Genomic DNA, 72,089 nt, shown 5'->3' on the forward strand with positions numbered 1-72,089 from the left:
AAGACACAACCCAGACAATCAGCTTTTTGGTTCCCCTGTGTGTAATTTAGTGGGGAAAGTAAAAAACAAATCGGTAGATCTGCGATGAAATGGTTTAAACGCCTGGTGAGTGGCTTTGCAGAGTGGAATGTTTTCCTGCCAGCTTCTTCTCCCTCGGACTCAACAAAACTAATCCCCCCCCAACTTTGAGGGTAATTTCGGCAACATCCAGCGTGACTGCTTTGATGAAACTTAGGCTGAAGTTCCACAGCAGCTTAGGTGCATCCAAGCAAATGATCAGTCAAAGGAGATCATACTCAAGATTTTAAAATCTTCACCTCTGGTCAGTTTTGCTGTACGAGAGTCAAACTGAATTGAACGTCAAACTGCTGATGATACAGCGGACAGGTGTAAATGACAACCATGCATTGTCCTTGGACATTGTGATGCTTGTAATCAAACAACACGCGAGCAGTGTTAAGTATGTTATTTAATAACTATGATTCGCTCAACAACTGGAGGTACAGTTCATAATGAGCTGTCTGCATGTGACAGACAGTTGGCAACAGTACTGCAGTGTAAAGGCACAATGACAGATGTGATGTCACACACAACAAGATGACCTGCATGAGGAACAAATATGTAAAATCAAGAAGTTACATCAGCCATCAGCTAACTGGCTTTGTCCAATACCGTCCCCACTCAGTCACGTACGACTGAATGAATTTGTCTTTACAGCATTTCGTTGGTCAGTCTGAATAAGGCAAAATTATATAAATGAGTAAACACTTATAACAAGTGATAGTGTAAAACAAAAAGGTACACAAATCTTATATATATATTTATATAGCAAAATGTTACTCTCACAGCAAACGCACAAATGTGAAATCTCAACAAAAACCAATGTTCTTCTGATGCATGAAGCTGATTGACCTATCGTAATACAAAAGCACAAAACCAGTTCAGCTTCACTCGAACACATTTACACAGTCCTCCGATGGATCCTCCAGTGTCTTTGAGGGGATTCGAAACAGAACCGTTCCCAAAGACTGCCGAGGTTTTCGCTACATTGCTGACAGCAGTGGCAGATACTGCCAATAAAAGGAGTACAAAAATCAAAAGTTTTAAAAACATACCAGAGGTCGCGTGATAATCCCTCTGAAAAGCAAAAATAGCGAAGTGACTGAACATCATCTACAGGTTCTGCATAAGTGCGTTTGTTGACTTCATGTGTTTGTGGTAATAAGTCGAGGTTTTCCTTGAGTGCTTCGGGACTATGGAACGCCCTCTTGACAATTAGAGGAAAATACAAGTAATCAAATCTTAGGTCAGTGCTAAGGACCACCTTCATCTGATCCCTTCAGCTCATGCCTACTGTTTAATTGTGGAGTGGCCGTCAGTTCGAGTCCTCAGCTCTTGCCGGTACAGCACATCATCGTGGATCCGTGTCAGGGAGTCACTCCCTCCTGGTCCATACTGCAGCCGAGGGCTTCAATGTCATTACTGATGTCGGTGATCATGCGGTCCCATTCGTCGCCCTCGGAGGCATCCTGGCCCTCGTCCGAGGCCACGCTGTCCCCACTTCCTCCCACTGCTCCGTTGCCATTGGTGGTGGAATCGGAGGCGGAGCTTACCGTGCGCCGATAGCGGCCAAAGCTGTCTGTGATGATTCCTCGGCCGTCTTTGACACCAATGGTTTCAAGGAAGTTCTCAAAGTGCTGGCTGTCTTTCTCCGGTATGAAGGGACGCAGGCCTGCAGGGGAGCAAACACAGTACTGTCAATACTAGTTTCTCCCATGTGACAGTGGAATGTGACAATAGCCTTTTTAGCACATGTGTGTGAAGTGGAACCAGCAGCATAGATGTCTCACTTCATGTGTGGAGACATGAAAGTGAATCTGAAACAGTTGTGATCGTGAGAACAGATTCTGATGTGTGGTTCTACTGACATAACCTGTTGACACGCATCATTTCCCACCATCCACTAATAAATATCTGAATACAACTACACATACATGCATTTCAAGGGTTCAGACAGGTTCAGCACAAAGAAAGCAGGGCAAGGGATTACCACACACACAGTTATGTTAAAAGTGGCCGTACCAAGTAGGAGGAACTTTCTGCTGTCCCCGTAGAGTTGTCGAAGGTTTATGCAGAACTCATGGATGGATGCACCATTGCGGTATTCATGCAGCAGTGTGGCAAATTGCTGGATCTCCTGCGATGAGAGTTTTGTCCGCAGCTGTGAGACGGAAAAAAGGAAAAATCAAAATGAGGATCAATAGAGCTTGTTCTCAAAAGAAAGGGACAAAGGAAGAGAAGGTGAATCATCGTACTGTGGTCATGTAGTCCTGCAGCAGCTCTGCAGCAGTGGTGCTGAGCTCTCCTTCACTCGCTGTCTTCGTCTGAGGTGATGCTGGGGTCGACGTTGTGGGAGAGTTTCCTTCTGCCTCCGCCGGGACCTGGAAAGGACTGATAGAAGAGAGCATCCCTTGTAAGTGACGAGCCACAGCAAACCACTCTCAGCCTGTGCATCAAAGTCTTTCTTGACCACAAATTGAAAGCTTGTGTACTTACAATGTGCTGCCTTCTGCTTCAAAGGCCTCTTTAACATCGACTTTACTTGAAGAGTCATCTGCAAAATCAAAAAAAGATGATTACTTACACGTTCACATGTTGAGTTCTGAAGTGTTAAAAGCTGAAAAAGATGGCAAGAAAACAGCATGACGGTTAACTATTGAACAAAATATCATTTAACAAGACAAAAGGTGTCATACTTGCTAATAAATGTTGCCAATGACTGTGAAATGTGTTTGTTTCTGTCTAGAGAGCCGATCTGTTCCTTTTCCTTACCGCTGTACAGAGAGAGGTGTCTCGTCGGGGTGGTTGCTCCATCAAATATGGCTCGGTCCAAGAAGTCGATGGTCGATTCTGTGTAAACGATCTGGAAGACCTGGTTGAGCAAAAGACACAATTCCTCTGCTGCTGCCTAAAAGAGAAGAAGAAAGTCAACCCTGTATACGGCCATTTACTTCTCCAAAACACGCTTGTCGACATAACCTCACATGCAAAACATTACCTTGTTATCAACAGCCAGCACAAGCAGACAGCAAACTTCCACAAGCACGGCTCCACTCTCTGATAAGGAGCTCAGGGTCTGAGACTTGTTGAGATCGGGACACGAGCTGGGACAGGGAGAACCTCCCGACTCCTGGGCTGAAAACAAAATCACAAAATACATACGGTTAAATGTGATAATTCAAACACTGTATTGTAAAGAAAGTAGACATTTACTACTTTGAATATTTCTGAAACATCTGAATTAAAACTCTATTATTAGGGTCACATTAATTCATTCTAATTCACAGTATTGCTTCTTACTCTCCCAGACAGATGGTAATGAAACAGTTGTTTTTTAAATTAATTTCACGTTATTAGATTCCTATGATTCCCTCTAATTAATTAGTCTTTGGGCAATCAAATAAAGACATTACTAAACAAAGAACCAAAGGGATCTGGCAAGATAGACAACTCTTAAAACTGTGTCACAAGAGTGGGTGTAATTGTGTCTAAATCTAGATCTCATCTATAACAAGATCCAAACCAGGTCTTTGTGTATTCCTACATTTCTGTCTTCTTGCACCTTTCGACAGTCTGACAATTTTTAAAGCTTCATTTTAATATGTCACCTATGTGCATTCCTACCTGTTTTGATCACCACAAGGTGCAACGAGTCGTCTCTGATGTATGAGACAGCAGCAATATCATGGATGGGCACCCTCAGGATGATGTCCTCTCCATCGCGCCACACAAGCTTAATGTTGTACGCAGACAAGCTCACCACTGCATCTTGCTCTGATGTCAGCTGGCCCGCCAACTGATGTGACTTCTGAGAATCACACAGACACAGACAGCCTGTGTAAATATCCCTCTTATGATAGAAATTACACAATTTTGAAATTATGATTATCTGGCAACTAAAATATTCCACTTCATTATGAATAAGTATAAGCATTAAAGGTTTTTATCACGGACCAGTAAGGATTGCATGAATTCCAAATGCTATTATTAGTTATCTTAGTAATGTAAAAGTAGAGAGAGAAAGAAAGAGACCAACAAACGGTTGAATCTCCTTGTGCAGATATTCTTACCCTTGCATTATCAATGAGCTGTAGCACTTCTGTGCGACTTGATGGGTTCAAGTATCCTGGAACTGATGTGAGCTGCCCCAGGTACTGGAAAAAACAAAACATACATATGAAAGTGTTTAATAAAGTCAATAAAATAAAAACAAACGATTCCTCCATCTTTTCCTTCTGACTGAATAGCACTGCAGTGTTTTAATAAACAGGCGAGGATTTTGTTTCTCTGCTTATATCTCACTCACTTTGACCTCCTTCTCAATGTAGTCGTTAAGCAGGATGTCAGGGTCGATGCGGTGATCAGGCTGAGAGAGTGGGAAGGTGTGTAGGGCCCTGCGCTCTGTGGCCTTCTCCTGCGCCTTCTTGTCCCTCCCCTTCTCTCCTTTCAGGAAGACTCTCTTGAATGGAGACACGATACCAGGCTAGTGAAGAAAGACAAAGACAGCGAGGAGAAATTAGAAGACTGTTTGTCTGTGTGGTGATGTATCAGCATTTGTGTGCACTTTTGTTGCCAAATTATCTTCCCAATTGCAATATTCAGTTTATGGGGATATACCATAGTAGGCCATGCATTTGAAATTATAAGCCAGTGGCCATCTAACAGTGTATCATTAATAATTACAGGACTTTTTATGTAAAAAATACACACATGGTGCAGTTAGAACAAGCTGGCAACACAGTTAAGCCCTTCTAACGCAGCTACAAGATATATGTCCTAAAGAAACCCAGGAAGAAGCTGTATCAAACTTCTGTTGACTGTGGTACTTGCGTGCCTTGTAATTTCTGCTGAGCCTGCTTCCCTTGACTGTGGTTGATGGACTCTTTGACAAAGCCAGTGTAAAGCTCTTTGCATTTCTCAGTGTGTGTTGCACAAACGTCAACAGCAGTGCGTGCAAACACTCTGTATTTTACAATAATTGAACAACAGAATAAAATCTTGACATTTAAAATCATAAAAATCAACCTAGGACCATCAACAAGCAGATGTGTCACAAGGGAAATAGATAAACCTTATTTTTCAAAAATGTTTCTGCAGAAGCTGTGCTGTTCTTTGACTGCATATGACCGATTGTAAAACATCAAATAATACGACAAGAAAAATTACTCAGTAGAGAACCAAGGCCCAACAAGTCCCCTATTGCACACAATAATCAGTAACAGTCCCCTAAATATTTTAGATTTTTCTCATCAAGATCCATGAATTATTCCGAGGGAAAATGGTGCAAATGTCCAAAAAACGCAATGTTTAAGAGAGTGGAATACAAATTCTGATTTTGCTGCTTTGTGTGAAAATCTGTTCCGTAGTTCTTTGCGTAATCCTGCTGACAAACCAGCCAACCAACAAGTAGTCAGGGGTGAAAACGTAACCTCATTGATAGAGGTAACTATTTAGCTCTAATATCAACTAGCACCATGTGAACACTGTGGATCTATTTAAGGTCTTAGTAACGAGGACTTAAAAAAAAACCTTGACAAACCTTTCATGATGCCAAGCCTGTGCACAAAGCGAATTCAGAGCATGTTTCTAGATTCAAAGAATTTTAGAAAGCCTACCTCGTAATCCATGAACGATTCAAGAGTCGCCTACTCAACGTCAAGCACAAAGCCTGGACACGGATGCTGCAAACCGGACAACGTCTAAAGAGTCATCTGTTGCCTCCACTCACGCAGTCACAGCTGCCAACTGTCACTGAGGATCAAACACTCCCCGAGTGTGTATGAGAGGCGTATTACCCCCCACAAAGGAAGTGAAGTGACTCTCTCTCAATACAAAAGGCACAAGAACAGGAAGGGAACATGCCACAACTTCCTGTGATGACACGCTCCGGTTCGTGTTGAAAGTCGAAAAACGTGCAAATTCACATTACTGCTACACCACGGAAACACACTGTTCTGTACTGACGTATATGATCTACTCTGCTAACCACATACATCTTATTTGCAATGTTGTTTAGACTCCAGACTTAATATGCCGAACATCTTAAACATGAACTCAACTCATACTCTCGTTATTTGACTGCTGCGCTGACACTTGATCACGGACTTCATAGAGCAACACAACCTACAGTGCATTATTTAACAGTATGTAGCTCCTGAAGATAAGTACATTAACATTTTATGGCTTATGCTTGAGAAATGTGAGACAAGAGCTACCACATGTGACCCCAGAGAATGTCCTCAGCACGTGTCATTTATGGGGAAAGTGTGTGTACAAATAAAATATAAGTAAGGATGCTGTATTGCTAATTTGTGCTGTTATGGTCAGGGTCCCAACAGGTGGAGGAGGACTTTTAAACTTCCTCACATAATGAGAACAATACGATAATACATGCTGCTGCTTTTATATTGTTTCAACCATATTCACAGTAAAAAGCATGGTATAAGATTAGCAATCCAATCTGACAATTAATCACTATTCCTTGTTCATGAAGCATGGTATAATACATTTATATTCATATAGAGTATTTGTCCAAGTATACGAACATGTCTTCCTACTCTGAAATGCTATGATCTTTTCCTGCCTTTCCAAAGCTAAGTTGTACCACTTTCAGTGTGTAAAGATGCTCACTCACTCTTAACTTGTTTGCAAGATATTAATACCATAACAAGGGGGCTGAAAACAAGAATATACCATGTATAAGTGAGTGCACATACATTTGCTGTGCTATATAACTGTATTTCAGTAATTCAGCTGCAAAATTCCTTAAATTCTTTATATATCTTTGTCACATACGTTCATATAAACTACAATATAAAGGGGTTTGTACTTTCACATGAAACTGTGTGATGATCACATAATGCTCCATACAGTGAGTATGAAAATACAGCTGGGCCAAAAGCTATTCAATGTCACCACCAAGTGGCACAAACTAGAATTGTACATACAATTGACCATGGTGCCTAAAAGTTAATGTTGCACCAATGTGACATGAACAAGTAAAATATTTAGAGGGAATATACTTGAGGATATTTGACTTTTCAAAAAATTCAAACTCAATAAAAGAGCATCTGCACACTCAAATCTGTGCAAACACCTATTTGGTCACAGACCTTGGAGGCATGAATTGGCAAAAATCGAATGAATAGCTAAACAGAGCATAAATTGCTCGATTTGCCTCAATGCAGAAAACTTGTGTCAACGAGTAAAACCTGCGTGGCTAAACATCAAGGGAACTGCAGAACTGGATATAGTGGACTACAAATTAAAGACTTGTAAACATAGACACCATTTACATCTACTTAACAAAATAAAATACAATAGAGATAATTGCTATGTGAGCATCAGGTTACAGCCTTCAAAAGGACGTATAGTGTATTCAGAGCAGTACACTTGTGTCATTAAGGATCCAAAAAGCGCTCTGTCGGCACAATCTCCTGTCACATCAACACGTTCACATTGCGGTAATTGTTATTGCCGTGTCTCATCAACCTTAACAGCACACTTTGGATTTGTGGACATGCTGGAAACTAACATTTGTGTGCCACTGCAAACCTTCTTGACACTGGGCTATTACTTGATTTAGGAGGAGGGTTAATTTTGTTATAGTAGAAAACTGATGACATGAACAGCACAATCAAACAAATGTGTTAACTTCAGGGTTCAGACACGTCACCTCTCCTTAATATAACGCAGCTTTCTCCTGAGCTAACCAGGAAAACTGAGGGAGTCACCTTTTAACAGCAGGAAGAGAAGATAAAGGCCAAAAGAAATGTCTAAACATGAAGCCGGATCAGCATGTGTATGTGATGTGTATGTGTGGGAGGGGGCTGGATGGTATAACCGAGGAGTGGTGGGTCGTTTCAGCAGGATCTCAGCTCCCAGGTCTCCACTGAACCACACCTGTACAACAACAACACCACCTCCACTAGTAACTAGCAACACAACAATGGTCCATAGTTTCCTCTGCAGCCGATTCGCCCCAAACCAACCACATTTTAACTACGACGTGTTGAAGATGATGTCAATGGTGTTTTAAGCAATATCCTTTAAATAATGTTAGTCGTCCTTAAACTTAACTTGGAAAAACTTCACTCGCTCCATCAAGTTAAATCTGTGACGCTCCACTTGAAGTTAAAGCCCGTCAGTAAGTTACATTGTATTCTCATTTGCTTTAACACCAGTTGAGGGGAAAAGACAGAAAACATGTCGGTGTGTTAAAACGAGTATCTCCACAGGTTGGCTAACACACGCTGCTTTATGTTTGACTCCACTTAGCCGGGCTAACAGCTAAGCTAGCTAGCCCCGGTCTAACTGGCTACTAAGTTAGCATGCTAGCCGGGCAACTTCCACCAAGTAGCGTCACCTCAAACGCCGGGACTTACCTTTTTCACTTTTTTCACATCATCCTCCATCTCTACGTAAAGGTCCTCTTCTTCATATTCATCTCAGCGAGGAGGTCCGGGCGAGACGAGACATAACCACCGAAGCTTTTCACCAACACTCATCTGACAGCAGTCAGGCTTGCTAGCCTAGCCTAGCCTAGCACTGGTAAAGTGATGCCCGAATTTGAGCTGGTTTCGAAACGCCATGCCGCTGTTTGCCTCGCTCGGCAACCCTTCGAAGAAACGCCGACGCGTCACCGAATGTGAAAACTGTGTGTTTCGGTGCAGCTAAAACAGCGGAGGGGAAAATCTGAGGAGGAGACAAACTCGGACAAGACAGGCAAAACTTTTCAATCGTGCCGCCATTTTGGGCGTTGAGCAGCGGTCCAGCATGCTTTGCTCTGCACAAACCAAAACAGCTGCTGGAGCACGACAACACCACCTGAGGAAGAGGGAGCCCAGCCCCAGCTACTGGCACTTCTAGTTCTAAACCATCAAATACACATTATTCTTTTACATTATAACCACAACATACAGACATCAGGTGATTATTAGTTGTTTTATTGCTACTTCTGATGTTTGTTTTGTTGTTGTCTTGCTCCAGGCTCATCTCTGTTTTTCTCTGATAATAAGTGATGGATTGCAGGGACATGTGGTTCTTTCCCAAAGAGAAGTCATCTCTTCTAAAATAATCACTGTGATATATTAAGGTCTCTTTTTTGTTTGTTTAGAGTGTATATTAAGATATCGAATTAATTGACTTTCATGACCAATGCAGCTGTTATTTATGTTAAAACGGTGCTTTCCTGTTAAGATACGTATTCATTTCCTGCGCTGAGTAATATGAAAACGTACAGGATGTTAAAATGCAGGTGTTTTCATGTGTTATTTGAGACTATATAAGACTATATGAGACTAATTTCCAATCCAAACAATATCTCAATGACACACTGTTTAGGATAACTGTTTACTATCCATGTTTTACTAGGACAAGAATACGAACTGACGATCAAGACAATCAACAGAGAGAAAGAAAGGCGGATGCAACAAGTGGAGAAAGACAGAAAGAAAGATGCTCAGATACAGTGCCAGGAAAAGAGACCAGTCACTGTGGATTGTCTGCGCATGAAAGGAAGAGTGAGCTCTGCACACGTACAGTAACAGCAATTACTTTTTAATTGTGTGATAATTTTCTTATTCCTCTACGTTCTTAGTTATTTGCAGCACATGGAGGGTGTTGTCTCTGCAGTATTTGGGTTGGGGGGGTTTGGGTCTTTAGGTCATTTGGGATGGGCTTCGTTACTGTGAGGATTAAATGCTTAACTACTGGTTCTGCAAGTGGACATCAATGCAGAAATTAAATAGAGCAGGCAAGGAGCTGCAAAATTCTTAGATTTGGTATTCTTGGCTGTGGGGCTGTATTTGTTTTTTCTGATATTCACATATCTGATATAACAAGCTGTAACATGTGTTGTACAGCATTGTTTAGGACACATTCAATCAGCCCCCCCCACACACACACACACACCCTTAATGTAAACACTCATCACTTAGCATGTGACATATTTCATCTTTTTTCAACTGTCAGAACGTGAGACGTGCATGTGAATACAGTACTGATATATTGCACTTTCAAATACTATATTTATTTTTCTCTTCTGGGATGAACAGTCTGATATATGAATCTACAGTAAGGCTTAACATTACATTTTCAGCATATAATTTCTCTTTTCTTCTAAAAACCAAAACATACAAAAAGAACTTTAGCACCATATGTTATTAATAATATTCATATTGTTCCCAAAAATAGGGCGTAGGTACAATACTGGACATCAGTTTTGCTTTTTTAAAGTATGGGGATTCCATGGAACAATTTACGTACATTTTTATATTTAACAACAACAAAGAAATCATTCCTTATATGTTCTCAATCACAACATTGGTTGTATGAGTACACTTTCATATAAATGCTACAGCCTGTAGCGAATTTGCTCACTGATATTGTGCCAACTTTTGGAATACCCCGGATAAATCATATAGCCTAGGGAGTATACCGATTGAAATACACCAACAAGCTAACACAATCTAGAAATTGATAGAATATAAACAAAGCAATATTTCCCAACACCTTTTTATAACAATTAAAAAAAATAAATGAGCAGCAATTAATATGACAACCATAGTCGCTTCATTGGAATATCAAATCCATTTTTAAATGAAATATTACAGCCAATTCTACAATAACAACAAAAATAGATACACACAGATTAAGGACATATAGATGACAGGAATTTACAACACAACAATCACGTTCTATATACTTTTTTTACTCAGATTCCAGTAGCAGAAGTACATTTGTGCTCCTGTGCATTTGCCAAAAAATGCATTTTATTATCTGCCAGCTTCATTCTCTCAGAGAAAAAAAAGAAAAAGAAAATCGTTGTGCAGATTGAATCATAGTAAAAAAAAACATACTCTATGTTGAAACCATCATAATAAACACATGAACAGTAGTGTTCCTTTTTTTGTGCAAATTTGGAAATTAAAATGGCACCATTAAGATTTAAGTTCTGCTGTAAACTGTGAGGAGTTGAGGTGCTAGCTCTTGAGCATGTTGTGTTTGCAGGTTTGTGTGGTGCGTGTTCTCTCAGTCAACCAGTGGGCAAAGCTCTTAGAAAGCCATAGAGTGGACTCTGCTGTCCACAGTGGTAGCACCTTTTAAATGTATTTATTCAGCACCAGGTTACAAACAAAATATAAACACAGGATTGAAACTAAGAGAAGAAAATGCACCAATTTATCATCTGCTTCAACTAAACAGATGATCGTGACACAAAGATACAGACTTGGACTAAGTCAAATGTTACAATGGCCCGCTGCTACACATTAATGCAGAAATCAGGGTTCGTTGTACAGTCAAGAGCACTTACATGCTATATGTTGCGGGTCACCTCACAATGAGTTCTAAAGGCATGCTGGGAGGTGGCACGGAAACCAGGAAATGAAGTTATTCAAAAGTGAATCGGTGGTCGGGCTTGCTTCGTCATTCCATTGTATGAAAATGTATCTGATCTTTGCTCGTTGCGTCATCAGCGACTTCTTCCATGTTTTATTCCGACTGCAGGCATTATTGTTTTGGCTAGAGGATGTATTGTTCACACGAGACAAACGACACAGAAAGTTCACGTCTTGGCACTACAAATCATTCATCATTTGCAAGACAGAAGAAGATGTCAAGGCATAGACACAAGTACAAAACAATCATTGACCAAATCGTTGAGTGTAATGGCTGGCACCTGTTTATGACTACCCATCCAGCAGTGTAAAACGAATGCTTTTCAGTTCAGTCCTAACTGCTAGTTGTAGCTTGCTTTATCAGCTGGGCTGTAGCGATTCAGCTTACTCCAACATAATAAAGATGAGGAACCCTACGTTCAAGTAAAGAAGATGTTCAGTATTGCCTTACTATTTCTCCTATGTCTCTGAAAGAACCAGTCGTTGGGTTTTAGACAGTACCCACACGACTTGGTGCAGTCCTGTCGATGACAACGTGGATGAAATTATAAGACTAAATATGAGGTGTGAGTTGACAGGATTGTGAACTTGGCTCGGTTTGTTTTCATGGAGACACACAGGGAATATTGTTTGGTGTCGTCGTCTTGGTGAGCATGCTGGCACATGTAACGAGTAAAGAAAGACATTGGCATTGTTGTTTTGCGTACCTGGCTGCCATGGCTGGATTGAAGCACCCAAAAGTGACAAGGCACAACAAGGACTGAGAAGAACAAGCTTGCTGTTCAAACGCTCTTGCTGTGTGTTGTGGCTGTCGAGGGATGTGGAAGTTGGGCAGGTAACCTGACAGAAACAGATCTCTGTCGGTTAAATCTCCGTGACCTTGTTCATGGTATAAAGCGCGGCTGCCCGAAAACTACACTGAACAGCATAGAAACGGCTTCCACTTGCACTCTTGTTTAGCTTAGCTCTTGAAACCCGTGTATAATTTAAAGAACACAAGAAAAATATATAAAAAGTAAAACCCACTTATTTTCCGGCTTCTACCTAATCCTTTTTACCATAGATACACTGTGGCAAAATGGTGATTTCTCTGTAGAAATATGTAAAATATAGCGTATGTTTCATAAAAATCCAGACTTGTACATATAGACTCTTTGTAGACTTAATTAAATTCATTTCTAATATTCCAATGACACACTTGCGCAAGCATAAATACTCTGCATTTTATACGACATTAAGCACCACTGATGAAATGCAACCTATTGTACATAATCTTGTCTATGACGCTTTGTAACACTGTTGTCCTACACACACAAATAAATCGATGAATCACAGTGTATTTGCACCTGATTTGGACACACGTCCATGTCTGGAAAAAGTTCTGCAGTGTTTTTAATACGGATGCCAGGCAGCCAACTACCACAATAATAAGAATGAGTTAACGGTTCCCAAAAAAACTAAATGTGCAAACCATAATTTAGTCGTACAATCCCAGCCGAGGAGTGGTCCAGGATGCAATAATGTTAAGGAAAAAAATGGAGACCCTTGAGGACATGCCTGGGGATGAGAACTGCATTGAGACACCCCTGAGTCAGCTGGTTCAGTGGTCTTTTTGTTGGTCCTGAGGAACCCCTGTATTTTGCTTAGTTTTTTTTTTGTTTAACAATAATTCATTATTCATTTATTGACTAACTATTAACATGGCTGTTCATTCACTACAACAGAGATGCATTACTCTGGCTACTATGGTAAACAATGAACGAGTTGGTAGTTTGCATACACATGTATTTCTATACATATAGTCTGTTGGATGTTTGCTCCACCCTAGCTGACCCAACAGTTCTCAATTACTCAGGGCTGAACATCGCTTTTTAAGCTGAAGGGTGGCCGACCCTGGATGTTGAAGCTCTTGGTTATGGCAGTGTACCTCATTGCATGTTCTCATGTCAGGATCTCCAGTTGTTCAGCCTCAACCCCGTTGTTCAGTTACCAGAGAGTGTGAGAGTGTTTCACGGGAGCGTGCCAAGGCCCAGCACCATAGAGATGGGGGAGAGGGCGGAGCAGCAACCAAGGATGGAGTCGAACAACCGGCGAGAGAACAGAACCATGGGAAAGGGCTGAGGAGACACACAAACAAGCGTGTGCACACACCCGCCACCATGCAAGCATACTTAGATCCTCTAACAATACAGACTGCGGGTTGTTCAATACACGCAACACACGCATACTTTCTCACATGACCACACAGGGAATCACACACCACACTCCAGTCAGGCCCTTTGCCACGATTTGTCCTTGTGTTCTTTTCCAACCCTGGCAAAAAACCCCTCTCACCTTTATCCTGGACTTACTTGGCGTCTGCTTTTTTACAGTACGATGTTAGCAGGCAAACGCGGCCACAGCAAAGCAGTAAGCCAGTGAGCCAGGAAAAAGGAATCTCTGTGTTGTGAAGGGCTCTTGGGCCTCCGTCGTTGGGTGCATTTGTACTAATGCCACATACTAAAGTCATGCCAAACAGTACAATGTAAAAAACACATAATATATATTCAGATGAACCATTAAGTAAATCGATAACACTAGAGTGTGAAATGCATTCATTTTTCTCCTGAATTGTTCATTTGCCCTCTCTGGAAATGTGAGTCAAGCTCCTTTGACGTGGAAGGCGTTTTAGTATTTTTTTTGTTTTAACTGTGGTCTTCTCGTCGGGTGTCAGAGGGGGAGAGCTCCCGTCGGTTCAGCAGGCAGATGTATATCAGTGTGTAACTGCGGCACAGCAAGCCTATAGATGGCACACATTTTGCAGGGACTCATTCTACTGGTGGAAGGGGGCGGATAAATTGGAAATACAGCTCTGTAAGATGTGATTTGGCTTTGTTTCAACTGCACTTGCAGGTGCCAGAACAGTCGCCCCGTACACCCATGTATACCTATAAGAGCATCACTTCTTTGAGGGCACACTAATGTTGAGGAGTATATACCTTTTAACACTGCAACATGTTCTGTTATGTAAAAAAGTGTGTGCGCTGGCAAAATATAGTTATGTCAATGACTATAAATGTGGACACAAATACGCACTGAAGTATAATAGCATAGAAATATCTTCTCAGATTTGTCATATTTTTTCCTAAGTCTTTTTGCACCCAAAAAGCATATATTAATCAACCTTAAAACAATTGTTGGTAAGACAACAAAATAGGGAGGTCGGAAAAGGGAGAATTTTCTAGGATTCAGAAGGGAATGGTGGAGGATTCCTTGAAGGCTGTCTTTGCACTTAAGAAAAGTGCGTGTCAACATACATTTGTACCCTTCTACCCTTGACTAAACCTACAATCTTTACAAAAGTCTTTGGAATGTTTTGAACTATGATTTTTACACCCACCAATTGACAAAACATTGTGCTCATTTCTCTACATTCCTTTCATTGTGTTCTTTGTCCACTTCAAGTTGATATTTTAATATTTTGTGCTGTCTCAACTGGGCAAAACTGGCCAATTAAGGCTTGCTGTTACAGCCCGCTTCCACTGGAGGGCAGTCTGCACTGTGAAAATTGAAAGTGGGTGGAACTGATTGAAGGTCAGTGTGCTTCTCTTTTCTTCCATACATGATGTGATTACCATTTAGGATTTTGAGCAAAAATAGCACAGCCAGGATAGACTTGAGCCTCGGGGGCTCACAGACTGAAAAGCCATTTTGAATTGCTTCTCTTAGACACATATGTGCTCTTTATGAAATTTACAGTGTCATGATGAAACTGTCAGTGCTTTTTGATTCACGGGCTCCGGACTCGGTAAACATTAACATACATTTCGATGATGTACATAAAGAATGGCAGTAAATGTTAGAATGTGCAAAGACCTGCCTCCTCTGAGATTCTCCTCCATCATTCCCATCAGGCTTTGCGTCAGTCCCATGTCACAGGGACATACAATGTGCCCTTCACAAGTATTCACAGGTAGAATCACCAATACAGTATAATGCATTAAACACATTTCATAATGAAACATTCATATGTTATCTACACACTCATACAGAACGTTCCTGTATGCAGAGGGATTTATATGAGACTTCTGTATATATCACATAAGATACTGTAGGTTCAAAAATTTCTCTCTGTACTGTGTTTTTTCCCAAAAATAAATCATGACCGTGGGTTTTGTCTCGACAGATTTTTGCTTGACAAATCCCACATCTACTGCAGGAAAATTGAAAGATCATAGAGGAGAGACGGAGAGAGCCAAATGTCAAATGGAAAGAGATGGTGTCTGAAGAGGAGGAAGAGCAGAGTGAAAGAATGGAAAACGCATGTGCATCGTTGTGTGTAAGAGGAAGTGACAGAGCTGTGGGAGACGATGCCTTCAGAGAGAAGACTCATACTGCAGGAGTTCATAAAGAAGCGGACCGTCCCTATACCTGATGCCCACTGCATTTGGGCTAATGTACTGCAGCACATTTATGGTCCTGCGCAGGCGCCGATCCACAAAGTGTGCATCCCAGGCTGGGTAGCGCTTTCTGGGCATGTCTATCTTGATGAGAGGACCCTCGGGTTGGATGGGCCTGCCGGCTGCATCCACAGGCTCTGTGGACCTCACCTGGAAAACCGGAAGGCAGGTGTCCGTGGCTGTTTCGTCTGACTCTTCATATTCCCCTGCCAGACCTCGTGTTGGGGTGGCCTGAGAGCCTCGGGGGCCTGGTGTGGGAGCCATGGGCTCAGCCTCGGGGGGTAACGGAAGGCCCCACAGCAGCTCAGCACAGCAGGAGCTGGCCAGCACCCTCAGCCGGGGGCCCATGGGGTGCAGGACCCCGTAATAGAGAACCATGCAGGCCACACCTGAAGCAAAGCACAGGAAGACACCACATAGGGCAAAAGAGGCATAGGCGTCAGTGGTGGCTGGGTCGCGGTACGCATACCAGAGGGAGCTGAGGATGGCGTTCTCCAACAGTACTACTGTGTAATAGGCCACCATTCTGCACCGCGTCCGGCCCTCACGTACATTGAACCAGCAGAAGACATAGACCACTCCCACCACCATGTTGAACAGTACCTCCTCCCACTTGGACATGCAGAAGTCGGTGCCGCCATGGATGACCCAGAAAGCCATGGCACACCAGTGGAGCACCACAAAAATGCCAAAGTAGATGTGGAAAACAGAGGCAAACAGGGCAAGGGAGAGCACCCTTGAGGAGATGGTGAAAAGACGCCAGAAGAGGTGCACCAGGGCACCTCGGTAACTCATACTCTTCTTGTCATCACGTGAATCTCGCAGGAGTTTGTGGTAAGAGGCTAGCACCCAGGCCAGGGACAAGAGGGAGGACATGGCAGAAAAACCTGCGAATATAGACAGAGAGTAAGCGTGAAAAGAAGAGGAAGACTACGAATGAGAGATACAGATATTTGACACTAGATCAGAAATTGTAATACAAATCTAGTTTCATCTTAAGTTTAAAGCATAACCCAAAGAATTGTGGTTTGATCTTGACTAGGCGGCCAAACCACTTCACTGTATAAGAATAATTTCCGCCGAGGCAAATCCATCGCATCTTTCAAAAGCATATTATTACCAAGATCATCCCAGGTCATTCAGTCAACACAGTTTCTATTTAGCACACCAATTCAGTTTCCATAAGACATGTATAATAGAGAAGGCAGATATGTCAGAGCAGTAACCTGCTGCATGAAAAACGATAGAGGATTATCTGCAGAGCAGCAGCATGGTGTCTCAGAAAACGTATTGATGGCATTTCTATAGACACTCCAACAGAGAGGGGTATCCCTTTTTATGATTGAATTGCCATCCTCGGGTATCTACTTCCTGAAGAAACTGGAACGGTGAAATAGGTTTCAATAGAAAGAGTGATAAGTATTGGAAATTGGATACGATGATGGCAAATATTGCACGCTGTGACTAAAGTAATATGTGAACCTCCACAGATTGTCAGGTGTAAAATATGGAATAATGCGATAACCACAGAACAAGTATGACATGTTATTCAAAAAAAGAGGGACATGACACATGTTTTGAACTACACACAAACCAAATCAGACTCGTGTAGAGCCTTAGGAAAGTGCTTACACTGCAGCCACTCAGCGTTGTTGCTCTGGATCATGATGCAGAGCTGCAGCACCAGCTGAGGGGCACTTTCCAAGAAGGTCTCCAGCAGTCGCAGCATGTTGACATCGGCATACTCGTACATCATAGCCCAGTAAAATCGCCTCTGGTTCTCCTTCTGCCGGTGACTTTGTATGCCGAGGTACATGGTGCGTATGTACCTGTGGAGCGAGAACAAGGACGGAGGGTTAGACAATCCCAATATTCTGCTGTTATCTATTAAATACTATAAACCGTGTTAATTGAAAGAAAGAGTGATGTTTTGCTGCCCAAAGACATGCAGTGTCAAGTCACAGTTCACCTGCACATGCTTGACTTTTGACAACACTAGAGGGCATGCTTAGCTACATTTTTAATACGTAGAAAATATATCCATCTTCATTAATAAGAATACAACTCACAAACGAAAGCAGAATAAAGAATAATAAACATATTAACACTGAAACTGACAACTGAAGGCTACCACAGGTTTTCTTTCATGTTTGGAACGGGAGGCTAAGGTGAGGGGTGTTCAGCTGCAACGTGCAACTTCACCACTAGATGTCACTAAATTCTACCCACTGAACCTTTAAGGGATATTAACTCCACAGTAGCACACGGTGCCCTTTGTAGAGCAGTACTGGGAGAAACTGCTCTGGCATTGCCTAATTAAAAACATTTGATAATCGTCCCACTGGCCTCCCAAGGTGTGGTTATTGAACTTGTTATAGAATGCATGTAATAAACAAGGCAATAATCATTCTCTTAAGTGCACAACATGACCCATATTGTCCACTGCAGCAGCAGCAGCAGGTATTTCCATAACTGATGGGGCTCTCATAATGGTGGAGTGAAACCAGGGAGATGGTAATTCAGGCAAAAAGTGGCAGCTAATTGAATCAAGCTCCTGTTGCAATCTCATCTGTAACAGTGCTTCTTTTTTCATTTTTAAAAGGGTCATGACAGAGAGTTATTGAGTACGGCTGAGAAAAAATGTAATATGCTGAGGGCTGTGATATAGCTAATTAAGATTGTTATCTTCTTTTAATATGGATTTGTTTAGAAATGTAAAGCTGTAGTTAAATCCATCCAAGACGAAAGCAAAACAGCAGTCGAGCAGGATTTTAACCTCGTCAAACATGTTAACCCGAGTCTGGCTGCAGAGAAAAAAGAATCACTGTAACCAGTTTTACAATTACAGCGGTTTATAGTTGTCTTAACCGTGACTCCAGTCACTGCATATTGGGTAGTAGCTGCAGGCTCTATCTGCCTGAGCTGGCAGAGTGGCCAAATAAATCCAGCACTTGATGTGAAGTCAGTCAAGCGAGGACAATAGTGTAGCACGGACAGAAATAGACTAGACAGTAGCACTCACCAAAACAAATTGAGAGGCCATGGATCTAAATTCAGTAACTAAAAGTGTGATGCAAATTCACTGCAGCGTGACAAACAAAAGGCAGAAAGTGCTTATGAGTGGTTTTCAACATAATTAGCTTCTGCATTAGCTGTCGGGAAGGAGATTACTGTTTAATTTGAAATGAGGTTGAGAACGTAGCGCTGTAAAGAATGCTTCATTTTGTAGTGTCTGATAGCTTGGTCATTGTTTTTGAATGATCTTTAAGCATGAACTAATTTGTATTGCAGACAAAACTAAAATTCAAGACTTTCAGTTAAATGTTATAAAGCCGGGGGAACATTTGGTAAATGTGGAAGCCCTGAGGGAAAAATGATAATCTCCTTTATTTTTCTGGTATGCCAAAAAATATTTTCTTCCAGCAATTAGAACATGATTTATTTCTTTATTTTGAAACACATGCTCAGACCTTAAAAACTTGGATTTGAGGTTGCTATTTTTGCAGGAAAACAGAATGAATTATTCCTTGGCCAATAATTATTTCTTTTTAATTAATAATTATTGATACAACCAATCTCCTTCCTACAGTTACAGTACGATTATATTTGCTCACAGACATGAAACATGAAAAGAAAACCAAATTTTGAAGTTGTGTCTGGCTGTGGCTGGAATGTTATCAGCAAGATTAAGGTGTCATAAAAAGGAATGAATTTGAAATGAAATAAGAGTAACTATCCATACTGTAACAAATTCCTCCCCATGGAAGATCTATTCTTCATTTAGCACTGTAATAGAATCCTTTCCCCTCTGAGCCAAGTCTGCTAATGCACAGAGTGATCAGAAACAGACAGGTATGACAGTCTTTCTCGGGACAGTGTACAGGGCGAACGAGAGAGGGGGCAAAACGGACACAAAAAAAAATTGGGGGATCAATAGCTCTGGGCTGTAAGAGGCACCATTGTATCCAGAGGTAAAGGCTGGCATTCCGTGACATTTTCAGTCGGACTGGTAAATGTCAGATGGAACAAGTCAACCCTCTCTCCCTCACTAATGACATGCCACAGAGACCTACACAGGCCCTTTGTCTCCATCCCCCCAATTTCCATTAGTCTGTGTTCCACTGATACGTCTGACTGGTCGGTAGTGCCACAGTCAGAGGCACAGGGATCTTCATGGACTCCGTAGATGTCTCACTTTAAAAAAAGAGGACTCCACTGCCATGCTAGGAGCTCTGTGAGGCCTTAAAACCATCAATATGAACCTCGTATTAAATTAAAAATAAAAGTGAGGGGATCATGAAAATCTTTAGGATATATGGTCAAGAACTATGTTTGTAAATTATGAGATATTTCCCAAATTAAGTTAAGACTTTGACCCTTTGGCGCTAGAGGGGGAAGTAGGAGAGCCTCCAAACTCATTAGGAATCATACCCTTGTCATCATGGGTGTCTGGACCAATTGTCATGGCCGTGTAATGTCGATAGAAATTTGACAAAAAGCCCAAAATATCAAACCTTGTGGTGGCGCTAATGTACAAAATTTCATAGCAATATTGAAAACGGTGAACCAACCACCTGACAAACCAACATTGACATTCTTAGAGCCTAAAAAAATGTAATGAACAAGGGCCCTTGTTTATATTTCATCTTTGTTGAGCATCAGCAGTGTCAACACTGTAGCTTAGCATTCATTTTAAAGTAATTAACACTTCAGCTCTTATTTCCAACCTTATAAAGGTAATTGAGAGGTTTCACATTCACATCTGTCGCTTTCCTCACTGATTATAGTTTGTTTGCTCATATTTCCTTGTTTTCAGCAACAACAACAAAAAAAGACATGTACAGTTAAACACTTTGGGTTTCACGGCTGTCAGAAAAATCTGAACTCACTCCATCACATCTCCAACACACACAGCGCACATTCACAAGAGTCTCGCACACATCCCGCGATTGTGATGCACACTGTTAACACTCCCACTGTGCCTTTTCAGATATAGTAACACAAATGGCTCCCTGAAAATAACCACACGCATACGCACACTTTGACACACAAGCGCACACACACTCACACTTGTCAGTGCTGTAGGTAATGGGGGATTTCCTTTCTATTCCAGACACATTTGTCAGGTGGATCTCTCTCTCTCTCTCTCTCTCTCTCTCTCTCTCTCTCTCTCTCTCTCTCTCTTCCTCCCCCTCGCCTCCCGCCTTTCACTCCACTTAGGCTGCGGTCCTCTCCTTGATGCTTCCCTCTCCCCACTTCCCTTTTAGCTCCATAGCTCCTCTACAGGGCTGCTCATGAATTATTTCTAGCGAGATCATAGCGATCGCTCATGGCTCGTTAAGCATCGTACACATGGCCTAACAGCCCGACACCGTGCCGGGGTCGTGTTCCAAGCCCGGCCGTCTGCCATTGCTGTCGAGACATAGGCAACTATTAACCCCCCTCCTACCCAGCCACCCACCCACCCACCTGTACTACCTCATTACACACACATGCACGTACAGAATTCCCAACGCACCATCTTCAGGCGGATTTAACCACATCTCAAATTGACGAACTAAATATGAAGCCCGGATATAGATATGTAATTACAATGTTTGCGTGAGTACACATCTTGAGCATGAGCCATGGTGAGGGGCAGGTGGAATGACACACACACACACACACACACACACACACACACACACACACACACACACACACACACACACCGTTGCACCCACAGATCATGTGGACGACTGGCTGCTTTGCCATTTGTTCCTCCCTCTCCTCCAAAGTCATTGACCGATGAGTCATCCAACCATACTTACACAAATCCCTTGAGTGGGTAGTTAGATGGATCTCTCACACACACACACACACACACACACACACACACACACACACACACACACACACACACACACACACACACACACCTAGCCAAGTTTAACAGCATCTGTTCTCCATGTCATTCTCGTGTAAAGACTCAGGAGCTCAGACTGCATTCATATCTTGTCATAAGCTGATTCATAAGAAGATCACTTGTACTATCACAGTAGCATGAAGCACAGCTTAAGGCATCATCTGTTAACAGGTGGGATCTGGCAGAATATGGGAGGACATGTATCATACACAAGACGTGTGTGTGTGTGTGTGTGTGTGTGTGTGTGTGTGTATGGTGGAGGCAATGCCAGCTGCAGTGAGTCACACCCTGAGTCACTGAGGGGCTGCACATCGACTCTCAATAAGGTTTAAACCTCCCTTATCGAGGAGATTTAAATTTCTCTTCACTTCCCAGTGTCTGTCTTCCACAACTCTCCCGAACGCCCCACCCTGAGTCCAACAGGGAATTCAGTTTCCTATTTTTTTTTTTACTAAACTGATTCATTTTTCTCACACTGATACAGTGGAGGGTGTGTGTGTGTGGCGGAGGGTTGCAGCTACAGCAGATACTGCCTATTTGTGGCCATTCTGTTTCCTCTCTCTCACCATATAGGTTTTCTTATGGAACATTTTGTCTTGTTGAAATGAATCATCAACTAGTGTGACAATCAATTAATGGTGTCAAATTGATATCTTTTATTCCATTAATTCTAACATTGGTTTCAGGATTTATTATTCTATTCTATTTAAGGGCTCAGATATAACCTGTGTGTTGCTGTAATCGGAGTGTGAGTATTTTCTTCTTGTCTGTGTTTGGGTTAGGGTTAGGGCCCGTTGCTATCACTGCTCATGAATGGAGTCTTCAGCTGGGGAGACATACGCCGCTGAAGCAGAGACGATAGATGACAGAAGTTGGCAGGCAAGTCACAGAAGAGTTGTCATGCTGTGTGTTGTCTGGTGTTTTGGGAGGGGCGTAGCTTTGACGAGAGGGCTGTTGGGGGGGGGGACAGTGGGATGTATTGGTTGCATATGTTAGTAAAGCCTGCTCTCCCCTCTCCGTTTGCACAGCCCTCTTCTTGCCCAACTCTGTTAAACAACCTTAATTATTAGACTAACTACGTGAGTGCAGAAGAAATTCCTTTAAGAGTAACAGGGAAATATTTTCCTCACCAAGACGGCAGCAGTCAGAACATACAGGCAGCTTTCTAGGTTTGAATAGCCGACAGCGTTTCAAGTGATCATCTCTTCACTCGACCATAGAGAGGTCAGCAAAAGAAAAAATGGCATCCAGTCAGGGTCTTGCTCAAGGACACTTCAACAGACTGTCTCAGAAATCCTTCCTGCCCTTTACAGTGAATTAAAGTATCATAGCTCTGGCAGCAGCTTAACAGTGATGTCACTGTTGTGTTATTCATCATTTGCCAATGTGTGCAGTGCCAAAGAAAACTGTTCTAGCATATATCTCCTCAGCTTAGCATCCAAGCCTCTATGGAGAAAAATTGTAGGGAAATAAAAGTACAACATGGGTGTTTTCAAAAATATTTTATATATGTCAAGCACTGGTATCTTTGCACTTTCCAGAAACACTTTGTGGCTCAATGAGCTTCACATTTTGACCATGTAACACTGATCCCACATCAGATATGTCTTTATCCTCCTTATGGCGGTGAACAGCCCGGGGAGGAAAGTGTGGCTGAGTCGAGATCTGAGTCCCACAGGCGAATCAGATACCCTCACATATGAACACACAGCAATCTGTGCCCAGTGCTTTTGGGCCAATCCTACACCGATGAGCTGCTGGATTGTTGAATGCAGACTGAATTGACGTAATGCGAGCTGAAAGCGATGGGTAGCGACAGGCGGAGATCAGTGATGCTTTGTCAGCTCCGCTCCACCCTGTCAGTTCTTGGAGCGTGCTCTGGTTAACCACCTCTGATGTCTTGACTAAATATTATCACTGTAATTATAACAAATGTGTACAGCAGTTCATGTGGTTTGTCAGGAGAAGTGATTTATTATGGACATTTCTTTCAAAGGTTACTACACCAGTGAGAATCTCATTGGTTAAAAAAGTGGCTTAGCCTTATGGTAAAGTTAGTAGAATAAAAGATCTGTGTTATTAGTACCTTACCTAACATGACAAGTCGACATGTCTGTTGTGGTAAAGGGTCTAGATAAGTGATTTAAACCTGATTAATTTAAGTTGACATCAGAGTTGGCTTTAATGTTGGAATTAAAGATGTCAAACCATTCAGGTGGTTGGTGGAAAATAACCATCACCCTCCAAGTTGTAATTACAAATCAAATGTATTGAAAGCTTTGATATTTCCTCATTGGTAATAAATTGAGACAAATTAGCTACCAGTTATAACAATAATAAAATCGCCTGAGCTCACTCACTTAACATTGAAAGTATACATTGGTTGCCTGATGTCAATCTGATGTCAATGTTCACAACCAATGAGATTTCAAATGAAGTCCTTTTATACTCTGAAATTCACTGCAAGTGATGAACACACGATGAACGCAAAACGGGGGAAATACCAAAAGATTCAAAACGAAAATGTCAACTTGGAAAGACAACGAGATTCGAGAGCTTTTAATGATGAGGGCAGATGGCAGTGTTGACGCGCTGTAAACAAAAAGCATACCGTGAGCTCCTCAGTGGAATTCATACGTCACGTCCTGCCTCCTGCATTTTCTACCCTCACCTCAATGTTCTGGGTATTTTCTAGTTGTTGTGAATGCGTCTGACGCGGACAATCTCCTGCTGTGTAGTTTGAATGTGAAAGGCAAACCCAATTTTCCGGACATTTTCCATAGTTCGTGTCGGAAAACGGCTTTGGTAATTCCACTGTTAACCCTCCAGCCAGGTCTGCAGGGCTGCTAATCTTTTCATCTTTTTCTGGCAAGAAAGTCAATAAGCGTCTATCTTAGAATGTCAAACTATTCCCTTAACGTCATGATTTAGATGTTGAAGAAATCTGATAACATTTCACATTGCATGTGGCAGTGTCTAGAAGCTTCTCTGTCTGCGCAGATGAAAAACACTGACCCACAGCAGGTCCAGTAGTCCTCCTCTCTGCTGTACTCTCTCTCTCTTTTCCTCTCCGCACAGCCAGTCATTTGTCACCATTAGCAACGGTCCTCAGGTACCCCAACTCATTGCACTGTGATCACGTGACGTTGTGCAACCACTAAGACGAGTGGGTAGAAAAAGGGTATAAGATGGTAGTGAGAGAAAGAAGGAGAGGAAAGGGGAGGAATAGCGAGGATAACAGAAGAAACAGGAGAGGACAATGTCAGAGTAGAGAGGAACAGAACAGAAATCACGTGGCGAAGGCCCCTCAGCGACAGCCAGAGATTCAGGCTGATCTAAGATAATTCGGAGTCATTCTCCAGTAATAGACAACAGCGAGATACAGATAAGGTGCAGATTCCGTATCAGTGCTAAAGAGAGGAGACAGAAGACAGAATCCTATCGATCAGCTCAGCTGGGCCTTACAAGCTATATTCAGGTGGATAATCAAATGAGGGGCAGGATTATTTCAATGAATGATTTACACAAGTCAAAAAATATATATGCATAACATAGGTTAGGTCAGTATCAATTTTTTTTTAAGGACACGATGGGCAGTAGCTTTTTGATTTGTTGTTTGTTTTTCAAAGGTTAAAGTGTCGGCTGCTGTGATATTTCTGAATTACTTTCCCAAAAACATGACACATTGCAGCTGGTTTCACAGTTCTTCATATCAAATGTATCACACACACACATGAAACACACTGCTACGGTGGCATTTCTCCTTCCACTGTGAGAAAATTGTCAGTATGAGACGAAATATTAGGATTGGTGGTTACTGCGGTATTTCACAACCATTTTTTACTCCGTGGCCTTCTGCTACCTTAAAATGCTTTTTAGGAGAAAAATAGTCTGACATTGAGAAATGAAATCCTCCTCTCCCGCCACCTTTCCAGCTGTCTGCCTTTGACTTGCCGTCTCCCCGCCCCTCCTTCACTGTTTTGTGGCTGCTCTTCAACCAGAGGAAAAGCCCGATTATGTGCGGATTAAAAAGAAAAGGCTTGACCCACTTGCTTTTCAAAGAGCACCAAGCCAAAAGGGGCCGAGCGGAGGCTGGCTTCCATTGAGTGTCAGCACTTCTGTTGTACTGCGCGAGACACTTGAAGCTGATGTTTATTGCTCTTAAGACTATAATTAGCAGGGCTGGCTTATGGCGTTGAAATGTTTCCCTGACTTAGCGATTGATTGAAAGTTCCCTGTGTAAATCTCCTGGGCCTGCATTGGACTTTGTTCCCACTACGATCACATAACCAAAAATTCATGATCACCTCCCAGCCACAGTTTTGTTTATTCCAGGTTTGATGGGCCTGCTTGCAGGTTAGGAGGCATTACGCATTTCTCGAGCCTGGAAGATAACTCAACAATGGAGGTGAGAGACAAGTCAGCACACAAGGAGAAAAAGAGGAGCAGGGGGAGACAGAGATAGAGAGTATATAGGCGGTGGAGATAACCGCCAAGAAAGTGGAGGAGAGCAGGCGAGAGGAGGAGAGAATAGAGAGAAGTGACAGTGTGATGTAGTGACAGAGGAAGTGGAAGGTGGCGAGACGCAGCGAAAGTGGCACGACAAAGACGCAGTGAAAATCTACTAGAGGTGGAAAAGAACCTGGGGAGTGAGAGGAGAGTGAGAGGAGGGGAGTGAGAGAGAATGAGACCCAGGAGGTAAACTAATCACTGAGCACGCAATGCAATTTTCTGGCTCTGTGCCTCCACTCCACCATACTCCTCCCTCCTTCACTCTCGCTCCCTCCCTCCCACCATGCAACCCCTCACCGTCTCGGGGGCTCTTTTTGCTATTCCGCTCACACACGCTGTCTCTCGCTCCTCTATCTATCAGGCGGTACCATTCCAACGCACCCCTCTCCTTCTTGGTACTGCCCACTAATCCCTGTTTGCTCCCTAAAATGGATCGAGCCACTCTGGCCATCAGCTTTCAAAAAAAAAAAAAATGCTGTTGATGAAGAAGAAGGGAGTTTCAATGGTGATGCTGTTCATTTTTTAAATCATTATTTTAATATTTAGTGCTGAACCAGGTGTCTTCAGGGGTTTTCGTGTGATCTCGCATGCTGGGGTTTGTGTGTGACAAGGTCAATGATGGGAAAAAGGGAACTGCAGTCAGCAAGAGGAAAGAAAAATTACATAAAACAGCATCTGTCTGTTTGCATCTGTGCGTGTGCACGCGTGTTCGTTTCCCCCGAGGTGGAGGCATTTAGGAAACGTTTGATATCGCTGCGGTAAAGGTTTGAAAGTGTGTTCCGTCTCTCTCCCCAGAGCGGCGGCGGCGGCGCCTGCCTGCCTCACTATTTCGCAGTGCCTTGATGATGATGATGATAGATGTTCACCGCAGACATGCAAATAAAGGAGACGGCTGCCTAGAGCTGTGCTCACGCACTCACTTACCAATGCACGCGCATTCACAAGCACGCACACACACATACCAGCAAATGTGTATGTTTGACTATCATCAAGTCATCCACTGATATTTAAATCTTCCTCTTTAGTGAATATACCCTTGGGAAAATGCAGAGAGCTCCCAAACACAGCAAACGCAACACAGCCCCATTTTCACAGACACGCCAAGTGGAGACGAAGATTAGTCACACAAGACGCTAATTTAAAAGACAGAAGCTTTTCTCTGAGAGAAAGACGTGAATGTATGAGAGGAAAGCGAGCAAGCTCATTATTGACATGCAGTATAAGTCACTTCATCTATCATAAGTGACACCGCTGTCGCTACTGAGGCTTATAGAGTCACACATAACACAAAAATATCACACAAGGATGCACAGAACACAGGATCAGTTTCAACAAGCTCACAGTATTAATATGCACGTTCTCTCCTTCACGTACAATCAGACACACAAACACACATACACATTATATAGAATTACATAGAAAGGTGCACAGATGCAACTAAAGCTTTATTACAGATCGACATGTCAGTTTCCAAAGCACGTCATGAATATGACACATGCATTACAAGTAAAACCCAGACATAACACACACTCGTGTGCACACACACAATTATGTCTTTACACCAGACTTCACACTATCAGACAGTGTCACTATGGGAAAGCCCCAAGCGCCATGCTAACCTGAGGGGATCCAATGACACAAAGCATATGTGTGAGTCCCCAACTGCTGCACACTGACAGGCCCACTGAGCAAAACCTGTTGTGACAGATCAAAATATCAGCCCGGCAGGCGCAGCGAAGGCAGGGAGGAAGACAGAGCGCATATTAAATGGCCACCGTAACGACTAATACAGCTTAAGCTATGCTGGGTCCTTTAAGGTCACAGGCCGGTGCTTGTGCAGCAGGGCTGCAGAGCAGACAGACACACACACCCACACAAACACTCACTCACACACACGCATAGACACAAAGCTGTGGGCAAAAAAAAACATTCCTCCTGCCCATTCCAGCATTTTCAGCCTCCTCCCCTCACCCAAACACTGAACACAATATAATGTAAATCCTCTGAGACAGTACCCGGGATGGTGTCAGCTTTTCCAGCTCTTAAAAAGAGACACACACACACACACACACACACACATATACCAGCAGACATATCACACATTCAGACTAAGCTAGGATGAGAACTCCTGGCTTTGCTCTACCTTTCTATGCTGGGGGATGGTTAGATGGAGGATAGGAAGAAGAAAGAGATGCGGGGGAGGGGGACAGATCGATACAGGTATCCTGGGAGCCCTTCCTTTCTTGCACGAATCTATGCAGGAAAGATCGTATGCTGACAGGGCAAAGCCCCCCCTCCGGACACCGGATCTAGGCCTCTGCCCCCCCCCCCGACGGGACTTCATCAATGCACGCAGTAAATGATCGTATGTTTGAGCAGACACAAACAGCCCCTGTGCAATAATATCTGTCGCATCAGTGGAAGTATGTGTGTGTATGATAGCAGCTACATCTCCTTTTCCTGTGCCTCGGGGCTGAAAGAGAAAGGTCTGTGATGTGTGATAAGATACACTCTGGTGTTGGAAACAGTGAAAATAGTGTACTATGTATGATGTATTGACAATATGACAACATGGATGTGTGTCTTTTATGGAATTTTTGAAAGATAGTGGTTTAATCTTGACGGGATGTCAAAAAATATACTGTCTGACAAATACTGTCCGACAGGCTGTACGTTTGTAGTGTAAAACACGCTGGACTGTGAGCTGGGGCTGAATGTGAAGCTGTGGGATTTGAGGAGAAGCAAAAAATCAGCACAATGTCGGATTGTGTATTTGCACTCGGCGGAGAAAAGTCACGCAGCAGATATTCGGCTGTACATCCATTTTTCTTTTTTTTTTTATATTTGCCATCCTTGGGCTGTTTTCATAAAAAAACCATTATACACGAGGGTGCTGATTGTTGCAATGGACTGTTTAATAAGCACCATATGCCGGGTGGTGTTCAAAGCGTCTACTACTTATTAGGTTGCCACTTTTTAGCGGAAAAGGCTTTAACAAGTCAGATGAGGTAGAATTAAAAGTGACAAAGCCTTCAGTGCAGAATTTCCACCCAGTAGACTCCGGTTCAACTGCTGTCTGAAATCAAAAGTTGATACAGACTTCATTTATGTATTTGTCTTTTGATAGTATTCAGTTCTGATTAGGTAGTTTGGTTTAGCAAAATCACTTAGGTGGGTTTAAGGAAAAGTGGTTTGGGTTGGAATAGACCCAATGTTAGATTTTCTGCCAGAACTTATGACTTATTGAAGTTAAAAGCCTGAAACACACTCACTATCCACTGTACAGCTGAATCACCAGTGACAGTTGAATGCGGTGAACACCATAGCAATAAGGAGCTATGTTATTACTGTCATTGCGTATTTTTCCACTCACTCTGAGCATATGCTTTTTTGATTTTAATTTCATCTTCTATTTCCATGGACATCTGTTCTTGAGAGAAAGAGCCAGACTGAGGTTCAACATCCTAAAATGACTGTAATCCAATGATAACTAAGGATTTCAGGGTGGATTTCAGTGTTTAATCAGTTTTAAAGGATGCGAAAGGCCAACCAGTGTCACCTCCTCCACACCTCTGTATGTGTTATGAGTGAAAAGCATTCAATATTACTGTACACCTTAAATTTCATTGCCAAAACACACACGGGGCATTCTTTGTCAACATATTTTCACTCATTCCAGTCATGCATACGTATCCCTGACAGAACTACTACACGGGTAAACCTGAATGGAGCTATGTTTCTCTCCATTAAGGCTTGTACCACATGTCATGTGACATGGTGAGACACAGGTTGGCCATTACCGCTGGAGAGCACTTTGAGTTCAGTGGGTGGATGGAGAGAGAGAGAGATTGGAAGAAAGAGGAGAGCGTCTGTGGTTGTGTGGATGAGAGTTTAAATGAGGTTGCGTGTCTGTGTGCGTGCGTATGTGAGTGTGTTTGCCTGTAAATGTGGGCTGAGTAAGTGAATGAGAAGAAGCATTAAGTAATGGTGAGTGTGAAATCTGAGAAAACATTTGAGAAGCTTTCATTTTTTTTACATTTATTGCCCCACATACACATAAAGATATATATCGTAAAAAAACTCAATTTCCTAATGCTCTGTTTACCCTAAGGCAGATATTTTGAAAAACCATCTTTTTATTCTGCGTTTCGGCCTCTCGTCCACAAGCAAATGTCCTAAGTCCTAAAACGAACTGTGAATTGCGAACTTGACAGATCATTGATATAGAATTTATCGCCACCTACTGGCCTGGCATGCTTGTTTTATTGTTGTCGTCTCTGTGTCTGAATCTGGACGTCGTCTGGAGGTTGTGTGGACAGAGATTTTTTTTTCTGTTCACAAAATATCCAAAGTAATGTCGACAAAGCTTGAATCTGAAAAACTGCTATAATACTATAATAATTTGTCTATAGCTAAATATAGACGGTAGAATGTGTCTGTATTATAATACATTGTGATTCATTGGGTTATATCTACAAGTATATGACATCCTAAATTACACTAAGCAATAAAATAAATACTGTACGTATACAGAACTATAGTCGCCATAGACGCCAAGAGAGAGAGAGTGAGCGAGAGAGCATCAGAGAGAGCTGAGGACCCCTGAGAGTTGCTAAGTGATGGTAACTGGACTCCAACATGTTGCAGTCTGGGAAGTCTCCTGATGAATAGAAAGGAGAGAGGGCAGCGGAGGAGGGATGGGAAGGAAGACAGGAGAAAACCTAGCTGTGTAATGTGCAAGGCGTCCATTTCATTCACAAAACCCCCGAGCATGTCCAACCTCAGGGTTGAACAACCTGCTCCGACTCAGCCCAGGGGAGAGAGAGGGCAGGAAGCTTCTCTTACTCCTTCTCCCCACTTACTGTTATCATCTTCCTGTTTTCCTGTTATCTTCATTAAGCTCTCCGGCCTTTTTCTCGTCTAAAAATGCAGCATCACTTTGGATTTGTTGACAAGACCAACCAGCCAAAGCCATTATCCTGCGGGAATCCCTGGCTGAGTTTATTAAATGTTTTCCAAGTGAGAAATTAATCATTTGGCGTGAACCGTATTGCACTTTTCTTTTAGCTTCAAATAGAATGAAAGAAAAAGTTAATTGCATGACGACACTGACCATGAGCTTCATGCACTTTTGTCTAGGCTGTGTAACTGCTGTAATGAAGTGAGCCAAAGCACTGGGGTCTGCGTATCAATAGTGCGTCCTACTAAAATTACACTACAGTCTTCAAAATGGGAAAAAAAATCTGGTTTAAAATTTTTTACAAAAAGCTTCTCATCCCACACGCAGCTGCTCAACTCCCCCTGACCCTGGGGTAATTTGAGTCAGAGAAGCTGCATCAGCTTGAAAGGTCATCATTTTTGAGAAAAAACACAGCACACACAAAAAGATGTGCATGTAAAAGATGATCTCATAGTGTCATTTAAATCACTTTGAATGAGTTATTGAAGACTTATCTGTATCTTACAAAGCAATATGGAGCCAGCAAAGGGTCGTGAGAACCTTTTTGAGGATTAATTTTGCATTCCGTCGCAAGATGTATGTTATTATGTACTATCGCAATACTTTTGTACTTTCATTCCTTCCTTCCTTCTGCCATATTTAGCAGACTGTAGCTCGGGCAGCATTTTTCTATCTGAACTCGTCTGAGCCAGAGAGAAAACTACCAGAGCGCGACCGGCAAAGGGACAGGCATTCTGTTTTTTGTATCCAACCCCCGACCCGAGTTTGTGTTACCCTGTCCCTGACACATGGTTATTGCTTGTTTTACCCTATTACAGACATGTGAAATGTAAAAAAATCTGCCCAGCCAACGTGACTGACCCAATCCAGACTCAAATATCAAAATGTTTGTTAAAACCTGACGTGGGCCTGGTGACGGGTCGGGTCAGATCGGGTCAGGTATCCACACTCTAGTACTGTACTGTATGTAGCCCCTTTCCATTCATCCTATCCCACCGCACCCCCACAGTATGGATCAGCTTATGGAATTTTACTTTGAACTGGGCATTAGATAGCTGCCCGGTGATAGTCGCAAATGCCGACCACAAAAAGTACAACACGTGACTGAGCTTGATCTTCAAATTTAACAATACCTACACAGGGTTCTTGTATTTGGTCTGTCTCATAATCAGACTGTGTTGTGTGTAGGTTTTGTGTGTAGGTGTACAGTTTAAAAAAACTAATCTCAACTAAATTTCTCCCCATTGATTTTCCTCATGTGGGCCTGTGCATATATTCGTGCCTGGGTGAATTTATATGCAGTATATGTGGATTTTGTCATCTACAAGTTAGATAAGGATCATGGGATAAGAAGTAATGGGTGGGTGGACAACCAGCAGGAGTGGAAAAAAGAGAGGCATGCAGGGACAACAACTAGGGAACATTTCTTAGCAGCGTGATTTTGATTCTTAAGCTGCAGTTTGGAGCGTGACTTTAGGAGCTGCTGCGGAGCTGGGCAGAGAGGAAAATTAGGAAGAGGAGGAGGAGGCTGGGAGGAGAGGAAGAGAAAGTAGGACAGAGATGTGTGGGCCTGGCTCTGGAAGGACGGTGGCTCTAATCAGGGCTGAGCAGCTGCTATTACTCCAGCGCTCTCTTAGGGACGGAAGACAAAACCCTACTCATGCTTTAACATCAAGGAGGGAAATCTAAAGCACACAGGCTCCTGTTAGAAGCAGCACACAGTAGCTTTTAGTGAAAAAGGAACTGTGTTGGAACCAGTTTTTCTCCTATCTTGCTACATTAAGACACTGCCAGTTGAAAATGATTTGGTAGAATTGATCTGCAGATGGAATTGATGGAATTGATTAAGTTGGAACTAATGAACAATGTACACTGTTGTCACAGTATTTCTTCGACCGTTAAATCCACCTGTCACAGAATGGACGTTTTAGTGTCAAATCAGTATCTGTTTTTTTTTTCTTCCTGAAACAAAACAAATAAGCAAAAGTGTAAGGAATTTATCTTCAGTCTGCCCTGAGGTGATCTGCAATCGTTAGCATGTGGCTAATTAGGTATCCATGCTATCCTATCTTCCCTTTAATGGAAAATCGAACCACATCAATTTGTGGGGTTACAGGTAATGTTAGGGCGGTTGTGGCTCAGGAGGTAGAGAGGGTCATCCACTAACCAGGAGGTTGGTGGTTTGATCCCCGCCTCTTCAAGTCTGCATTCCGTAGTCTCCTTGGGTGAATGTGATTTGTACTGTAAAGCACTTTCAGTGGTTTTTAAGACTGGAGAATACAAAAATACAATTCCATTGTTATAGTGTCTTGATCGCAGCCTGGTAGCTGGCTGCAGCAAATCCGCCTCCTCCATGTTAGTGGATTTGACATGGAGCAAACAAAAAAGTCAAAATTCAAAGACATGGTTTCTGTCATTTTCGGTAATTCTTATCACACTTATGTTTGTCCAAGTGTTGATTCTTCCGGTAAGTTTGGTTATGTGATGCCATAAAAACAGAAGCATTAACAGCTGAGAACACGTATGTCAGTGGGATGATATTTTTGGCTTCATTTCTGAAATGTGGTAGGAAGTTGAGATACGTTGTCGGTCTTTATATACAGTTAATGTGTCAAACCCAGAGTTACTACTTACAGTTCACATTAATAAACACATTTCTTAAAAGATCTTGTGTTCCATTTATCATCAAAAAACTGTCTTTTCATTTTGACTTTTCCCCACATCAGCCTCTAAACAGCACACAAATTGTTTTTCATGCAAGTCACCGAAGCCCCCGACCCTGTAGCAACAACACCCACAAACACTGCGCGCTGAAGTATTAAACAGCAAATGGGAAGCGACAGTCTCGAGAAAACTCAGCACTTTGTGGGGAAAAACAAGCTGTCAATATCAGCGCCCTGCAAGCACATGACACTGGAAAGAGACAGAGGGACACACGCAAACTGTGACAGAGATGAAGAAACGGAAGGAGAAAGAGAGAGCGGAGGGATACATTGACATCTTTGTCTCTCCCTCACTGTGGGCTAAGGTGCTTGTCTCTGACAAGAGAATGTCGATTTATATCTAAAGTGGACAGCTAAGCCAAAGGAGCTACACTGTGTTGAAACCTGTGTTTGCCCAAGAGGCCAAGCAGGGTGAAAATCCTGCAAATCCCTTCCCTCTCTTTGCTCTTCTACTCCACAGAACTTCAAATTTATGTGAAACCTGATCGTGAATGAATATACAATGTTGGGGATTTGCGAAGTAAATCAACATGAACATACTATTCTATCCAGGTATGATTGCACATATGATTGCACATATAATTGCGTGTCATAATTTGCTGTCACAATTCAACCTTTCTCCAGAAGTTGCCTTACGCACATGAGCAACGCAGCAGGTGATTCTCCGGGTCAGAAACGTTCACAGCAACATATAAATCTCTGGAGCGTTCAGACGAGAGGTGGTGCAGCAGGCAGAGGCAGAACGTAACGTATTCATTCCGCTGTGGAGATCACATGTTTTCGCTTACAGCAAATCGACACAGGCGTCAGCTCTTATCACCAAAAATGCTGGCTCTATGGCTCCTCTTTTTAATCCTGAGATATTAGTATTCTTTTTTGGGGGTTTTACATCTTCGCGATTGATGCACGTTTGAAACATCATCCATACACCCACTCGCTCGTGCTGAATCCTGCCAAAGGATCTCCTGCTGTTTTCTCATGTCGGCTCATTCGGACATTCTTCTGAGTTTGGGGGCTGGCCAGAGAAAATCTGGAGAAAATCTGGATGAAATGTGTGTTTTCACATACAGCCCGTTCTCCAGAGTTCAGTGCATGTCTGAAAGCAGCTTATGTGAGGTGCTCTATACACATAAGGTTTGGTTTTGCTAACATGAGTCGTTTATTTTACTGGTGAGAACAGTAAAGGCGTCGGGTTACATCACACCGATCACTGATGTTGCACTTGTGTTATCTGATTTATTCACAATCACTGGCTCATTCATCAGCTGTTTACCTGCCTACTGACAGTTCTCATTATTACCAAAGTCCTTACAGGCACGACTAGCCACCCTGCAGCCATCTTGGCAACACGTACACCCATGTAGCTATTTTGGGATAACAAGACCAGGCCTCTATTTAAACAATTGGGGAGAGCATTAAATGCACTTTTAATGTTCACCTGGATGTAAAAATTGCTTGTATATATAATCATCAGTCAAATCCGACAAAAATGAATGCCTAAGAAGTTTGGTCTTTGCCCCAAAATAAGGTTTAAAACACCTTTTACCCACAAATGTACAGTTTCACAGCACCAACTTCTTTCATGGCCTAAGGATGCTGCATGCAACAGCCCATCCCATCAGAGTACTCGAACAGACTTATGGATACTGTGATCCACATCTACACATAAATGTAAAAACTTTGTCAAAGTGTTACTGCCACTTCCTTTTTCTCTCCGTCAACACCCGCCTCGCTCCACTTGTAAGTTATTCTCAAAGCACACTTCATAAACAAGCTAATTCAGGTGACCTGATATGGTCATTCCCTCAGTGCCGGGGTCGCAGCGCATCTCAAAACGAAACATCTGGGAGTGGATAATTAGCCGGTGCGTGTGTGCGAGACCACTTTTGTGCGCTTGCACCCGGGTCACCTCGCCAGCTCACATCAGACCACATCAAACAGACCCATCTCAAGTCTGTGACACACTTTCATCAAAGACAGCACACAGGAGAGAGAGAGATCTCTTCAGAAAGCCTCAATATGTTACGGTCGAGCTGCGTTCCTAAAGCAGGCCGGGGTTTATACAGTATGCAACACTATAGAGCACACACACGAGGACAGGTACACACACACACACACACACACACACACACACACACACACACACACACACACACACACACACACACACACACACACACACACACACACACACACACACACACTGACGGAAAAGAGACACAAAAGCAGGATTACACAGCGAAATGTATATGCAGCTCAAAATATTTGAGTTTGAGTTTCGCTTGTCTATTTCTTCCTACTCTATTCTGCAGAGTCTGTCTGTGTCAGAGTAGGCTACAAGACGGGTTGACTTCAAACAGTCGTGTCCCATCGTACAGCACATCACAGCACTGCCAGCTCCACCTTTGAAGCTCCCCTGGATGGAGCATGCTCAGTGACACCCAGTCAATAAGTAATTAGTGGAGGCTTCAGTGGCAGTTGTTCACCTTGTGAGGCTGTGCACTGACCCACAGTCAGCCACCCCTTCATCCTACACATCCCAAAAGAACAAACAGGACGGAGGAATGTCTCGGAGGATGAGTTGAAGAATTGTGTTCTGAAATGTTTTCTCTTTCTCTTTTTTTTTTTTTTGGTTGTGGAATACTGAATTAATGCCAAACAGAATTCCTCAACAAGATAGAAATAAACTTAAATATACTGTAAACTAAAAACTAATTGGAAATAATGATTAAAGGATGTGATGAGAAAAAAGAATTACAATAAACCGTGTAACGCTATCTCAACCTGACAAGTAACTCAAGTTAATCTAAAATACACATTGTAATTAAGACCTCATGAACAGATAATTCAATAAAATAAGTTTAAAGAGCAATTTGACATTTTGGGAAAATGCACATATTCCCTTAGTGAGAGTTAGATGAGAAGATCCAGAGTGGGAATGAATGAATGCAGCTAGCAGCTTAGATCAGACACACTGTGCACAGGCAAAAAAACAAAAACCCACACATAACCCATCACAAAAGGGTAAACTGTCATTTTTAAACATCTGTTTTTGTATCAATAAAAATAACAAGAAATTATCAAAGGACACAGTCTACACGGCCCATGAAGTAGGCGGCCATCTTGGGCTGCATGGACTGCGAATTCCGTAGCCAAATGGTCTACATGTATTGTTAGCTACTTTGAGACGCTGCACTTATTTCATCACTGTCACGCAATGAATCCTTTGTATTGGACGGCCTGAGAAGGATCCACCTGTTGGATACTTTGTTGCTCGAGAACGTCAGCAACATATGAAGGAGCCGGCAAAATGGTGCAGCACAGTCGCGCCTGTGACGCAATAGATCTTCACAGCTCATGTAATAATTAATGAGCATTAGAGGTGCGGGTGGGTATATATTGTTAGCTTAACAGTCTGCTTGCTGTAGCTTTATATTTAGCACGCTGAAGTGTCAACAAGGGTCAACCCTCAACGATAGGAGGTCCAGCAGTCGACTAAGCTTTAAAAAAATAATAATGCCAATTGACACATCCTTAAACAGCATGATTATATTATCTGACCTTGAGATTCAACCCAGTTAATTCCTCACTATCTTGCAAGTGCAATTCAAGGCCAGGAATTAAACAAATAAATAAATAAATACCTCGTACTACAACCAAGAAAGGAAGAGATTTAACCGGGTCATGTTATGTCTGTGTAGACATTGTAAAAGATGTGACTGCGAGATTTTGAAGTAAAAACTCACAGCGAGATCAGAAGACAGTCATGAGGCTTGCAGACTGAGATCAAAACCTTTATGCATAGTGCATGTGCCGAGGCTCTTCACAAAGTCTCTTTCATGGCTCCTCTCGTGGTGACCCACTCGGAACCTGTCCATCTTTTTTCATTTTCAATTCCTTGTTTCTGTTCTACTCTCAGTCTTTTTACCCAATTTCCCCTTGTTTTCCTTGTGTGTATTTCCCTTGTCTTCCATATGTCTCATCTTCCCCCTCGCGCTCCTTTAGCAGAATTTTGTCAAGGCTCTTTTTGTGAGCGATACAGCGACAAACTGCCGCTTCGCTCTTCTTTCCTTGATGTTCTCTTAATGTTGGCAAAGTGATGTAACAGCATGCAAGTCATTTTATCTGTCTAAACAAATAAACATCAACAGCATGTTTCATTGTGAAAGATATAAAGAGCAATGTAAGCTCCCAACTGTTACTCGAATATATTGTACGCCTAAAGAAATCCGGACGGACCCTTGACTTGAATGTTTACTCCACATATTCTGTCTGTAAATTCACAGAATGGGAATAGTACAAAATACATTTTCTAGCGTCTGGGAACAATAGAACTTTCTCCCTCTGTTGTGTCTCTATTAATTACCTGTTAAAGCTTTAAAGAATCTTGGTTTCCAGCCAAGAGGCAGATGTGTGATTTATGAATTCTTTCATTTACATCAATCATCTTTTCCCAGAAGTTAAATTCATCGAAAGACCCCACTGCTACAGTATAGTGGTGATGTGACAGCAACATAGCGGCACCTCTTGCTATTATGACCAGTAGCCTACTCATACAATTCTCAAACTCAGATTTCCCCCTGATGTGTCTCAGCATCACTGGTTCAGTAAAAGCATCGTATTCCTTCACATAAAAAGCCTGGAACCAAACAATTATTTCTGCGTGTGTGTTTGATATGTTGTTTGTCGGAGCTACATTTCTACATACCTATTGATTTAATACACGTTAACTTTGTAAGGAATGTTATTTTCATGTGCCCCTGGACTCCAGAGGGAAATTAGCGTTCTTGGCTGCCTCCAATTTTTTTTGCTGATGATCAGTGAGCATATGTTGTCTTTGGTTAGGCCAATAGGAAGTCAGGTTTGCAACAATACCATCTACAAAGCCATGATGCTATTATGGTTTTAAAAAATTTTAATTACTTCCTATATCCGCATCGGTTTTCTTTACATTAAATATTACAACCATAAAGTACTACATCAGCGTAAAAATAGGCAATACAATTTCACAACTACAAACTCAGTAGAGTGCATAGACCTCCACCAAGGCCCAACAGCCCTGTTATGAAACCACATTTAAATTCACTAGATCCAGATCTTTGTTTGGATCTGCACCAGTCAGCAACAGTCACTATCCGACAGAAGAACACAGATGAAAACATCACCTCCTTGACAGAGGTGACAATCTAAACTAATGTCAGCTAGTTTAACTTTTAAATAATCCATATAAATGCAAGAGCCTGTGCCATCATCCCACCAACCCCAGATCCCTCTGCCCCATGTCAATCTCCTCTGTCTCCACCAGGCTGGGTGTGAGCATGTGACTGTGGGAGAAACTGTAATTTCCAGGGAGAAGTGGAGCCCCGGCTCAGCCTCAGGCCCTACACACTCAGAGGAGCTGCCTGTAACCACAATGATACCTGGCAGCTGTAAAAAAAAGAAAAAAGAGCTGCAATGTAATATTGGGTGGGGCTGAAAATATTTGGCTCCACACGACACACACACCCTCCACCACCCCTGAGGTTTGTTTGCAATGGAGCAGAGAAAATAAAAACTAAAATAAGACTGAACTGCTGGGATGTGTTATGTAGGTCATTAATGCGGGCCCGTCATCCTCTGTGCATTGATCCAGAGGAGGCACATCATTAAGAGGCCTTGGTCTCCACTTAAAATGTCAAACATTACTGTACACCAAACCCAGCTTGCACTCTCTAATGAATCTCTCTCTGAATCTTTTCCCCTCCATTTTTTTTTCACACTTTCAAAATTCAGTGGGAGGATTAACTTTAAGTTACAGTGTTTGGTAACTTGAATGCGTCAAAGGCCAAATAGCTTCTCTGTTTGTAGTTCGGTGACAGTTATTGGATCATTTCCCCTAAATACAAACTTAAATGTTATTGTTTTTGGTTTATGGACCTTTAAAAAGAAAGCAGGATGTTTTTTCCAACTTAAATTCTTACTCAGAAAATGTTTTCTTTCATGTTTATCACCTCACCAGAGATGATTTATAGGTGCAAAAGCAATTATTTTTGTAAATTCATCCATCAATCCATTATATATATATATAATGTACACACAACCTGAACAGGTCAACTCAACCCATCCATCCATCCGTCCATACATCAACCCATCATTTATACCACTTATCCTTTCGAGTGTCGTGGGGGGAGCTGTAGCCAGTGCCAGCGTGAGGCAACGTACAGAAAACAAAACCATTCACACCTATGTTCAATTCAGAATCTCCAATCGACCTTCCCTAACTCGCATGTCTTTGGACTGAGGGAGGAAGCTGGAGTGCCTGGAGAAAACCCACATGGACGCAGGAGAACATGCAAACTGGTTGAACCGGGAAACCGGCAAATTTCAGCAATATTCTCTGTCTAATTTGAGTTCACATGATTTAGTATTTAATACAAAACAGTATCACCGTACGTCATGTAGTGTGTCATTCAATAAAAGCTATGATGTTGCTGTCTAGAGCTGTGCCCCCTCAGGCAGAGGACACAGCATCTCTGTGGGAGGCTGTGGCCTCTCATCCCTCTGCAGAACTAGATGACAAAACATCTTGTGCAAAACACAGATCCAAGACCCGCCCACCATGACTCCAATAAATTGAGTGGACCGTGGTGCGTTAGAATGACACCATTTGCAGAGGGCTCGAAACACACCTCCGCATTTGGACCTCAGCAGGGAGGTTTGTGCTTACAAAGGATTGCTATGGTAACGAGATGTGACTCTTCTGTGAGTTTTTGAGTATGCAACGATACCTAAAGATGAAATACAAGAGGGACAGTGTGTGTGTGTGTGAGCGTTTGTGTGTGTGTGTGTGAGGTGCAGGTCTGCAGTCAGCAGATATACAAACAAACACAGCATCACAGTTCAGTTAACTTAGGGATTCCCCTTCGCCCCACTCCCCTGCCTCCCTCTCTTCTTCAGGATTCCATGCACATTCATGAGAGCGACTGCTCATATCGCTGTTTGCTCAATAGTTCGCACTGATTGCGAGCTTTATGCAAAGCTTCGCAAGGAGACGAGTGTCTGAGAGCAGAGAGAGAAACTGGGAGACAGTGACAAGGAGGGTGTGGGGAGGGACGGCGGTACAGGCGACGGCAGACAACAACACTGCAGAGACAGATCACAACGCAGCAACAAACACCATCTGGAAGCCAAAGAGCGTCATCGCCATTGCGCTCTTCCCCTGAACCTGAAATCTACCACAACCTTGTAATCAACACAGTGCCGTCGACATCCAACTGCGAGAGGAAACAATTAGCAAGGGCGCCTAGCACCCAAAACACTGCGGCAGCCAGGGCCACCAGGATCCAACAAGCCCGTGCTGATTGTCGTCTAAAACACTTAATCAGGACCCGCTGCTGAATTGGAATAGAGGGTCAACATCTGGTTGGAGGGGAAAGGGGGGTTTGAACATCTGCACAGGGGTGGGTTTTTGAGGGCGGAGTGGGTTCGTCTTTGGTGCAGACTCGTCCGCGGCGAGGCTCGGTTAGAAAGTCCTCAGTCTCCTTCCTTTTCTTGCAACCTGGCGACTAAAAGCTGAGCAGTGTCGCTCAGCCCATTTGTTGCCATGGCAATTAAATGTCAATCTAGCGACTGCTGGGTTCTCTACATCGCATTTTACACCCACACACACCAGCACTCGCACTCGCACTCGCCTTATTCAAGCTGAAAGGACCATAGCAAATAAACATAAACATGTAGGTGGAGTTCACTGGTTGGGTCGTGAAAATCATTGTACACATTGAGAAGTGAAATATTCACATGCATACACTAGAAAATATGATAATTTTCAAGTGGAAGCATATCATTTTTTTATCGGAATGATATGTATTGTTATAATTATTTTCCCTGAGAAATTTTTCCGGAGTCATTTCATCACTACTCTCTCTTTCTATATAAATGTGCATTCCCGTCTTCCCTCTCTCTGTTTTTCAATATTTTTTCCATTTACCACCCCCCTCATCTTCCTCCCTCTTTGTTTCTGTGGCACAGAAGGTGCTGCTGAGTCTCAGTGGGGCTGAGCGAAAGTGAACTCGCAATTGACTGCTAATACAACTGTCATCGCCTGCTGCCCCGCTAAGGCCCACCAGGGGCAGGTCTGGGGAAGAGAGGAATAGGAAGGCGAGAGCGAGACAGAGGGAGGGACCGATGGCAAAGTGACAGAACTCGTGTCCGAGACGCGGAGGTGGAGCAGAGTGTAGGTGCAGAGGCAGACTGCTCAGACGACCGTGAGTCACAGAGGTCGTCCTGTGACAAGGCTGCACACTGTAGCATCGCAGCCGGCAGGTCAGACAGGTGGACGGCTGTGAGCAGACAATGTTTTCTACCTCACTGGACAGAGGGTACACATGGATGCCTCTGCCCCAGCACACTGCAAAACAATATGTACATATTTACCGAGATATGTGTGTCATTTAATGTAGTTTCACTGACTTACTATTAAGTTTAAGGTTCAGTGGTTGGCACGCTTAATTACCTCCAGAAAGGAGGTTATGTTTTCACCCCCGTTTATTTGTTTGGTGGAAGGATCTGGTATGGGTCAGGAAAGAACCCATTCAATTTTGGTGTGGATCTGTTTGAAGGGGGAGATCCAGGATTGTTGTTTTTTTTCCTTTAACATTACGAGATCATTACGAGGGCGTTTTTCGATATTTTTACCATTTTCCCAGGGAATAATTAATGAATCTTGATGATCCCTGAATTATTCCCTGATTGTTGTTGAATTTAAGGGAACTGTTGGGCCTTGGTGGAGGTATGTTCTTCTTTAATTCAACTTCTTAGTGTTTTTAAAGGGTTCATGTTCTTCCCATGAACCTCAAAGGGATAAGCAGTATAGATAATGGATGGTTCAATAGATGCGTGGATGGATAGTTCTTTTTTATCGATGCAAATTCTTAGTCAGAAAATGCTTGAGTGCAGGATTTTAGTTTTTACCACAATGAACCATCTTTCTGCAAGTATTACTCAAGCAAACACCTCCCCATCACCACCATGACCACCATGACGTTAATGGACATTGTTTCCATCAACTATTTGCAGGCTTTTTCTCCACCAGTGAAGACGCTTCTCGTTGATGGAATCTATTTGCCCATCTTTGTGTTTCACTAACCTCAATATACTGCAACACACCTCCAAGTGATCTTTTCTTGTTGAAGTATATATTGTTGAAAAATATAGGGCAGAGAGAGTAGGGTGGACAGAGTGGTAGAGGGAATGGTGCGCTTTTGGGTCCTCAATTCTCAACGCATGGCTGGAGCCGAGTGTGTTTCACATGAAAGCAAAGCGCTGCCACTGTACTGACTGGTCAGTGCTGGAGTCCACTATAAATCTAGGTCACAGTCTCCAGCAGGGCATTACCTCATTAACAGTTCTCCATGCACACATCTACATGTCCCCTTACTCTCTGACTATGGCCCAGGGACAGAAAAATATGAATGTGAAAAAGTCTAATGGGGCAACTTTAAAAGTCATCAAATCGTGAGCATCAGTCCAAATCCAGGAGGGGAACACACACACATAGATCAGCATGCACACACACACACACACACACACATGGTCAGCTGCAGTGTGAAAATGACTGAGCACCATTATGAGCGTTTGGTTGTAATGTAACAGGTACAGTATGTGCAACTATGCAGATGATGGAGCCATAATGGGTAAAACAATAAAACTGTTCCCGCTGACAAGACTCGTTACGATTGTGGGGATCATTAATACTCATGTAATAATATAAAATGTACTGTGGAATAATTATATTGTTGCAAGGTTTGAATGAAACTCAGTTAAAATTACACACGAGTAAGTGAGCATTTCTAATGTTCCAAAATGCCAATTTTAGCTGCCATTTATTTAATTAGTGTTAGTTAATAAATCGAAAAAAAGATACACATATATGTTCTCTGTAGACACATGACACTTAACAACATGTAGTTTATTGGTGGAAGTGCAGAAATATTTGCCAAGGTCACGACCAATGATTACATCAACTTGTATTCTGAAATTTAAGCCTCCTATCCAAGTTAATTGTGTTTTCTATGGTATATTTGGCCTTGTATAATCATGTTAAACGTGTAGACAATGTGGTTTGAAGGAAATTGTCAAAGTTGATGAACCAAAACCAGAAATAACATAATATAATATATGCTAGCCTATACTCTCCTTACATCCAGACTGAGAATTGTTTTAAAAATATAATTTCATGGAACATTTTCTGTTTGTAAATGATCTAACCAGAAGAGAAGCTTATGGTTAGTAATTTTTCTAAACTAAACAAAAAAAAAAAACTATAGCACAATTAACATTGGGGAAAAATTGGGGTAAAAATCTGAAGGAATATATAAACAAAATGTACACAAAAAGCTGGTTTATGCTGGTTCAGCCAATTTACCTGTCTAGCTCTAATATAAATGTTTTACAGGATTGACGTCCTGATTTACAGTTGTAAAAAAATTAAATAAAGAAGGAAATAATTAAAGAGCAGTGAGGGACACCCAACTATCCCTCTGTCCACCTGTCTCTGTTCCAGTAAAGTGCTAAAAGATCCTGAGGGCGACACTGACTGAACATCTCATTACTGGAGTAAAATATAGTCATGGTGCAAACGTACGAATGAGCAGATGAGCATGAACTAATCACAGTGTAGATTTTATGTCTGCTGTCAGCCTGTGGTGCATGACAGTGCTGCATATTGCTCCGTGTTTTGTAACATTCACTTGTCTTCAAAGAACAGAGATTTGTGCCCAGTGGGGAGGTGAGAGAGAGGAGAGAGCTCCGCCATGCCAACAAAAAAAAAGACAAAGACCAGGCAGGAATCTCTCATGGCAGTGAGGGAAAACTGCCAGAGAGGATGAAAAAACAACAACCTTCCATCTCTTGAAAATAAATGTTTTGGGAAAAGCCTCAAAGTCCTGCACAGAAAACACATATCAAACGAAGTCCCAAAGAAATCAATAGACAGACACTCAATCATTTGACAGTGCTGTTTGATTTTAAATTCCCAAGGACCTTTCTCCTTGGTGCAGATGAAAAAGAAAAATCCTGTGCTATTTTTTTATTGCCTTCCACTTGTGGAAATGTTAAGCTTATTTCAAAAGGCTCCATGATTAAACATCCCGCTAATCTTGTCCCGTTCTAAAACTGCACAGAGCATGAAGCCATTTATTGCAAAAATATGAGGGAAGGCAACACAGAAAGCCTGGTTGCTGTCAATTTTCAGGTTGGCAACTATAAAAAGACGAGAGCTGTGAGGAAATGTGTTTGCCTGTCACTATTCGTGAGGTTACAAATGTGTAAATTAGCCATATGTAATCAAGGATCCTGCATGTGTAGATGAGAGAAAGCAACAGAGTGAGCTAAACATATAACTGAGATGCGTCTCGTTTGTGTTTCCGTGTCCTTGTCCAAGTATGAAGTGTCTAAGAAATACTATAAATATATTTGAGCAAGTAGTCTTTACTTAAAAATGAGCTGTTTGTTTTATTCTAAGTAAACAACACCAACAGCTGTCGCTGACAGAAATATTTATGGAGTAATTTTTCTTGTTTCCTCCAAACCTGTAATCCATATGGAAGCAAGGGAGCTGGAGTAGCAGTTTCTAAACTGTTATGTCCCTTAAAGGAATACTGGACTAATCCACTTAGACACGGTGGCTGAAAATATATCACTGACTCTATTTCATCTTAAAACCACTGCAGAGGAAGAAGAAAGAGGAACAGTGTTCTTGGACCCAAATTGGTGGTTCATACTGTAGAAAAATATGCCTTCCATGCTAAACGCCTACAGTTTGCTGGTACATAATATATATTATCAGGAATTACAGTAAATTGAATGTGTGCATGCCACTTACATGGTTGTGTGTTCACAAATATAATATTTAGGCAATAGTTGTTGTGCATTTAATATAATTTGATTTGACATTGTGATATCAGGGATATCTTGATCCACATACAAGTGGTTTAAATCGTATGAACTGGAAATTCACTTTCTTCATAAATGATCACATTTCATCACCAGCCCCTTGTGGTGTTCCACAAGGCTCAATTCTTGGTCCCTTCCTGTTCTCCTCGCAGACTTTGACATTTGACGATATCTAATTCATTGAAATTAAAAACTAACCTATTTAGTTACAAATCAAATCGAATTGGTCTGCCTTTTCAGGACATTTTGAAAGGTCAAAAGAAGAACTGAAATTGATCATTGGCTTCTTATGGTTTTTACTTATTTTTCTTGTATATTTAATTCATCTTTAATGCATAATTATTGTTTTTGTATATTGTCTTTGATGCCTCTTCCACTACCCGTACAACACGTTGTAACTTATGATTTAAAAGTGCTGCAAACCTAGTTTTTCAAAATGGCTTCTACTTAAGAGGATCTGAATCTTTAATAATCTGATTAACAATATTACACCTCATCTTTCTGCAGAACATCGCGGCAACTCATCAGATGTTTTACACCATACCATATGAAATGAGTCAAGTGCTTCTCGACACTCATTGCAGTATAGGTTGAAAGTTTGACACCTCCTATACATGCACTCACACATGCTCACTCAATTGCACACATTGTACAGTGTGAGTGAGCAGCAGGTGGCTGAAGTTGTAAGTGACATACAAGTGACATCAGCGAGCTCCTGTTGCTTTTGCCTGAACATACAAACATCCCGACCAAAGTTTATTTTAATAATCTGCAGGACCTGAGGTATAAAGGCTGCTGTTACCATGAAATTCCCTCTGTTGGCGTCAGACAGGGAGGTGAGGATGTAGCAGAAACAAAGAAAGAGATGAGATGGTAAGACTGATGATGAGGACGGAGGGAAATAAGCAAAGAGCAAAGAAAACCGGTCTGAGCTTTGAAATCTGAAGTTCACATGGTTTGCTGTCCCTGTCTGGCCTGAGGAGGTGATAATGTGTGACATCTATCTGATTATGACCTCGCTACTGCGATCGTCTCAGGTCCCCCTCAAGAATCCAATTTAGCTCTCCTGGCTCGCCACGGCCACCTGGAGAAAGGAAAAAGCTACCCAGCCACAACCATGAGAAGGAGAGGAAGGACACAGTAAGGACAGTAATGGACTGCTGAGCAGGAGGCCTGAATACAAGCTGTCCTAAATATGAAAAAGCCCTGAACGTTATGTGGGCCAGATCATCTTTTTCTTACAGGATATGGCACATGTGAAAAGTCAGAAGGAATTGAATGCACATGGATGCAAGTGAGATTACAAATATGGTATAAACAAAATTTAAAAAACACCTTTTAAGAAGTTTATAAGTAACATTGTAAGAAGTATAATAATTTGCTTTCTTGCCGACAGTTAGGCGAAAAGATTTATACCATACCTGTGTATGTATGCCACAAATTAAACTGGAGCCAGGAGACATTTAGCTTAGCTCAGCTTAATTTAGCTTCACATAAAGATTGAAATTGTGGAATGGGAAATTGTCTGTCAGCACATGGAAGTTAAAACTCTTAAAGCCAACATCTGATCATCTGTTTAGACTGGATCCGGTGCTTTTGAAATTCCTGTTAAAATCAGCTGAAACATCCTGGTGTGTGTTAATGTTTGCTTGTTAACAGATTTCTGAAAATCTGTATTTGACTGTAGCTCTCTCACTATCACAGTGGCTGCATGGTTTTGTCATCATTTTCGTCTCATTCTCAAATTAGCATGTTGACATCCAGTGAGCTGACGCTGAGCACACACGACAGCAGTGATTTTGTGGAAGGAGTGTGCTCTTTTGACTTGCGTCTTCACATTCCTCTTTCCTCAGTGAGCGTTAACAGCTCACGAAGCAGGGTATCACCACATACAAGTAGGAGAATGAGACGAGACAACTGTGAAGCCCTGCAAGTGAGACACTGTGGGAGCGAGAGAGAACTAAAGGAGCTCTTCAATTATTTATAAGCAGAGATTGTCTGTTTATCAAACTGATGCCTGGAGCGTCGACCGTGATTAGACTCAAACAATGGTGGTCGTCTCCGAGCACTGCTGATGCAGCTTCCAAGACACAACCCAGATATGAGTATATGTGAGTGTGTGTGTGTACTTATCTTTTGTGTCTTTGTGAGGACCATTTGAGCATGGACCATTGGAGTGAAGACATTTTGGCTGGTCCTAATTTTTTCCTATTAGAGGCTTCAGATTTGCTTATTGGATTAGGGTTAGAATTAAGTTTAGGTTAGGTTTGAGCATTTAGTTGCGATGGTAACGGTTCCATAAGGTGCTTGGGAATGTGTCATGCCAATTAACTCAAAATAAAGTGTTGGTATTTACCTGTCTAATTTTTGTCTGCATGGAAGCTTGTCAAGTGCAAAAAGTCTATTATTTTATCTATTATTATTTTATTATTTATGAAGTTATCTATCTGTATTTGTCAGCATTTATTCTATTTCTTTTTGCAGTGTGAAATTGCAGACAGGCCTTTACTTGATCCAGTATACAGTGGGCGGTCACCGACTTTTTTTCACCAGCAGTCAATGAAGGGTGTAATGCATATCAAGGCCCAGGCTTTCAGTTCAGTATTCATTTGGGCATCTCACTCATGAGAGGGTCTCAGTCTCAGGAATAACTGCATTTGGTGGTGGTGCAGCTTCAAAATTAATTTAACTGTTGTTTATAACGTCTCCCTTTTTGTATTGACTGGCTGTATCAAGTGTAGTCTTTTCAGCACAGTATTAAACGACTGTGAAAAGCTGCACATCTAAAGAACCGACTCGTGAACCGGGGCACAGCAGTTTCCTCGAGAAATGAGACGTTTTGTCAGGAGAGGGGAGCAGAAGTGAAAAGGTGACGGGAAGGCAGAACGTGGGAGATCTGAAAATGGGCCCTGTAGGGAGTAAAAGATGGAAGGTATGGCAGGATGAGGAAGAAGGAGTTTTTTTTTTAGTTGTAATGGGGCAGGAGCCAGATGCTCCAGTTTCCTTGACAGAAATGGAGGTCAAATGCAGCTTTATGTGAAGGCAACACAGGGAGAGGCAGGCACAAAGAGAAAAATGGAGGGGAGGGAGCTGCCATGATGACTTTAACTAGTGGTGAGGGACGTGGGTTTTGAGAACACGGCGTGGAGAGCCTCTAACTATAGCAAATGAGGAAAGAATAAGACAGAACAGGGGAAGACGCAGTGTGGTGTCTCCTTCCAAGATGGATGGAGTGGGATAAAAGGCTTATGAGGAGCCTAAGAACATTAATAGGTGTAAGTGATAGGGAGGGATAAAAATAAAAACATATGTTAACTTCATAGGGAGGACAGATGGTAATGCGATGGCTTGAGCTTACGAGGACCACTAATGGATCGAGAGAGTGTGCGGGGAGAACACCTGATGATCCCAAATAGCTCACCTGGGAGTGTGCCTCACCTATTTTCAGGAGAAACTGAGGCATAAATATATATTAGGAATATAACTACTGGATCGGGGACTCCTGATGAAAAGCAGCCTTTTGTGTGTGAGCGTTTCAACTCAGGCTGGATATCCTCTGGGCCCAGGTAATGATTTTTCTCTGAAGTAGAATATGCAGGAGTGGAGTAATGCAGGGAAGAAAAAAAAACATTCACACAACGTGCACAGTGTGTTTGTTGCGAAGTGGCGAGGGGGGCAGATTTAGAGGAGAATAAACGGTTGCATTGGGAAGATTGAGAATTGAACTGATGCGGCCAATGTAATTGCCAAACAGAACTCGGCACACACACACACACACACACCGCTGAACAAACAGCAGTCTTCAAAGTCAGTAAATCCAACAGCATTATGAGCCATGTTCCACAAACACGAGCGCAACAACTGTAGCAAGCAGGGACAGAGGAGTGTAAACATGTTCGCTTACACAGGAGCAAATTGATAAAATACTGGCAAGTATGTTCGAAACATGTTATGAAGGATACGGCTGTAAAGGCTTTTTTCTATATTTTCCTTAGGGTTACTAAGGGTCCACTAATGCCCATTGAAAGACCCCAAGCAGTAATGTGTTTATTAATGTGTCATTCTCACAATACTAACTGACTTTCCTACCACTTGATTGGTTCCTACTGAAGACCCCAAATCATTCGAGATGGGTCACAAATCTGAGAATTGTAGTTTTTAATCAGGCGTTACTCAAATATGACCAAAAGGTGTACTAGGGGACTACTTTCAGCTTTCACCGGATTAAGACACATACAGTAGTATTGTTGTATATTTCTGGCAGGATGGTGGTTGTGTAGAGTGCATACCGACGCCAAGGCCCAGCCGTTCCCTTTCTAAAACCAAACCACCATTACATTACATTACATATCATTTAGCTGACGCTTTTATCCAAAACGACCTACATTCAACCATGAGAGTACAAACCCAGAACAGCAAGATTCATGTAAATACATTAGCTTCAAAACGCCAAACAGCATTATCCTTTTTAATATAAACACCATGAGTTGCCGGTGGTTATTAGACATCATCTCCTTAACCAAGGTGGAGTGTGGAAGATGTGTGGACTTTCTGCTGTCCTGATGTCAATGGGGAGCTCAATCCACCATTTGGGAGCCAGGAAAGCAAACAGTTGGGATTTTTGGGAGAGCCCTTCCCTGGAAGGAAAAGTAGCTCGGTCTTGTCAAGATTGATTTTCAGGTTGTGTGCGGACATCCACTGAGAGATGTCAGTCAGACAGGCAGAGATTCGTGCTGCTACCTGTGTTTCAGACTGGGGAAAAGAGAGAATTAGTTGGGTGTCATCCTCACAGCTGTGGAAGGATAAGCCATGTGAGTGAATGACAGAGCCGAGAGACTTGGTGTACAAAACTTGGTGTAAACCAAATTGCACACTAATAAATTTCAGTCCCTTTAAGGAATTAAGGCAATTGCTGAAAAACAACATTTCAGTCAGACAACTCATGTTCAAACGTTTATTGCAGCAGTAGAACATGTTTAGTGTTTGGCGTCTAGGCTCCAACTTAATCACTCCCCCATATGATTACACAGGAATGATGGGAGTGATGAGCAAATACTTGTAACCGGAGCCTACAGGTGGAAGCTGGGGTGGTGGAGGGGCTGAAGCGACTGGTAGCAATACTGCAGCAGAGAGGCAAATTTCTCTCCGCTTAAATAGACCACCTGATAAGGTGGGTGTGTATTATAGATGGCTGTGGAGAGTGAGGTATGTCACATGATGTGTGTCACATGATTGGGGCAGCGCAGCTCGAGTTGGCTGCCTGAACTAGCTCGCAGGCGTCGCTCCGTATGTCAAAATGTTAAAGAAAGTGGGAAAACGAAAAACCTGGGTCTGCCCCCTGATCGGGATCCACACTAGAATTGAATGGGTTCTTTCCTGGTGCGTACCACATAAGTTTCATATTGATCTGTCCTGTAGTTTTTGCATTCCCTGCTGACGATTGAAAAACGGACAGAAAAAAACAAGTCCATTGTGATGAAGGGACAAATCACATTGCTGTTGCAGAGAGGAATAAGTTAAACCAGACTTTGGCTACACAGACTTGATCAAATAGGCTTGACTTATTTTGCTCATGTAATTTCATGCTATTTTTGACATAAAAAATTATGGAATATCAGAAGTTTTGTCCTTTAATGATCCCATTGTTAAATGAAAGACATTCAGCAGAATGGTTGTTCGTATATTGGCCCTGTGATAAGCTGGCGACCAGGGTGTAAGAAATGCAAACATGTCATTCTGTGTGTGTGTCCCTGTGTCTGTGAGCGAGGAAGTGGCTGCATACAAGGAGGTATTTAAATACAGAGCCAGCCTCTACTCCCCTGAGGAGTGGACTGTGCATACACATACGTATGTGATCTGCATACAAATCTCTGTCTGCTAACCTATCTGCCCACGTGATTAATATTCCTTCCCGAGTCCGACGCTGTCTCTGTGTGTGTTGACCGGTGTTGAGAGGCAGCAAGGTTGTAACACCTAGGGCCTCGAGGCCTCCACTAAAATATTGTTTTTCTCAGGAGGCAGGCCTGACGCGGTTAAAGCGAGGATCATCGTAGGCTTTTTATCTCCCATTCATTCACCCTGCACTGAGCTGAAGAGCTCTCAGCAGTAACAGCGGGTGTTATCGCCTGCAGAAATGAGAATCTAATCACCATCGCTCCTTTATTTAAGGTTTTACTCGGGTAGAGTCACCAACAGCATTCTGCTTAAACTCGTTTTTTATGACACAGTTTAATCAACCATCTGTCTGTTTATTAAGAGGTGAAACATTTTGATTCAAACAAATACCACAGACGGATTCAAGTATTTTCCAGCAATATGCTCTAATTCAATAACCCAGCTTGAACTCCAAATCCTGATTACACTTTACCAAAACAGCAATTGAATCCCTTCTCCGGATCCCGCTCTCTTTTTCTGCCACTTGAATGGCTGAGGCGTTTATTTTGGTGTCATTTGTGGCTTTTTTCCTGTCTCTTTACCTCCAGCTGGGATAGGTTCCCAAGAAAGCCGCTGTTTCTAGCATTCTGATTGGCTGCTCTGTCATATAATTGGGGGTTTTCTTGCAGTGCTGACTTTAAAGGTTTGTCCCCTGTTATCAGTGCTAATGAGAAAATGAGTAGCGTTACACCGACGTGTCCCAGAGCAACAACAGATTTTTTTCGCCGCTCTCCGTAAATAACACACAGCAGATGTATACCTCAATAAAGATCTGTTTTCTGTGCTTTGTCTGCTCTTTTCATCTTCTCTTCTTTGTAGGATATAATGCATTCAGGGTCTTGTATTTTACGTATTTTAAAGCGTTACACCCTACAAATGTACAAATTACACCCTCAAATATGCTAACGTCAAAACACTATGTTTTGTTCATATTCCTTGGAAAACTGTTGGATTCTTAAGGAAATTCTCAGACCTATTTTTTCTGCCAGCAAACTAAATAAGCTGCCAAAGTCAGAGCGAGCCGTCTATCAGTTGTTTCCTTTCCTCCAAGAATACTTCAGTGCTATGGCGAGAACAAGATGTTCCCATCTTTCATCATTTTAAACTCTTAATACTTAATTATATGGATTGTCACCAATTTATCCAAGCCTTCATCTTTTCCCGCTTTCACCCCCTCGGCATTTTTTTTACATGACAGGGCAGCTGGTTGCATTGTATCATCTCAATGTCTCACTTCGCGGCATGTACAAAACCTTTTTGGCAACAGCAAGCAGCCCTGCCAGCCAAGAGGGGCTTTTGTAGAGTCCTTCCCAGTCTGTATTAATATTTACCAGGCAAGGAAACAGAGGCAGATGTCAACCATGAAGCAATTCCTTCGTGTTCACTCGATGGTGAGCGCACACACTTGTTCTGGATCAAAGCGTAATCCGAGCGTCAGATTTGTGGTGTTAATAAACATTTTGTGCAGGGGCACGAGGGGGAGTCCCCTTGGGCTCCTGCAGGTCTGGAGATTTCCTCGATAGAGAAGATCGAACATGACTCTACAATCTCAGTGACACAATAAGAGGAACTGAGAAACATATGTACAGTTGCATGTTTATCAGCCTTTTAAGCAGTTTCAAATCAATCTCATTTGACCCATAGACATTCTTTTAGACAAAATGCATCGATCATCCAAAGCAAACGTAAAAATCTACTATGTATGCAGCACTGTGTTCTTCAGCTGAATACCCTGTCAATAACTGAGCTTTGGTGTAATGTAAGTTCACAGTTTGTGTCTGTGCTCTCAATAAAATATTAAACCAGTATCATTTAGGATATCACAAAATGACTCATGTCCTCTAGATAACGTCTCGTTTGTGGTTAGGACGCGGTGCGACACAGTGTTGAATTTGCCTGGGGGACTATGTGACACCCAATGAGACAGTATAAATCAATACCCACTGTCATGCATATACACATTATAACACTCTGTGACTTTAATTTGATAGGCCTCATGAATTTAAAAAAAGAAATACCAAGATAGAGCATTAAAATCTCTCTGTAGCTAAGGATTTCAGCACTGGACAGCTCCCTTAATGAAAACAACAGTGGCGCAGTGATTTCAGCACTGGACAGCTCCACAGTCATGTTTAACATATTGTATCTGGACGAATAATCACCATCTTTAATATTGTCATTCAATGTCAAAATGATTACAAGCTATATGAGAAGGGGGGAAATTAAGGTTCGTCAGACAGATCCCTGCAAAAGAACTGTTTTGCTACACTAAAATGCGGCACCTTTAAAATGTATATAGCTGCCCAAAATGTACATATATGCTTCTAGAGGTACAGGCTAAAATGGGGCAACAGGGTTAAAGAGGTTGGGTGGACATGGATTTCTCAGACTATGGCTACATGTTGGGGAGATTTATGTATATTTTTGCACTGCCATAAAACATGGGGGCCTCAGTGTGGCCAAAGACCACTTAAACAATGAGTTGTCAAAATTGAAGAGGCAGAGGTGAGGATGTCTTGACCTTTAGTCTCTGGTTCAGGGGAAAGCTCCAGAAAATGCTGGATCCTACATTTCCCACTATGCTTTTACTTAGTGCATTTCCATAGAAAGCTTCCATAGAACCTCCATTCTCACATTCGGTTAAAATTTTTGAATTCTTAAGCCCAAGCCAAGATAACGCCGGTGAACTTCATGTATTGTCAGTGGAGTGTCCCTTTTGAATATGTAATTGTTTAAACATGTTGAACTATTCAATTATTTACACCAAGGAGGTTGTTTTCACTCCTGTCCACTCGTTTGTTTGTTTGTTTGTTTGTTTTTGGGTTGTCAGCAGGATTAAGCAAAAGCCGCGTGACAGATTTACATGAAAGATTCAGATCCGGACAACTTTTTTTTCACTTTCTTTAACATTGTGACAGAGGGTGTTTTTGAGATGTGTTCATAGATTTCCGAGGGAGAAATTCATGGATCTTGATGAAAAAAATCTGGCAAATTTGGGCGTCTGATATCTGTTTAAAAACACTCACTGCTCAGTTGTTCTCAACTGGCACCCGTTGTTCTCAACTGGCACAAGAAATTCTGCTCAGTTTGTGAAGATTTGGGAAAATTGCCTATTATACAATATTTTTTACCCCGCTGTAAGAGATTTAATCGGCAGAGTTCGACAACACCAACATCCAATTCTGTTGGGATTTCCTCAAGAACAAAGAGCTCATAAAACTTTCTTCTTGGCTTTCCTCAGGGGGAGGAGATGGATGCAGTTCTTCCTCAGTCAGATGCTAATTTGGGTTTACACTGATTAAGCTGTCCATCGCACTGCCAGGAGACCTCAGTGTGATCCACTGTGTGCCTGAGCGCGTGAGCGGAATCTCTAGAGCTTAAGGAGACACCGACGGCAGCGCCGGTGAGTCACGGGCGAGGAGGACGGACATGAAAGGGCCGTGCAGAGCCAGTGACGGAGCAGGATTACAGACTGGGGGAGAGGAATCCTCGACAATTAACGAGGGGGTAACTGCAAAATGAGCTTTGGCGATTCTGTCGTCGGCTCGGTCCTCAGGTGCGCGGCGAGAAAGCAGCTAATTGAATGTGGAACTAGAAATAGAACGGAGTAATGAGACATGATGAGGCCGTGTTTTTGACTCCTGTCAGCACTTCAGCTTGTTTTCTCATATTAATGAGAGCAAAACATTTCACAAACTGACGCTGTAGCATCTTGTTAGGGATGTCAAAGAATGGCCGTGATAGCTGCTTTGTAAATGATCATTTATGATACCAAACACATGATATAAAATGTTTCAGAATTCAGATATCAAGTTGAAGACTGTTAAATATATATTCACACCCCAGAAAATCCATTAACATGGGATAACATATGCCACCTAATGGCAGACCGGCCTCTCATGGTGACTAATAATCTCCATATCAAGTTTTCAGCCCTGTGGGTCTTAGGTCGTGAACTCTCGCTGAGCTGACAAGAGCAGCTTTTGACCCTCAACCCTGAACCACGCAGCAGCCGGCAGGATCATGTCCGAAGGGAGATGGTGGCCTGACAATGATCGCTCTCCCCGGGCTTTACACTGTCACAACATACACGCCAACAGATTATGTTTCCTCGAGTTCCTTATAAACCCGTTTCAGTGCTTGAGTTTCTTCTACTTCTACTTAAATGCAATTTGGTGGATCTTCAGTCTGTAACTGTTACTGCTATATCTGTAAATCTGAACTTGAGGTCTTTGTGTAAAGCTATGGGCTACAATAGAAACACAATGTCAGCAATATGGTGGACATATTGTATACTATGCACACATGAGTAGTGAGACATGACAAAGCATCTAATGTACTATTACGTGTCATGTTTGTATCCTGACTTTTGGATCTTCTCCAGTGTCACCTCAGAAAGCCGCCTCGGACTGATGCTCTTACTCAAAGGTTTAATTGTATAATAAGGGGCGGAGGTAGAGCGGGTCATCCACTAAACAGAAGGTCGGCGGTTTGATCCTAGTCTCCCCCATTCCGCTTGCTTGAGTGTCCTTGGGCAAGATACTGAACTCTGAATTGCACCTGACGGCTGTGTCGGAGTTGGTGAGTGATGTGTGATAGAAGTGTTGCACATAGATATGCACTGTATGAGTGTGTGTGTGTGTGTGTGTGTGTGTGTGTGTGTGTGTGTGTGTGTGTGTGTGTGTGTGTGTGTGTGTGTGTGTGTGTGAATGGCAAAACTGTATAGTGCTGTGAGCCATCATAAAGAGTCGAAAAATAGAGAAATAGAGACCATTTACCATTTAGTGTATCAATCAGTGTAACCACAGCCGATGCCTTGGACTTACAGGCCCCTTATCACAGCACTCTCTCTCTGTCTACATTCCACCACAGATGATATGAGCAAAAATAATCAATCGGACCACACTGGAGTAAGTAAACTTGAGCCAATACATCTGCAGCTGATCCATACAGCAGCCTTCAGGTGTGGCTCAAAACGAGTCTGAGGAGAGACGCTCGGTGGATTGTCTGATTCACGGGAGAAACCAATGTTGAGAGAGGATGAAGAGTGATGATGCTCTTTTCAAGCAAAGGAAATGAGGCTTATCTCAAGACAGAATTGCGAGGTGAAACCAGACGACAGGGGTGTCTCATTTCAAAGCTTGTGGCGTGATTTTTTGTTTCGCAAAAGGAGAAGTTTAGCCCGTGGCACGAATGTCTTCATGTTAGACGCCAAAACAATCATCTAATCCATGTGTGTAAGGAAGCTGGTGTCAAAAACAAGCAGGGGTCAGCCTCAGTCTGTGATGCGCAAAAGAACAGACACCACAGACGTCGCCGGTAAACCTGATCGACAGGATGAGATTGTGTCCACTGACTCTCCCCGGTGCGCTGCTAAACATGTTTTTTTCCGCCTCTGGCAGTGTTGGCCCTCTCAGAGCGGCCGTCATGCGTTACTTTCTTCCTTTAAATGCCAGCCACTGCGTCTGTCTGCACCAAAGAGAAAAAACAACTCGCTGCTCAGAAGCGCTGACTGAACAGTCTACACGGAGGAGGGAGACTGCGCGCACCATGTGTCACATTTTACAACTGTAATGTAGCCGCCGAACATGTCACAGATTACGCACGGATACGCGCAACCTCAGTAATCCCGACGCAGCTGCATGCATGCACCCCCCCCCCCCCCCCCCCTCCTCCTCCTCCTCCGCGACGCATCAGTGTGTGTTTGGCCACAACGCGGAATTTCGGGCACCACACGGCGTCGAGCGTCGCAGAGGAATCGATGACATCATGTCTGTGGGGGGAAGATGTAGTTTTGTGAGAAGAAAAAAAATACAGATGCTCGTGTGGCCTCCAGTTGCAGAGTTGGAGTATTTGACGCGGGGAGAGGAGGGAGAGGAGCGGGTGAAACGAGGCGACAGTGTGTGCGCCAGTATGTGAGCGGCGAGACACACACACACACACACACACGCACACGCACACACACGCACACGTAAGCTTTCGGCTACTACCTGTCCCTCTTTGAACAAGTAGCCCTCTTCCTCCCCACACAAGCGCAATGGCGCACTGTGATAAAATAACACAGCGGTGCGTTGTCAGTGCAGATGTGGACAACATCTGGCTGAGAACAACACATTTATATGTTTGAATATATGTATAATGTGCATTTATATACAACTTTATGTATGAAGCCAAGGGTCGGTGTGATGCCAAACAGCCCAGTAGAGAGTGTGAGGAGGAGGCGAGTGTAGTGGCATCACCACGGTGCTGATTTTCACCCCGGTCATGTCCACAACACCGGGTTATACCAGGTGACAGCCGGAGAAGAGCTTACAGAGTTGGGAATGGATCGAGTGAGAGCAGCTGGAAACATTGTGCTTTGCGGGTTGTTTCTTTGGAAGGATCAACTTTAAGTTATAGCCTTACCTCCACACTTGTCCCATCTGAAAGATGTGTACGACGGTCTGCCAGACCCAGACAGACAGGCGACAGCACCTGTCTCTCTGCAGACAGACTGTAGCCCTCCGACTGCTCAGCCCCTCCACGGAGCCAAGCCCGCCCCCAGTGTAATCCTGCACAAACCACCTGAAGCTCAGGATCTGGACCAGCACCGAGGGCACCAGCACGAAGAACAGGGTCAGGGCCGACCACAGGAAGTCCTGCTTGTGGTAATAGTCGACGGCCAACCACAGATCGGAGCCCACGTCCCAGAAGAAGACCAGCAGCGCCAGGATGATCCACAGGCAGTCCAGCCAGAGGCGCTGCTCCGGCGCTGGCCGCGGCGCATCTCTCCCTTTCCCCTTCGCCCGGAGGTAATGCAGGCAGGCGCTCCGGCAGCCCCAGTAGCACGACGAGGTGTTGCAGCAGTGGCAGATGTGGAAGGAGCTGCTGTTGCGCGTGTCGTCCTCTCCCGTCCCCACCACCTCGTCCAGGTTGTGCAGCTGGGCGAAACCGCCGACGACCCCGCGACCATCGGATTTCGCTGCCATCTTTCCCTCTGATGTTCCCACCTCCTCCGGCTTCCGGGGTTCGTGACGACACTTCCCTGACACCTGTTTTGCACCCCGAATGTTGGAGCCATCTAAAAGCGGGGTGTCAGCGCGCGGCGGTGGCTCTGTCTGTCGCCGGATTGCGCACCGGTGGCGCCGCGGACGCAGCGCATCTTTTCTGGCGTTCCCTCCACTGCAGATGTATCCTCACCTGGCCACGATAATCTAATCTACAAATTCGCTCGGGATAATCTGTAACTCGTGCATCCAACTGGGCTCCACCAATTTTTTTTACCTGTGCATCATTTATCTCATCCCCGTCTCTCCCCCTTCTCTGCAGCTCTCCTCCAGCTGCGAGCTGCGAGTCATGAGCAGTCCGTCCCTGCACTGTCCCACGCCGACGTAACTCGCCCCCACCACCACCACTTCTCCCTCTCTCTCCCACCTCTCTCTCACACACACTCACTGTCTCTCCCCCTCAACGTGGTTGCCATCTAGTGTCTCGTTTGAAGCCCCCCCCCACAAAAAAAGGGGGGAGTGCATGATGTAATGCAACATTTCTCTTCACCAACAAGAGAAGTCACTCCTGATGTTTAGAATCAGCCACAGTGACACAGTGTGGAGTCACTTTTGGAGGAGGAGGTGGGAACAAAATAAAGCATCACGCAAAGATTGTGTTGCTGTAAAGAAAAGTTGGTGATCTTTGGTGAAGAAGTCAGGGTTGGAGGAGGAATTTTGAAGGGGAAGTTATTAGAGGTCTGAGTGTGTCCAGTCAAACCCCTTCAGGATGTGAGCCACTTTAGGCAATGATGTGGCACTTCTGGCCTCTTGTGGCCTGAGCAAAATAGACCCTAATGTGGCCCAAATATCCCAAAACAAACATGGACCTTTTATGGCAAACAAGCAGTGATGTAAGCAAGGTGTCATCTGGATGTGAACCTAAAGTGGCCCATGGTGAATATGGCCAAGATCGCACAAAACATATTAGGGTTACCTTTGGTTGACAAGTATTGCTATATGGCTTTTGTGGCCCAGAGCTGGCAAATAGGAGCGGACCACCAAAGTGACATCATTCCACCCGGTCTGTGGACTGAAGGACAGTGTGGCAGTGTCGGCCAAATCTGGGCCCAAACTGTTTTGCTACGTGCATTGTATCCTGCCCCCTAACTCACTTTATACATAACAGTCTCGAACATTTGGTTGTGATACATTTGAGAGAAATGTGTGTTCCTCGTGAAGATTTCAGATTCTTTGTTGATTTAACTGCTTCAAACAACTTTATAGATGTTTTATTTGCTTTGTCTAAAATCATCCCTACATCCCCTAATTCATTCCTCCATCCATCCACCTTTTGCGACCTCAAAAATGACTCTTGGAACCATGTTTGAATGTGCACACCTAAATCTGTGACTCAGTCATCTTTAAACCACCTGAACAAGTAAATCAGTACCTTCGGGATACATATTTTATTTTTCAATTTTGTGTCAACTTATTTGTGTAAACTTGTGAAATTAATATTTTTTTTGGAATAGTCCTTTACCTGCATCAACGACGAAGAGTCTGCATGTTGCAAGTTCACAAACATACTGTGGCCATCTATACAGGCAACATCTACACACCACACACAGAATTGATCTATAGGTGGATCTATAGCTCTCTGGAATGGTTGCTAAGAGACACGTTGGGGTTCCTCTCCTTTCTTCAGCATTTTTTTTTCCCTTTTCCCAGCAGCAGTCGAGGGGCTAAGTGTTTTGCTGAAAAGTGACGCTCTCCCCTCGGGTAGCATGTGCAAAGCAAAGAGCTGGTGAGTCTGCTGCAGGTTCAACAACACTGTGATTAGACTGTGCCCACAGAGCAGCCATGCAGGGTCACATCCACCGTGATCCATTGATTGGATCATGTCCTGTTCTGCTCCGCCCGCCCTGGTCTGGATGGTGGATTTTATGGGAGCTGTCCAGTTCTGAAGTAGTGCTGAACCTCTCTCTCTCTCTCTCTCTCTCTCTCTCTCTCTCTCTTCTTTTTTACACACACACGTAAACAATATAAGAATATGAGACCCTCATCAGGGGTGGGGAGTATCAAGTACATTTACTCAAAACCGTACCTTATAGCACACTTTTAGTACTTTCATTTTATGCTTCTTTATAATTGTGTTATTTTTATATAATCTGACTTAGTTAAATTTCAGAGTAAGATTAAACACAAAAAAACCCACATGATATGATTTAAAAAAATCTGCAGGCAAGATTGAATCAGTTGCTTTCAACCTTTCTCCGGAGAGAATGCTGATACATGTTTCTTTTGTGGTATTATTGGGGGGGAGTTTTTCTTAACGTTGATGGAGGGCCTAGGGATAGAGAAAGCTGTTGACTCTACAGATTGTAGGGCCCTGTAAATGTTAATGTGTTAACTGTATATGAATACATTTGCATGATTTGATAGAATAAAACATAAAAAAATACACAGACTTACAATACAATTAATACAACTTTACACTTCACAACTGCAAACTTTAATAGGACAATATTGTAAACCTGAGTGACGCGTCTCAAAATTATATGCAGGATTGTCCACACAAGTATGTCCCTGCATGACTGTGAGAAAAAACACCATGTACGAATCAGAAGTTTTTAGTTAGCCTTTAAAGACCAAAACTTGTCATGGTGAATTGTTATATCTTGGCTGGTGAGCAGTGGGTGAGGGCAGTCTTTTGTTTCAGAAATGCAGCAAAAGTCACAGTGATGCTGAATGAAAAGAATCAGGCCATAGCCATTCCTCCGGGCTGCATAACTCAGAAAAAAATCTTTAAAAGTGATCGAATGCGCACAAGAGAGTATGGTTATGTGCAAGGGACTGGCACATCATGAAACTAGTTTCAGTGGTAGCCTTGATTTTCATATCTTCCTCAGGGCTGTTAGGCCTGTGCTGTGCCTTCTGAGCAGCAGAGCAGACACCGCTCTGTGCTGTTCACAGGAGATGGTAGGCAGTTTAACGCAGACACGGCCCGCAGCAGTGAAAACAATCAAATCAAATGACATCAATGGAAATTATGAAGCGCTTTCTTTTAAAATAAATTTGTCACAGGCTGCATCACAGGCCAACAAAATGGCATTATTCATTTTAAACAAAAGAGAAACACATCACAGGCCTAATGTGAGTGTGTGAGAAAAGAGAGATTAAAGAAGCCCTAAAAAGAAAACACGAAAAACTCAGAGGGCCCCCGAGGAAGTGATCAGCATAGAGGGAAGAGAGCCAGCTAAATAAATCAGATAGTGTGCGTGTGTGTGTGTGTACTACAAATGTGCCATTAATCCTACATCTAAGGAGCGAAACATTGAGTTTGTGCATGTTCTCTTCCTTGTTTGTGGATTTTACAGTGAAGAGAAACTGACTCGTGTTGCTGACGCTGGAAACAAGGAGATCACTCGAGGTTTGAAATTTGCTGAACACTAGAGACATCTCGAAGCCGTGTGGTGCGTACTAAACAACATTCATCAGGTTATTGCTCAGGTCAAATCTCATCGGGGTGCCAGATGCAACACAGGTCATAAAAATCTATTGTTTTATTTCAACCACATGATGAGTGGTGAGTGAGTGCACTGCAAGTGGCCAGAAACAGACAAGGCGTTTGACAAGTTACCAACACCTACAGCTGAGAAAAACCCATAAAGCCAAATTAAATACTCAATTGATAATTAGTATCACATTCACTTTTCTAGTTGAGTAAAATAAAGTAAGTACTTGCTTTAAATATACTTAAAGCATGAAAAGTAGAAGTACTTTCCATGTGTTGCCAACTCCCTAATATTACGCTCTATACTTCATCATTATGGCTGAGTCATGCCTGCTCTGATTGGGTCAATGGACCGATTCCCCTCTTGTTGCTGATTACTTTTAGAAATATATATATTTTTTAAATTGAACATGTAACGCAATGCATTGTTATAAATGGGGTTGGAGTAGAAAGTACAGATATTTGACATATACAGTATATATAGGGGTGTTGCGCCTGGAAATAAATTTACTTGGCTAAAGTACAGATACATGAAGTACAGTAATGACGTAAATGTACTTTGTTACATAAATCCTTCAGGAACATTTGCACATTTTCCTCCTTTGGGGTGTGAGGTGTTAAATGCAGTGGATGTGAATGCCTCAGAACAAACCCGGCCGAGCAATTGTTAAAGGTTACAGAGAAAAAAAGGAAAAGAAAGGAAGAAAATGAGTATTACATACATTATCTGTAGCGCTTTTTCATTGAGGGTCCCAGGGGAGCTGGAGATAATCCCAGCTGACATTGGGCGGGAGGTGGGGTAAAGCCTGGACAGGTTGCCAGTGCATCACAGGGCCGACACATAGAAACAACCAATCACACTCATATTCACACCTACAGATACAGACAGTTTAGAGTCTAGTCATTAACCTAACCAAAATGTGTGACTGTGGGAGGAAGCCGCAGTACCCAGAGAAAACCCACACAGACACTGGGGGATCATGCAAACTCCAATGAAAAAGGTCCTGGCCAAGCAGTTTTTGCAGAAAAAGACACTGTTCCACCACGCCAACAAATACAGTGACATTTAAATAAAAACTCCCAACAAAAGAAGCTTTATTGAGGAGTTTTTTGGCAGTTTTTCTTTACTCTTGTCGAGGGTTGAGGCCCAGGATGTCACACCTTGTTAATGTGGCACCTTGTTGGCTCTATGAGGCACACTGTGTTTTATGAATGTGGGCTATACAAATAAGATTTGATTGATTGATTAATTGATTGATAGAAAAATTGAGAAATGTACTCTTCTTCCATTCATTTGATCAAAGTGGTAAAATGTAAGTTTCACAACATTCAAAGGGAGTATTGGAATCAAAAAGTTGTGTTTGGTTTATTGGCGAATGGCAAACCAACGTCAAGGTGCAATCAAAAAGTTTATATGGCAAATTCGGTATGAGACTCTGCACCCACGCTGGAGTCATCATTATCTGTCGTGACAGGCTGCTCTGATTCACTGGACATGCCCAAAATAAAACATAAAACCACATATAAATGGGAATTCAACAAGAATTCAGAGCAGGACGTTCAAGGCAGGGAATGAATCATGGATGAGATGTTGGATTTATTGGAGATTGGATGAAATGTTAGTGAGTAATGGTGTAGGTTTGGGTACACACAATAAGATTTACCAGAAATATCATGAACTTGTCTGTAAAAGTCAAAGTTGGATCTATGATGTGAGGCAAGTGGGCGAGTACAGATTGACAGATGACTGGTTGCCAATAAACCAAGGTTTGTGTCTGACAAGATTTATATTTTGCCCTGAATTCCTCCAAGATAGAGAACAAAGTTGTATCTCTTTAAATATTCAACTGCTGCCATAAAAGTTACCATTTCACTGCTGAAACTTTTATAGCAGAAATAAGAAAGGAACTCATCTTCACCAGCACTGACACGTTTGTCTCAGCATCCTGTTAAATAAAACATGGGCGTGAGGTAACTTTATCATTTCCCGCGTTGGGCTGTGAAGTGAATATCTGCTTTGAAAGCCATTTTTTTGTATCCCCTCATATTCTTTCAAACAAAAAAAAAAGCCACAGCAAAGCAGATTTTTCTGAGAAGAAGGGCAGTTATTTGGTTTGTAAAGCAACACTGGGTTTCACATTCAATTGAGCGTCTGTTGTCTCCCGGTGACGTGGGGCTGGAGCCGGAGGGGCCCGGAGCAAACCATCTATTGTGAAGTCCAGACAGGCTGCAAGTGAAGCAAAAACTGTGCTGATATGCAATACATCACACACAGACACACACACACACACACACACACAAACACACACACACACACACACATAGTCTTGACAAAGATGTGTTTAATACAGACAGGAACGCTATAGCCTCCTCCAAGCCATTTGCTCTTCCTTTTCTTATCATGTGCTTAGCGAGCAGGCCTCCTCCCTGTCCCCAACAGCTTTTCCCCATACTGCACCCACATTTTTAAGAATAAACACAAATGCTATTGTAAGGGATTCAAGCTATAATGCAATCTTTTTACGTATATTCTCTATTTGCTTTCTATTCCCCTTGATTATTCAGTCAATGTTTACAAAGCAGGAAAGTGCATTTTAGGCCCGACTCAGTCTAAATAACAATCCTCCATCACCGGGTTGAATCCAGCTTACCCCTCGAACCCCCTCTGAAATGTTGTGTATTGTAACAAGAACTCCCACACTGTCTTTTGACCTGACCGACACAAGCATCTATTTCTCACGACCATGCAGGATGTATCCTCCAGAACAAGAAATCAAGGTGATATTGGATTTGAACAACAGGTCCCTGCAGTCGAGCGACTCAAAAATGGTCCAATGTGACCACCTAGTGGCACAAACAGGTTTCATACAGCAGGCGATGGATGAGATTTAATAAAGCACATCACTTCTTTAAAAAACAGGTCAAGGTGTGTGTGAAATAATGGCATCTGTAAGATTGATTCAAAAAATTTAAAATAACAATTGTAGGAGATGGGACACCATATTTATAAACATTCATATCGCATCTTCACGTCTTCTGTCCCACTGTTAATAACAACTATACGCTTATTTGATTTAAATTAACAAAACACACATAATACGGTGTTACAGTATCGTTTTCTCCATTTGTTAACAAATTGTCCGGAGCCAAACTTCACGTCAGTTGTTTCCAGTCGGCATGTTTTTGTGAACGTACCAGCCTCGCCCGACAACCACAACAAACGGAAAGCTCATCGGGTAAATTCTCAATGGATCGTTTTAGCATCATGTAAAAACTTACATATATGTGCTGCGCATTTCCTCCGCGCGTGGTGTTAACATTTTGACACATTTTTCTAAATGACATAGACTGTTGCTGCGGATAATTTGTTACGCTTTCTGTCAGGGTTAGCTTGCTAGCTAACGTTAGCCACTTCGTTTCCTGGGTCAAGCTAACTGTGGCTAGCGGACGGACTTAATATTTTTGGTTTAATTCGAGTTGACATCGACTCACACCGTGTCTTTGTGTGAAAAGGCAGCTCGGTAGGACGTGTGCCGTTCTGTGTTAGCAGCAGTGACCTCAGCTAAGTGGCTAGCGGCTAGTGGCGTCGTGCTAATGCGTCAGTCTCCTTCCTCAGGTCATGGAGTTCGCAGAGCTGATAAAAACACCCAGGGTGGACGGGGTGGTCCTGCACCGGCCCTTCCTGCCCACCGTGGAGGGGACCCTGTGTCTCACTGGTCACCACCTCATCCTCTCCTCCAGACAGGACAACACGGAGGAGCTGTGGCTGCTCCACTCCAACATAGACTCCACAGAGAAGAGGTGATGGGCTTCTGATTCGCACTGATGTCTTTCAAAAACCGTTCCCGGACACTGTCAATGTCAAACTGCAGCCACATTAGTTGCTCCAGAAGATACTGACTATTAAAAATGAGATGTACAGTGAATGATGGCATCGTGAGACACATTTCAGGCCATCTCTTGTTCTTGCATGCACCAGCTCTGAGTGACTCACCGCTACTATAGTTTTTCTTTATTGCTCAAAGTTTTACAGCGAATAGAGGCTCTGAAACTGTGGTGACAGGAAGTTTGAATCTGAGCTTTCACTTCAGTGATTTCCACAAGCTCACGCATGATCGTGTGTGGTGGAGGAGGGTGGCGAGATGTAAACCACACTGAGCATTAAATGTTGTCTGTTAAAAAAAATTCAAGCAACATGCAATGCACTGTCCTATTTAGACAACTCTTTACACTACTGGACTCCTCTGGTTATACATTTTGTCAAGACAGGACATTATATGGTTTGTTTTACAAGACAAATTTACTTGATAATCAAAGTCTGTTTAATATTACAGGAGTGAACCCGAAAGGCCAATTGATAGATTCCGTCTCGGCCAGTTTGGTCAGCTATGGTCCTAGTGATGTAAACGTTGTCATCCACCCATGTCCAGTAGGGACACGTCTGGCTGCAGCCCCAAATTTGTGATCGCACTGACTGTATGTGTCAACTGCACATGCTTCAGCTGCAATATGTGAAGGGAATGTGGGATCAGGTAAACATGCTTGGAATGCCAGACCGATGCGGACCCTCATTAGTATGAATGGAACTGTTGGCATCTGCGTGAGGCTAGAACGAGTATGCACGGAATGTGGAGAGTGTGCGTATTTCACACAGGGGAACGTTTGCTTTGAGAAAACACTGAGCCTCTCTGTCTCTCTTTTGATATTGATGTCCTTGTGCTCACTCATTGAAACCTAATCTTCACTTTCAGATTTGTGGGGTCTCTCGGAAGCATTATTGTCAAATGCAAAGACCTGAGGGTGATCCAGTTGGACATCCCTGGTATGGAGGAGTGTCTCAACGTCTCCAGCTCCATTGAGGTAAAAACACTAGGCAGCTGTGATGTGTAACTGTTCACCGTTAATATTAGAAAGATTGGCCTGGTTTAAAATGTGTTTTAACCAATGTGATATCTTTACTCTCTACATCTCTAGGCCCTGTCCACACTTGATTCCCCATCCCTGATGTACCCTTTCTTTTACCGGCCCATGTTTGAGGTCATAGAAGATGGCTGGAAGTCTTTCCTTCCACGGAATGCCTTCAAAGATTTGGAGTCTATGGTGTGTTCATGCATTGTGACAGAAGCTTTCACATTTCACTGTCCCAGAACTCTGTTTTACTAGCTCAATACCTGTCTGTTATCCTTCCACACATCCCTCTATCAGACTGATGAGTGGCGGTTGAGTGAAGTCAACAAGGACTTTACCGTGTGCCAGACATATCCCCCTCTAGTGGCGGTGCCCAAAGACATCGATGACGACACACTAAGAAAAGTAGCAACCTTTCGTCACAGTGGCCGCTTTCCTGTCCTTAGCTATTACCATAAAAAGAACGGCATGGTAAGCACAAGGAAATTGACTTAATGTGATTCTGTTTCTGTTGCTGAATATTTTTTGGGGATCTCATTTGTTTGACGGCTGCCTGTACCTCAAATCGCTTCCACTCTCAGGTGATGATGCGAGCAGGACAGCCTCTGACTGGAACCAATGGGCGACGGTGTAAGGAAGACGAAAAGCTGATCAACGCCACTCTGCGGCCCGGAAAACGTGGCTACATCATTGACACGCGCACCATCAATATTGCTCAGCAGGCCAAAGCTCGAGGCGGAGGGTTTGAGTCTGAGGGTAACTACCCCCAGTGGAGGAGGATCCACAAGACCATTGAAAGGTGTGCCATTGAATAGTAACTCGTCTTTTCTCTGACTTCTTTAAGCAACTGTTTTCAGATTTTTGGATGATTGTACATTTCAGACATCTCTTTTAAGTTATTTGACACCTCTGTCATTTCCAGGGCTAATGTCCTCCAGGAGGGTCTGATAAAGCTGGTAGAAGCATGTAACGACCAGTCACACAGCATGGACCGCTGGTTAAGCAAACTGGAGGCTTCCAGCTGGCAGACTCATGTCAAGGAGATCCTCACCACTGCTTGTCTGGCTGCTCAGTGTATTGACAGGTCAGAAAACTAAGTTTGATTTGTTTGTTATACTAGTCCTGGACCAGTAAATACCAAGTGATATTTTGACTATTCAGCTGCTCTTGAACCTGCTGAACAAGAGCAGCTCTTTGTGTTGCTTACTTAAAATACTAGAATAGCAAGTAACACAGTGAGAAACTGTACTGTGTTTGTTTTTTTAGAGAGGGAGCATCAGTGCTCGTTCATGGTACAGAAGGGACAGACTCGACTCTGCAGGTGACCTCCTTGGCTCAGATCATCCTCGATCCAGCCTGCAGGACCATCAGAGGCTTCCAGGCCCTGGTGGAGCGAGAGTGGCTCCAGGTGAGATTCTCTGAACTTGAATGTACTGCACTCAAGGGTATATCTGTGAAGATTCTCCGTCATCCAGGTATCTTTAGGAGTTGTGTACAAAGTGTACATGAGCAAGTGGACTTGCTTTGGTTTCTTGAAGATGTTTTACCTCTCATCCAAAAGGCTTCTTCAGTTCTAACTAACTAATGGGGGGAGTTTCAGGTATTTTAACTGTGGATCTGTATCTTTGTTGTGAGTCGTTATGTTAAACATGCAGCTCGTCGAAACCCCCTCCAGCTTGTGGTTCAAGGCAGAACAATTGTTATATTTTGTTATATTCTTTGAAATCCTTTTAGGCTTCCATAACAATGGGTAATTGAAAATCTCTGACATCGTAGAGAAATATATCAGTCCTCTGTGGAAGCCGCAGGGCTGTAAAAAGCTCATCCAATTATTTTATTCTTCCCAGATGAAATGATTGGATGGTCTACCTGACTCTTTTTGAAAAGAATCTAGATCTTTTAAATTACATATTTATAATCCTATTATCTTAATTTCAGTTTAAATTGCTCATTAAGGCTTATGATCTTTCATTTAAGAATTGTTGATATCCATAAAGATATAAATGCTTACAAAACTGTCTTAAAAAATGTCAGCTTTCACTTTGACTTTTTAATTCAGAGAACCAAGTAATTAGTATAATATAACAACAATATAATTAGTTGTGTTTATCATTGTATTGGTTTACCCTCATGATGAATATCTGTGTTTGCTTAGAATGAGTTACTAAAATGTAATTTTTGTCCAATTTTGAGCACCCTGCTTCACAAAAGCTCAAATTAATAGGTGTAATATTGATAAAAATAGGTATGGGGATCAGTCAAGTAGGAATCCTTATGGTCTCTGCATTTCTTCCTATAATCCCTCTCACCTGTATGACCACCAGGCGGGTCACCCGTTCCGGCAGCGCTGTGCCCAGTCAGCCTACTCCAACAACAAGTCCCGCCAAGAGGCGCCTGTCTTCCTGCTCTTCTTGGACTGTGTGTGGCAGATCCTTCGCCAGTTTCCCTGCTCCTTTGAATTCAGCGAGAGTTTCCTGGTGCTGCTCTTCGAACACTCCTATGCTTCTCAGTTTGGTACTTTCCTGGGAAACAGTGCAGCCGAAAGGTGAGTCTGAAGTTTACTGAAGCTGCTACATGTCAGCCATATGCTATTGATTTTGTTTCACGTTGGTTTTCTATATTCATACTCCGATCTGTGTTTCGACTGGTTTCAACTCACTGTTATAAACTGTAGGCAACCATTTCCATTATTATTGGTCAACCTAACAACAAAACTCTTTCTTAGAGCCAAACTGTCTCTGCCTGAGAAGACCGTGTCCCTTTGGTCATGGGTGAATCGGCCCCAGGAGCTGGAGCGTCTTACCTACCCGCTCTATGAAGCCAACAGTCTGGTGATCTGGCCCTCTGTGGCCCCTCAGAGCCTGCTGCTATGGGAAGGTAAGATTCAAAGGACATGCAATAAATACAAATGCCACCTTAACCACAGGTTTTAGCAGCAACAATGAAGTGGGGGAAAAAAGAAGATTAGGTCTGTTGGAACAAATTTGGGAAGTCGACATTTTTTGAAATCACTTCTATTCCAATGCTGTATTCAAATGTGTATTTTAACCTATTTTCTAAATATGTTTGCTCTGGCTGGGCCTCAGTGCTGATCTGCTGTAGCTTGCATGTGTTGTGTTTACATGGCCACATGGGGAGTGTGTCAGTAGTCCCTTTATTTTGTTTTGTTTACACCATGACCACCAATACTTCTCCTGACATTGAGGGTTAGATTCGTGCTTTGAGCTTAAGCTTGTACTGAAGACAGGCTCAAACCTGAAACCAAGTCTAAATAAGTCAGCAACTGACACTCACTGTCAGTATTAATGGGAGGGAAAACTGCTTTGGTCGGCTCATCTGTGATTACATCTTTGCTCAGACATTCTGAGCTCTGACCAGACGGGGGCAGCATTCATTTCACCATTTGCACCAGTGATAAACTTAATGACGCTGCATCAGTGTTACCAGTAAATACAGTGTGCATTAGAAGTTGATCAGCAAAGTAACAAAGACTCACAGACATTAATACGTTTTTATTTCAAATGGAAATTTTAAACATTTGCAACAAGAAACCACCTGAGATGTAATAAACAACACGGTATGTGACAGTGACCGTGTGACACGAAGAGGTGAAGCTCTCCATGTGGTCCGTTTGGCTCATGTGACCTTTTTTTTATTGTAGGTTGCACAGAAGGTTTCCTCACTGACACCTGAGCTGGAAAGAGACGGTGGTGGTGGGTCACTTGTTCAGTTTAGTTAAATGCACACTAATCATAGTCCTGTGGCCCATTTTAAACTTGTATGTAACATTCTCACATAATGCATTCTTACATTTGACACTTATTTACCACCTTTATATATAAATAAATAACAATTTTTCACCATTTAAAAATTCAGCAAACATATAAAATAAGTACAAATTAGTTCATATCATTGCTTTCGACATGATATTTCTTGCAGCTCGGTTTGGAATGAGCCGGCGGGGGAGGTTTTCCCTGCACATTCCAAACCAAGCGCAACGTTAATGACGGTGGAATAAGAAATCGGGAATTGTTTAGATTAGTTTATTTCAATTATTAAGGACTTTGTGACAGTAAACAAAAAAGTTGATGCTGGAGATTTTGAAGCTCATGTCAGCTGAAAGCATACAGGAAAAAAGTCGGGAGTGGGGTTAGGCGTAAACACATTGGTGGGTCATTGGGTTCAGACGTTTCTGTGTCAGGGGCCCCTTTCCTGCCCTAAAGCCGTGGAGTCACACCCTCATTCTATATGATGTGGAACGTAGGAAAGCTGACTGAAGCGCATGAGTGCAACAGAAAAGCTGCTAACACAGCGCTTTCATAGAGAGCGATGCACTGAAGCAGAATGAAGCAGAATAAAACTCTCTCCTGGATCAACTTAAAAGACCCGAATGGAAGTTAAAACCTCTTGCTGTTGACACGGATGAGGGTTTGATGGTGTTTACAAAAAAATACTAGAATTCAAGCCACATATATTTCCTGAAATGTCTATGCTGCACTTAGGGCACTCCTCTTCACCAACTACGTAGATCTCCCCCAGGAATACAGAAAATATATATAACTCTGACATATATAAGTCGTTGTCGCATTTGCTCCTATTAAGAAAGAAATGATCTGTTAATGGGGAACTTGGGTGATTATTAATTGTGAAACCCTGCCAGTAAAAACTGTCATACAGAGACACTCCCTCCCCCAGCTCCCTCCCTCATGTGATGATATTTGTGCCAGATGCACCAACTGACCTGAAATCGAACCTGTCATTTCGAATTTGCCGGTGCAAAATACAGAGGAGCCAAATATTAGAGCTGGATAATTGGTTATTAATTAATAATGGCTA

General features: G+C 42.7%; 3 protein-coding genes and 1 long non-coding RNA gene across 5 annotated transcripts in view; 2 read left to right on the forward strand and 2 right to left on the reverse strand.

Annotated features, from left to right (window-relative positions):
* Positions 1 to 451: 451 nt before the first annotated feature.
* On the reverse strand, positions 452 to 8,808 carry ccm2 (CCM2 scaffold protein). 2 transcript variants are annotated; one of them, XM_035144066.1, is made up of 10 exons: positions 8,445 to 8,808; positions 4,367 to 4,543; positions 4,131 to 4,214; positions 3,685 to 3,868; positions 3,059 to 3,195; positions 2,833 to 2,968; positions 2,557 to 2,614; positions 2,316 to 2,451; positions 2,083 to 2,221; positions 452 to 1,732 (listed from the first exon to the last, which is right to left on the reverse strand). In XM_035144066.1, exons 1-10 carry the CDS (start codon positions 8,472 to 8,474, stop codon positions 1,428 to 1,430), a joined length of 1,386 nt encoding a protein of 461 aa, XP_034999957.1. In that variant the 5' UTR covers positions 8,475 to 8,808; the 3' UTR covers positions 452 to 1,427. The 2 variants fall into 2 exon arrangements, with proteins under 2 accessions (XP_034999957.1, XP_034999958.1); XM_035144067.1 differs by lacking the exon at positions 8,445 to 8,808 and adding an exon at positions 5,676 to 5,864.
* Positions 8,809 to 8,827: 19 nt separating this feature from the next.
* Positions 8,828 to 15,703, forward strand: LOC118099443. Its single transcript, XR_004694277.2, has 3 exons — positions 8,828 to 8,988; positions 9,433 to 9,581; positions 15,625 to 15,703. It is a non-coding gene; the product is annotated as an uncharacterized LOC118099443 (long non-coding RNA).
* Positions 10,069 to 59,275, reverse strand: xkr6b (XK, Kell blood group complex subunit-related family, member 6b). Its single transcript, XM_035144065.2, has 3 exons — positions 58,269 to 59,275; positions 17,531 to 17,727; positions 10,069 to 16,785 (listed from the first exon to the last, which is right to left on the reverse strand). The coding sequence occupies exons 1-3, from the start codon at positions 58,829 to 58,831 to the stop codon at positions 15,815 to 15,817; spliced, it is 1,731 nt and encodes a 576-aa protein (XP_034999956.1). The 5' UTR covers positions 58,832 to 59,275; the 3' UTR covers positions 10,069 to 15,814.
* Positions 59,276 to 65,422: 6,147 nt separating this feature from the next.
* Positions 65,423 to 72,089, forward strand: part of mtmr9 (myotubularin related protein 9) — a 10,223-nt gene continuing 3,556 nt past the window's right edge. The window contains exons 1-10 of the mRNA XM_035144240.2: positions 65,423 to 65,581; positions 65,962 to 66,146; positions 67,097 to 67,205; positions 67,320 to 67,445; positions 67,551 to 67,724; positions 67,835 to 68,052; positions 68,176 to 68,337; positions 68,520 to 68,661; positions 69,578 to 69,798; positions 69,979 to 70,130. Coding sequence (XP_035000131.1) covers positions 65,965 to 66,146; positions 67,097 to 67,205; positions 67,320 to 67,445; positions 67,551 to 67,724; positions 67,835 to 68,052; positions 68,176 to 68,337; positions 68,520 to 68,661; positions 69,578 to 69,798; positions 69,979 to 70,130 — 1,486 coding nt within the window. The 5' untranslated portion in view covers positions 65,423 to 65,581; positions 65,962 to 65,964. The remainder of the gene's footprint in view (positions 65,582 to 65,961; positions 66,147 to 67,096; positions 67,206 to 67,319; positions 67,446 to 67,550; positions 67,725 to 67,834; positions 68,053 to 68,175; positions 68,338 to 68,519; positions 68,662 to 69,577; positions 69,799 to 69,978; positions 70,131 to 72,089) is intronic.

This window comes from Hippoglossus stenolepis, chromosome 20 (genome assembly GCF_022539355.2).
Source record: "Hippoglossus stenolepis isolate QCI-W04-F060 chromosome 20, HSTE1.2, whole genome shotgun sequence".
Taxonomy (NCBI): Eukaryota; Metazoa; Chordata; class Actinopteri; order Pleuronectiformes; family Pleuronectidae; genus Hippoglossus; species Hippoglossus stenolepis.

Excerpts from the sequence above, each read along its gene's own strand:
- ccm2 (XM_035144066.1), bottom strand. The coding sequence starts at position 8,474 with ATGGAGGATGATGTGAAAAAAGTGAAAAAG. Across the intron at positions 2,452-2,556 it reads GAAGCAGAAGGCAGCACATT|TCCTTTCCAGGTCCCGGCGG; the intron begins GTAAGTACACAA and ends CTCTTCTATCAG. Across the intron at positions 2,222-2,315 it reads TGCAGGACTACATGACCACA|CTGCGGACAAAACTCTCATC; the intron begins GTACGATGATTC and ends TCCGTCTCACAG.
- xkr6b (XM_035144065.2), bottom strand. The coding sequence starts at position 58,831 with ATGGCAGCGAAATCCGATGGTCGCGGGGTCGTCGGCGGTTTCGCCCAG. Across the intron at positions 17,728-58,268 it reads CAGATGGGACAAGTGTGGAG|GTACATACGCACCATGTACC; the intron begins GTAAGGCTATAA and ends CTCGCTCCACAG. Across the intron at positions 16,786-17,530 it reads CAACGCTGAGTGGCTGCAGT|GTTTTTCTGCCATGTCCTCC; the intron begins GTAAGCACTTTC and ends CTATATTCGCAG.